Here is a 66,536-nt window from a genome sequence, read left to right as displayed (position 1 = left end):
CTTAGGCAGGTATCGCAATATCGGATTCAACCCACAGTTTTTGCTTACTTATTTAATACTTTGTTGTTTTAATACTTTGACTAACTTGTTTATGACCAAATTAAAGGCATCTATGAGAATCCACAAACCAGAAGCACATTGACAATAACTCGTGAACCAGCAAACAATTGAGTTAGCTAACTAATTAAAAATACTTTTCGCTTCAGCTTTTTTAAATGTAAACGAAGTTTGCATACATTTTTAACCAAATTATAATATAGAGGTCTGACAAATAAAGTTTGTTTATAGTTTCAATATGAGATTTCATTTCGAAACCCTCCTCGATCTTCAATAGCTCAATTTTCTTAAAAGTAGAATACAAAGTTGCAAAATTTGTAAGAAAGTGATTTGTATCAAGATCTTTATGACACATATAATTATATGAAATTCATTGTTTGTTGGGACTATCAGCGTGATTTTGCTACATTTTCTAATAGCTGCTTTATTTATTGCGCCCTGTTACTTCTATTCAGAGTTTGCATTAAACCTAAGACCACCAACAGGTACAAATTGGGTTATTTAGCAAACATTTTGTAATTTGTACGTTTTTTATTGTTCTAAGAAATTTTATATAATTTCAAAATTCAATTTTTTTTTATGGATTATAGTCAAGGCTAGAGTACGGACTAGACTACACTGAAGATTAGACAATAGACTAGACCAAAGACTTGGCAATAGATAGTAGACTAAAGACCTAAACTATAGACTAGACTCACGACTAGAATATTGATTAAACTATAGAGTACAAGACTATAAACTAGACTATAGAATAGGTTATAGACTAGACTATATCCTACACTATAGGGTGAACTATAGCCTAGGCTATAATATAGACTATAAACTAGACTATAGACTAGACTATAGACTAGACTATAGACTAGAATATAACTAGACTATAGACTAAACTATGTACTAAACTATAGACTAGGACTATAGGCTAGACTATAGACTAAACTATAGACTAGACTATAGACTAGACTAGACTAGACTATAGACTAGACTATAGACTAGACTATAGACTAGACTATAGACAAACTATAGACTAGACTATAGACTAGAACTATGACTAGACTATAGACTAGACTATAGACTAGACTATAGACTAGACTATAGACTAGACTATAGACTAGACTATAGACTAGACTATAGACTAGACTATAGACTAGACTATAGACTAGACTATAGACTAGACTATAGACTAGACTATAGACTAGACTATAGACTAGACTATAGACAGACTATAGACTAGACTATAGACTAGACTATAGACTAGACTATAGACTAGACTATAGATAGACTAGGACTATAGACTAGACTATAGACTAGACTATAGACTAGACTATAGACTAGACTATAGACTAGACTATAGACTAGACTATAGACTAGACTATAGAACTAAGACTATAGACTAGACTATAGACTAGACTATAGACTAGACTATAGACTAGACTATAGACTAGACTATAGACTAGACTATACGACTATAGACTAGACTATAAACTAAACTATAGACTAGACTATAGACTGGACTATAGACTAGACTATAGACTAGACTATAGACTAGACTATAGACTAGACTATAGGACTATACTATAGACAGTCTAGACTACGGACTAGACCTACGTTACCAAACATTTTCTATTTTTTTTTTTTGCATATTATAAATGGGTTAATGGAACACCAGACTAAAATAGAAGGTCGGTTTGTGTATTTGTGCGCCAAATTCATTGCTGCCTAGACAAGAATAGTCTGCAAGAATAAAAAACTGGGATAAGAAATAATTTTAAAAGTTCTTGAAAAAATGTTAAAGTGTAATATTCGGTACAGACGAATCTTTTTCACTAGTATATATACACTAGTTATCCAATATTGGGAGACTGTAGGTTCCCCTTTTCAAAATCACAAAAATCTTTGTGAAAAATCTCTCAGACAGACAGATATATTCTTTAGAATCTTACATTGATCCAGCTTACTTGAATATTATTAGGTCTATGACAATATTTCAATGTGTTTCACATAGAATGACGAAATCAACACCTTTGGTGGAAAATATAAAAAAACACTACTAGTATGTGTCTTCAATAAGTCTTTCATTAATTATTACTTTTAAGCACTTGCTATTATTTTGAGAGAACTTTACCGCCTGCCCTCCTATCAATATTAATTGGGCACAAATGAAAATCAGCAAAAAAAATAAAACAATTACAAATGTTTATTAATACAGCTCAAAGTGTTAAAATATGAATTTCAAATAGAAAACAATCAATTCATTTGTCAAATACTAAATCATTTCATTCATTTATTTATTTGTTCAGTTTCATTCATTTACTTTTCTTTTTTTCATTTCGTTATTCCGCTGACTTTTGCTCGAGTATCTGAAGCTAAAACATTAGCAGACCAACTGTACTGAAATGAAATGTGTCAAATTGAAATGATATCGTTCGGATTCAAAAAATCTACACACACACAATGCAATGTAATAAACGAGTAGACGACAAAACAAATAAAATCCCTCACCAGCAATCACGAAAATTACACACAGTCAAAAATCTTTTACTCCCTCTTTCTGGGGTTTTACAGAGCAAGAGCTACAGTTACAGTCACAACAACATTTAACTAAAAGTATAGCATGCATCAGAGATGTAATGGGTGTTACAATTGTACGAATTCAAAAAGTACTTATTTAGATAAAATTAAAAATATGACTATAAACTAGACTATTGACTACACTAAAGACTAGACATATAAACTAGACTATTGACTACACTAAAGACTAGACTATAATTAGACTATAGACTAGACTATAGACTAGACTATAGACTAGACTATAGACTAGACTATAGACTAGACTATAGACTAGACTATAGACTAGACTATAGACTAGACTAGACTAGACTATAGACTAGACTATAGACTAGACTATACTAGACTATAGACTAGACTAGACTAGACTAGACTAGACTAGACTAGACTATAGACTAGACTATAGACTAGACTATAGACTAGACTATAGACTAGACTATAGCTAGACTATAGACTAGACTATAGACTAGACTATAGACTAGACTAGAGACTAACTATAGACTAGACTATAGAGCTAGACTATATGACTAGACGATAGAAGCTAGACTATAGACTAGGACTATAGACTAGACTATAGGACTAGACTATAGACTAGACTATAGACTAGACTATAGACTAACTATAGACTAGACTATAGACTAGACTATAGACTAGACTATAGACTAGACTATAGACTAGACTATAGACTAGACTATAGATAGACTAAGACTAGACTATAGACTAGACCTATAGACTAGACTATAGACAGACTATAGACTAGACTATAGACTAGACTATAGACTAGACTATAGACTAGACTATAGACTAGACTATAGACTAGACTATAGACTAGACTATAGACTAGACATAGTACTAGCTAGCTAGACTATAGACTAGACTATAGACTAGACTATAGACTAGACTATAGACTAGACTATAGACTAGACTATAGACTAGACTATAGACTAGACTATAGACTAGACTATAGACTAGACTATAGACTAGACTATAGACTAGACTATAGACTAGACTATAGACTAGACTATAGACTAGACTATAGACTAGACTATAGACTAGACTATAGACTAGACTATAGACTAGACTATAGACTAGACTAGACTAGACTATAGACTAGACTATAGACTAGACTATAGACTAGACTATAGACTAGACTATAGACTAGACTATAGACTAGACTATAGACTAGACTATAGACTAGACTATAGACTAGACTATAGACTAGACTATAGACTAGACTATAGACTAGACTATAGACTAGACTATAGACTAGACTATAGACTAGACTATAGACTAGACTATAGACTAGACTATAGACTAGACTATAGATAGACTATAGACTAGACTATAGACTAGACTATAGACTAGACTATAGACTAGACTATAGACTAGACTATAGACTAGACTATAGACTAGACTATAGACTAGACTATAGACTAGACTATAGACTAGACTAAGACTAGACTATAGACTAGATATAGACTAGACTATAGACTAACTATAGACTAGACTATAGACTAGACTTAGACTAGACTATAGACTGACTATAGACTAGACTATAGACTAGACTATAGACTAGACTATAGACTAGACTATAGACTAGACGATAGACTAGACTATAGGACAGACTATAGACTAGACTATAGACTAGACTATAGACTAGACTATAGACTAGACTATAGACTAGACTATAGACTAGACTATAGACTAGACTATAGACTAGACTATAGACTAGACTATAGACTAGGACTAGAGACTAGACTATAGACTAGACACTAGACCTGACTATAGACTAGACAAAAGACCTGACTATAGACTGGTCTATAGTCTATTTACGGACTATATTATAAAAAATTTTAACTTTGCTTTCCTTGCCCTACTGTTATATTTAACTTTGGTACCTTTTGCAACTTTCAAAAAGTATCATTGGTCAAAAGTGTGGTTTCAAAAAATATCTATTGAAAGAACGTGTATATAGGCAAGTAAATATAAAGAGTCAATTTAACTAATTAATATACCCCATCCCTAGTGTGTGTCTAGTTATTTGAACGTTAAATTCCATTTAGCCATTCGTATTGCCACTCGTACCGCTACGCTGTTAAACATTTCCTAGAAATTACAGCAGTTTTTTTTCATTCTCAATTGCAATCCTATAGTATTAACAAACACAAATATAATGGGCAAATATTCTTGTATCAGTCTTGTGTGGAGAGTATGATTATTTCTATATCAATTAGATGAGGCTATAGCGAACTTATCAATATGTTTCTAACTCAATGAAGTAGAGGGTTATACACCAGCCAAATTAAATATGTATGTGTATTCAGGATCCTTATGAGAATCTATTTAGATCAATGTTGTTTGTTCCACTGTTAAAACTTTCGAGATGTATGTATATCCGAGGGTATTCTAATCAAGCTTTAGACAATGCTACCGGATTCTATAAAGTGGATCCTAACATGATTATCTAGTATAGTGGTGCTATAAATATTGCAAAAATTCAGTAAATGGATTTGTTCATATCTGACCTAATACCCAATATAAAGCCTTCCTCTGTTTGCCACCAATAAATTGCTTGAATATATCGTTATAGAGTTATACAAATTCCGTTATAATCGGATCATTAGTGACCTAAGTCGCAGTATAGAACTACCATATGCTCAAGAATAACCAACTTCTTGTTTTAATAAGGAAAAAATGGAACAAATTTGGAATAGTAGGATCACTAAATTGATCCTCATTTCAGATTCCCTTTATATAGAGTTATATTACTCTATCCATCTACATCTGCTTGTATTCACTTCGTTCTAGAATTCAAGTAAATAAATATCAGAGTAAATGCATCAGATGTCTGTATTAATAATGATCATTGTTTTTTTATTAAATACCATCATATTTTCCACATTTAATCATATTAAATTCATTCATAAACAAAGTAATAATGTCGTTGTCAGCATTTTCCAGAATTTTATGAATGAGAGCAACATTTATTGAGTAGAAGAAAGGGCATGTTGCTCGTACATCAATTTTAGAATACTGTATAAATCATGTGGCCAAGACATCGTAAGAAATGACGAGTGTGTAAATATATATGAATACGTATGTACAATTTTATTATTCACATACAATTATTCGTTGAGTACTCACTTCCCAGCAGTTCGATAAAGAGTCAATGCACTCGTAACAGACAGTCATTTCCACTAACGCCTAACCACCTCGATGACCCTTATTTGTATATATTGGATTAGTCGTATCTTCACTGTATCCCTAAGTAAACGAGAGTGAAGACACTTGTCACTTTACTGTATTCTAGGAAAACAAGAGAGTGGACAATGGTAGTTGTTTTTTGTGTCTACTTTTCTAGTCTAGTGCTGCCCTATGTGGTAGATTAATTAACTAGTTCGAGACTGTCCCCCGGAACTGTTGGGTGATGATTAAATAATTTTATCAATATGAAGGTATTGAAGATATTTCCAGAGGGATTCACTCATGAACCTTTACAATTTTTCGCTTTCCGATTTAAACATTTAGTGTAGCTTTACATCCAACCGTTTTCCTCTCCTTCTTCAAATGTCAAAGTATTGAAAGACTTTTGGTTAAAGGCACCAATAAAAAGGCGCCAATTTTTAGCAATGTTTTGATTTATAACTGTATGAGCACTGAGAGAATAAAGTTTAAGTTCACATGTACTCGTTCAGTTAAATTAACATATACTCATTTATTTGTCGCTGACGAGACTTTATAAAATAATAACTCACTGCTTATTTTGTTTGAGAAACTATAGTCAGCCGATAATAACTATAGACTAGACTATAGACTAGACTATAGACTAGACTATAGACTAGACTGTAGACTAGACTGTAGACTAGACTATAGACTAGACTATAGACTAGATTATAGACTAGACTATAAACTAGACTATAGACTAGACTATAGACTAGACCATATACTAGACTATAGACTAGACTATAGACTAGACTATAGACTAGACTATAGACTAGACTGTAGACTAGACCTGTAGACTAGACTGTAGACTAGACTATAGACTAGACTATAGACTAGATTATAGACTAGACTATAGACTAGACTATAGACTAGACTATAGACTAGACTATAGACTAGACTATAGACTAGACTATAGACTAGACTATAGACTAGACTAGACTATAAACTAGACTAGACTATAGACTATAGACTAGACTAGACTATAGACTAGACTAGACTATAGACTAGACTATAGACTAGACTATAGACTAGACTATAGACTAGACTATAGACTAGACTATAGACTAGACTGTAGACTAGACTGTAGACTAGACTATAGACTAGACTATAGACTAGATTATAGACTAGACCATAAACTAGACTATAGACTAGACTATAGACTAGACCATATACTAGACTATAGACTAGACTATAGACTAGACTATAGACTAGACTGTAGACTAGACTGTAGACTAGACTATAGACTAGACTATAGACTAATTACTAGACTATAGACTAGACTATAGACTAGACTATAGACTAGACTATAGACTAGACTATAGACTAGACTATAGACTAGACTATAGACTAGACTATAGACTAGACTATAGACTAGACTAGACTATAGCTAGACTAGACTATAGACTAGACTAGACTAGACTATAGACTAGACTAGACTATAGACTAGACTAGACTAGACTATAGACTAGACTAGACTAGACTATAGACTAGACTATAGACTAGACTATAGACTAGACTATAGACTAGACTATAGACTAGACTATAGACTAGACTATAGACAGACTATAGACTAGACTATAGACAAGACTATAGACTAGACTATAGACTAGACTATAGACTAGACCATAGACTAGACTATAGACTAGACTATAGACTAGACTATAGACTAGACTATAGACTAGACTATAGACTAGACTATAGACTAGACTATAGACTAGACTATAGACTAGACTATAGACTAGACTATAGCCTAGACTATAGACTAGACTATAGACTAGACTATAGCTAACTATAGACTAGACTATAGACTAGACTATAGACTAGACTATAGACTAGACTATAGACTAGACTATAGACTAGACTATAGACTAGACTATAGACTAGACTATAGACTAGACTATAGAACTAGACTAAGACTAGACTATAGACTAGACTATAGACTAGACTATAGACTAGACTATAACTAGACTATAGACTAGACTATAGACTAGACTATAGACTAGACTATAGACTAGACTATAGACTAGACTATAGACTAGACTATAGACTAGACTATAGACTAGACTATAGACTAGACTATAGACTAGACTATAGACTAGACTATAGACTAGACTATAGACTAGACTATAGACTAGACTATAGACTAGACTATAGACTAGACTATAGACTAGACTATAGCCTAGACTATAGACTAGACTATAGACTAGACTATAGCCTAGACTATAGACTAGACTGTAGACTAGAACTAGACTAGACTATAGACTAGACTGTAGACTAGACTATAGACTAGACTATAGACTAGACTATAGACTAAGATATAGACTAGACTATAGACTAGACTATAGACTAGACTATAGACTAGACTATAGACTAAGATATAGACTAGACTATAGACTAGACTATAGACTAGACAATAGACTAGACTATAGACTAGACTATGGACTAGACTATAGACTAGACTATAGACTAGACTATTGACTAGAGGAATAGGACGATCGCTGAAGGTTATCTACATACATCAATATCATAAAATATATATTACTGATTCAAATTAATTTTAAACATGGTTTACTTGACCGAAACTCGACTGTGATCTTGAACTCTAGTACTAATATCCTTCACACGTTCATTTCGATTAAAAATGTTCCGTTAAAAAATGGCTCTCACGCTCACATATACAATAATTCCTAAAATAAGTCAATGACTAAACAAATAAAAGATATTGATAAAATATTTAACCACTATCAGACCCACACCATGACCATCAGCACCTATACCAATAACAACAGCATTTCCTTCTCGGTCTGCTCCCTCATTAACTGCTGCCCCTTTTACGAATAATTTACGCTCTTCGTCTGTCGTTAGTCGGTAGTTTAAACAGTTTGTTGCTCTTGCAATACAACTTGTTATTTGTTCTAATGATGACAATCATAATAATGAGGTTCATATTTATGATAATTATGATTACAATGATAATGAAGATGTTGTTGTTACTGTTTATTGTCACGAAATGATAACTGACCAATATACTGACAGACAGACACATGAACTGACTTTTTTTTATACGTTTGTAAGTAAATAAAACTCATTTTTAAAAAAATATTATTTTTTTTTAATTTTTAATTTTCTCATATTTCTTCTAAGTAGTTGCTGTTATAGGAGATTAGTAGCCGCCAACAAACAACAACTTTGTTGGAGTAACCATTTGCATTCGTGTGTACTTTTATTTAAAGCGTAGAACGTTTAAATGATTTTTTGATAATAACAGCAGCAACAACAACAACAAGTATAATGATGATAATGATGTTCCGGAATGTTGAAAATAAGAAGTGTAGCAAGTGTAAGAATAATTTATACTTTAGTTTAATTGAATAGGGTAAACTGGGAAGAATACACATATCTACAAGGGACATCGATACCAACATTGTAACAAAAGTCGATCCATTGTCCCGTTGCGGAACGATTGACCATCTTCAGACTATTTCTGAATAACAAACACACCGAATTACTGTTGTTTTGGCAACCAGCATCAATACTCCCTTGACTCATTATACATCCTGTTCGTGTGATATCAACTCATTCTCAACATATACTTAGTTCTTCAGTCACTACTCTGTTGAATCGGCAACAGCACAGGGATCTTATTCCAAAATATTAATGCCGCAAGACTTAGACTTTAAACCAACACGATTTCGGTTTCATTCATTCTGTATTGGCTTGCCAATAACCTACTGGTTGCACCTCTATACCCGTATAGAGGTATAACTTCAAAATGAGATTGGTCCACCAAGGTAACAAGCCGCAGGGGCAACACCTAGAGACATGAACTCGGAGTGATTATCGTGAAAACCAGTTTTGTCGGCCTTAATCTACGTTGGTCTTTTTCTACCACAGTGCTAGCTAGAGTCAAATCACCAACGCTCCCTTTTGAACCCTAAGAAACATTCAGGAGACAATTTTTTTGTACATGGCAGATACTGGAGCTCTTAAGGTACTTATCTGATTGTTGACCATCGCAGACACATTGCTTCTTGTCCGGTAATCTTCGGACGCTAGCAGAAGTCACAATACTGCAGGAATCGCCTCTATTGATTCGGCAATAGATCCTAGAGATGTATTTGGTAGACGGAAGTACAGTATCCATCATTAAGCCAAGACTTTATTCATACTCACAGGCGAATCCTACAGGCCCAACGGACTTCTACAATACGTAGTCAAAGACTTCAACAAATAGTCAAGAAGTCTAGTGACTCTTTCAGTTTATAGTCCCGGCAGACTAGAGGTTTAAAAATAAGGGTGGGTCCGAAATATTGACTTCACCGTCTTTTAACCAACACGCTCTCTCTCCCCCAATCAACAGCCGGTTACAGAACGAATGCTACAGCCCTAACGGACTCCTATAGTACCAGATTATATGGTTTTTTGGTCAGTCCCCTAGTCAGAGACTCTAAGAAATAGCCAAGGAGTCTAATGACTCCTATAGTTAACAGTCCCGCAAACTAGGGGTTCAATTCTTCGAAATTGCAATAATGCCAATATGAGGGTGGGTCCGAAACACTCTCTTCTCAATCAGAAGCGGGTTACGGGACGGTTCCTACAAGACCAAGGGACTCTTGTAGTACCAGATTATATAGTTCTCTAGGACAAGTCCAACGGGCTACTGTAGTACCATATTATATGTATGGTTCCCCGGTAATGCAATTATACCAAAATATGGGTGGGTCACCCAGATAATATGCCCCGGGGGGACTCCTAGACAAAATATTGACTTCACAGTCTTTTAACCAACACTCTCTTCTCAATCAAAAGCGGGTTACGGGACGGTTCCTACAAGACCAACGGACTCTTGTAGTACCAGATTATATAGTTCTCTGGTCAGACTACAAGGAATGACCATGGAGTCTACTGTCCCGGCAGTCTAGAGGTACCGGTAGCATCTATTTTGCCCGGAAATAGAATTATACTACAATGTGGGTGTGTCATTCAGATAACATACCCCGGCAATACTCCCAGACAAATATTTGGTAGCCCGAAATACTTTACTAACACGAATTGGTTTTCCATTCCAACCATTATGACATTCCCGAAGGGACCTTACTAATAAACTGAAGAATATCCTATAAATAACTGGTTGGCTGATATCAGCTGATCAGCACTAAAGGGGGGAAGGACGAAATGAAACATAAAGTAAATAAAACTGAGGGGTACATGAGGCCAAACCTGTGGCCATATTCCGATGGCCGGTAGTATAGCTGTTATTGTATGACTTGTCCAAAAGGTTGACTTGGTTGAATGCTTAAGCAAAAGTTGTTGTAGTTTCGACTTTTTATATGGTAACAGCAGCAACAACAACATAATGCCAACTACTTAGTAATATGTATGTAAGTTGGACGACAAGGTTTAAATGGAAAAAAAAAGGAGAATATAAATACTCAACAACAACAACAACAACGTCATCATCAACATCATCCTCATCAACACCACCATCATTAACATTATCATGAACAATATATTGTTGTTGACGTTGTTATTGTTGTCGTCGTCATGCATACGATACTTTGAAATCATACGAAAAAAAAGCACATTTTTGTTTGTTTGTTGCTGTTTTTGTTTTTTTGTTTTTTATTGAGTCGTTTTTCGTATTTTTGCTGTTGTATAGATAGATATATGTATGTATGTATGTATATAGTAGAGGCGATTTTATACTAATACTACTGACGGCTACTGAGACACAAAATAATGTAACGAACCAAACAGCCAACAACGAACACAGCTCAACTGAACTGAACTGAACGAATTGTATAGAAAAAATTTTTGCAGTAGAAATTTCAACCGTTTGCCAGAGCTTCAGCAAATGAATATTTTTCATACTGTTGTGAAACGTACGTAGTACTAGTACCATAGATACTACGAGCTTAACTAAGAAAAAAAATCTCCGAACGACTGTTAGTTGTCTCGGTGTTAGTGTAATTGTGAGAGTAGCAAGCAAAAACAACAAACAATAAAGCAAATCATAATAAACAAAAATTGAAAATCCTCTAAAGAAATTTTATTTAAGTGTTCAAACGCAAAAAAAAAGTACTTTTTGAGCCTGAATTTAGATAAAAAATTCAGCTAATATTAATACAGGTAAGTGAAATATGTTCCACTAGAAGTTAACTATTAACACTTGTAATATTTTATTTTTAAAACCTTATAAAAATCCGGAAAGTTTTAGGGCAAAAAAAATTGCTTTTAAAATTTTGAAATTTTTGAAAAAAATATTTGTGTGTGACGTTTATAGAGAGTCGTATGGAAAGAAATTTTTGTTGTTGTTAAAAGTATTGCCACTTTTTATAGCTACTAAAAGGTAAATTTGCGCGCGCTTTTTCTTCCTTAAGTGGGAGTTTTTAAGAAGGGTTTTTCTTGTTAGTTCTAGTGATTAAAATTAAATATTTAATTAACTAATAAACAAGTGTAATTGTTAATTAGGACTAAAACTGTACTGTACTGGTTTCAACTGAGAAAATAAAATTATTTGTCAGTGTTTTTCTTTCTTTACTACATAAAATTGTATGTATTGAGTGTATTTTTTTTTTGCCATATTGAATTGTACCGAAAAAAACACAATTTTTTATTAAAAAAAAAAATCACAATTTTTTTCGTACGTAGGAGAGTATAAAAAAACCCCCCAAAAAAAAAAAACAAAAGCAACAACAGCATTAAAATAATAATAACAATACAGTGTCAGGCCAAATGAAGACAGTGATTATTTAATGACCCAACTAGTAGACATCACTTAATATTGACAAACAACAACAACAACAATATCCTTTAGCAGTTACCTTTATAATTATATGTTTAAATTTCTTTTCAATACTATTAATAAAACGCCTTTTTATATAAAAAAAACAAAACATTTGTTTTGCGGTTTTACATGATATCTGAAATTTAAATTTTTCAGTTAATCGCAAAAAAAAACAAGAAAACCCAACAGCAACCAACACACACACTCCTTAGTATCATTTCATTCCCATTGAATTCGTTTGTTTGTTAGTTAGTTGAGTAACTGTTTAACTGACTGACTGACTAAGTAACAAACAAACTGTTTTATATTTTCTTATACGAAAATATACTTAAGTAGGCTATACACTGAAAGCCATACAGTAGTGGCTAATATCCATTTTTTTTAGCAAAAAACCTCCCCTTCACTTCCCTAACAAACTTTAGCTAAAACTTTGTTTCATAAACCTTACTCTTTACATTTCACCCCCTTCTCCTATATATATTTTTTATTTTATTTCTTTTTCCACCACCATACCTATTCTTGTTGGCCTTTACTGTATTTTAGTATTAATCGTTGTTTCGCTATACAAAACCAGGCCATATAAATGCTCTTCTCTTTGTACTACTCTTACACTAATGGCGAACATACTAATTAAAGCCTCCTAAAAATATAAAAAAATCAATTTAAATTGTTATTTTTTAAATTTTTAATAATTTTTTTTTTACATTTATAAGCCAAAAAATAATTGTTTTTGTTTTATTTTCCCCCAAAACTATTGAAAAATTCATTATAATATCTAATGTTTTCATTCTTGTTAGCCTTTAGTGTATTTTAGTATAAAAAGTTGTTTTGCTCAATGTTGTTGATGCCATACAATCGTTCTCATTTACGTATTAAAGCTACAGTGTGTGATAAAAGTAAAAATACCTTATAGCAATATAAAGATTTCTGCGTAGTAGATACATAAATAGCTTTATACTTGAAAACAAATTATTTACTTAGCACTTACATATACACATTTTATAAAGGTAATAAATATACAGTGCAGCTCAAAAAATAATATACTTTTATAAAAAAAAAAAAAATAATTAATAAATGAACTTAAAAAAATTACAATTGAATTTATTACAAAATTATTATTTGTTTGGAATAATTTATACTGATGTATTTCCTAATTCCCGATAATTTGGGAAGACCAGTTCTAGTGCAGTTCTAGTTCAGTTCTAGTTCAGTTCTAGTTCAGTTCTAGTTCAGTTCTAGTTCAGTTCTAGTTCAGTTCTGGTTCAGTTCTAGTTCAGTTCTAGTTCAGTTCTAGTTCAGTTCTAGTTCAGTTCTAGTTCAGTTCTAGTTCAGTTCTAGTTCAGTTCTAGTTCAGTTCTAGTTCAGTTCTAGTTCAGTTCTAATTCAGTTCAAGTTCAGTTCTTTTTCAGTTCTAGTTTAGTACTAGTTCAGTTCTAGTTCAGTTCTAGTTCAGTTCTAGTTCAGTTCTAGTTCAGTTCTAGTTCAGTTCTAGTTCAGTTCTAGTTCAGTCTAGTTCAGTTCTAGTTCAGTTCTAGTTCAGTTCTAGTTCAGTTCTAGTTCAGTTCTAGTTCCGTTCTAGTTCAGTTCTAGCTTAGTACTAGTTCAGTTCTAGTTCAGTTCTAGTTCAGTTCTAGTTCAGTTCTAGTTCAGTTCTAGTTCAGTTCTAGTTCAGTTCTAGTTCAGTTCTAGTTCAGTTCTAGTTCAGTTCTAGTTCAGTTCTAGTTCTAGTTCAGTTCTAGTTCTATTCTAGTTCAGTTCTAGTTCTGTTCTAGTTCTGTTCTAGTTCTGTTCTAGTTCTGTTCTAGTTCTGTTCTAGTTCTGTTCTAGTTCTGTTCTAGTTCTGTTCTAGTTCTGTTCTAGTTCTGTTCTAGTTCTGTTCTAGTTCTGTTCTAGTTCTGTTCTAGTTCTGTTCTAGTTCTGTTCTAGTTCTGTTCTAGTTCTGTTCTAGTTCTGTTCTAGTTTTGTTCTAGTTTTGTTCTAGTTCTGTTCTAGTTCAGTTCTAGTTCAGTTCTAGTTCAGTTCTAGTTCAGTTCTAGTTCAGTTCTAGTTCAGTTCTAGTTCAGTTCTAGTTCCGTTCTAGTTCAGTTCTAGTTCAGTTCTAGCTTAGTACTAGTTCAGTTCTAGTTCAGTTCTAGTTCAGTTCTAGTTCAGTTCTAGTTCAGTTCTAGTTCAGTTCTAGTTCAGTTCTAGTTCAGTTCTAGTTCAGTTCTAGTTCAGTTCTAGTTCAGTTCTAGTTCAGTTCTAGTTCAGTTCTAGTTCAGTTCTAGTTCAGTTCTAGTTCAGTTCTAGTTCAGTTCTAGTTCAGTTCTAGTTCAGTTCTAGTTCAGTTCTAGTTCAGTTCTAGTTCAGTTCTAGTTCTAGTTCTGTTCTAGTTCTGTTCTAGTTCTGTTCTAGTTCTGTTCTAGTTCTGTTCTAGTTCTGTTCTAGTTCTAGTTCTGTTCTAGTTCTGTTCAAGTTCTGTTCTAGTTCTGTTCTAGTTCTGTTCTAGTTCTGTTCTAGTTCTGTTCTAGTTCTGTTCTAGTTTTGTTTTAGTTCTGTTCTAGTTCTGTTATAGTTTTGTTCTAGTTTTGTTCTAGTTCTGTTCTAGTTCTATTCTAGTTCTATTCTAGTTCTCTTCTAGTTCAGGTCTAGTACATAACTAGATAACATCTAAGGTCAGACTTATTTCAGTGCTGAATGTGTTCTATAATTCTAAATGCATAGTTTTTCCCAGAATATAATTCACTTCAAATATCCGTTAAAATAAATGTAACAATTAGTTTCTAATTAAATTTTGCATTCAATCCCAAGATACGTTTTATTGATACATCTAAATCAGTGGTCGGCTCAAAGATTTTCAAAAGCAAAAAAGCTTTAAATGAAGAGACCAGAAGATTTTGTTTAAATTTAATAAGTTTCTAATTAAATTTTTTTATATAAACATCGAATTGCATTTGGTTCTAGGGAGCCGACCGCTGAGTTAATAATATTACAATTTTAAAGAGGTGAAACTCTATAACTAACTCTAAGTCTCAAAAAACTCTCTAATGTGAAGCCCAAAGAACAAGAAGTAATGAAAAATATTACATTAAATTAAATCCAAAATACATATGTATTTCGTCCGGTATCGGTCGGAAAAAAACGGTTTCATATAAATTAGCAAAAGTGCGCTTCAAATGAAAGTAAAATTAATGGAAAATGTGTAAGTAGAAGTTGTTGCTGATTGTTGTTGCTTATTTTTAAAAATGTATATGTAACTTGAAAGCCTATCAATGTTCTTGCCTCAGGCACAGTAGATGTTGAACTTTAACTATTCGTCAAAAATTAAACTTGATTTATTTCGGATAGTGTCTAAAAGAAGTGTACTTTCAACACCTAAAACAATCCCGAGTTAAAGGGAAAAGTAGCTTTAATAAAAACGTTTATTACTAGAAACGCCTCTATACCAAAGGAAAGCAAGCATGTATTTGATCTTCGACCCTGTGCCAGAATGGATTAGACATAGGCAATCGTATAATTGTACAGTTTAATCAGTTCTGCAAGTTTTTAAAACAGTTCAACCCTTGAAATATTTTACAATTTGAGGTATTTTTAAGACTTTTTTGGATTTTTTATTAAGGGTGCAAATTTGTATTTTGGAATACTTATTAATCTACTTTTTAAACATTTAAGTAGCAAAAGCTTTTGATCAGGTCAATGATTGAAATGTTTCTCGTTTGGGTTGATAATTTATAAAGTGTGTTTGGTACCAGAACAGAAAAAAGTATGGGATCAATAGTTGAAAGGGTTGCTACTAATATTACTATTAACCTTAGTTTAATGTATTAAATATTGATGTAAATCGTTGTTAATCGGTTCTTCAATTCTATAGCACGTTATGTTTAGTCGTCTCAACTAATCTTTACTCTACTTAAACGGAACTGATTGTAGGTATTCATCTCGTTTAGTCATATTTTCTTTAATTACTGATGAAAAAATCAACACTTTTGATTGTCACCACAATAAATTTCTAACATGAATCTGTTATCATCTTGTGATTTATAACCAAGAGAGAACTCTACTTCCCAAAATTGCTAAAATTTTCTTATAAAAGAAGCAACAGGTGGATTTAATACTGTAAATAAAACGAACCATATACAACAGTTGGTAAAAAATTGACGAAAAATTTAACAAAAATTACACTAATCAAAAATATTTTTAAAAATTTGTTTTAACATTCAACACCCTTTTACAATTTTTTCAAAAAATCTCCCAATATTTAATAAAAATTTACAAACTTAAAATAATCTACAGAATTTCTTTGATTAAAAGTAATTTATTCCAAAAATGCTAATCAAAACAAAAATACATTCATATATTTTCATATAAAAATATTCTTAATATTAACACATTAAATAATTTCATTGTTAGACAAACGGATCTAAGTATATGAATGACTAAATATATATATAATACTACTTACGAGTAGTACTTTTACTCGCAACCTAGTACTCTGGTTTGGATGGATGTACCTCTAACTACAACCTACATGGTTGTAGTTCATATAAACACAACAATAACAATAATAATAACAACAACAGTGTGCCCCAATACATCTTATGGATGGATATGAGTAAAAACATTCGCACACATTCAGTATTTCTTCATTCATTCAGATTTTCAACTATGAACGCCAGACTAAATTGCACGTGACTAGCAGGCACACAATTTAACCCGACCAACGACGATGTTGGTGATGATGTTGATGACGACGACCAGCTATGAAAAACAAGATGTCAATATATAGAATATTTAGTTTGTTGCGATATTTAATTTGTAGGACGTTTTTGTTTGGGTGTTTTAAGGCGAAGTTTTTTTTTTAGGATTCGATTTTCTTGTGACCTTGAGGAATTGGTAGAAAGTTAATGGGTTCTTATAGGGTCGAGAGCCGTGTATAGTTTTGAATTTGGACTGATTTGTTAAACTAGACTATGGACTACTTTATTGACTGGTATATGGAATAGTCTAATGACTAATATATTGTCTAGTCCATGGACTAGTCTATTGTCTAGTCCATGAACTAGTTTATTGTCTAGCCTATGGACTAGTCTATTGCCTAGCCTATGGACTAGTCTATTGTGTAGTGTATGAACTAGTTTATTGTCTAGCCTATGGACTAGTCCATTGTGTAGTCTACGAACTAGTCTATTGTGTAGTTAATGGACTAGTCTATTGCCTAGCCTATGGACTAGTCTATTGTGTAGTCTATGAACTAGTCTATTGTATAGTCTATGGACCAGTCTATTGAATATTCTATGGACTAGTCTATTGTATAGTCTATGGATAAGTCCATTGTTTAGTCTATGGACTAGTCTATTGTGTAGTCTATGAACTAGTCTATTGTGTAGTCTATGGACTAGTCTATTGTCTAGTCTATGGACTAGTATATTGTCTAGTCCATGGATTAGTCTATTAGCTAGACTATGAACTAGTCTATTGTCTAGTCCATGGACTAGTCTGTTGTCTAGTCTATGGACTAGTCTATTGTCTAGTCTATTGTCTAGTATATGGACTAGTCTATTGTGTAGTCTATGGACTAGTCTATTGTCTATTCTATGGACTAGTCTATTGTATAGTCTATGGTTAAGTCCATGGTTTACTCTATGGGATAGTCTGTTGTGTAGTCTATGGACTAGTCTACTGTCTAGTCCATGGACTAGTTTATTGTCTAGTCTATATACTAGTCTATTGTCTAGTCTATGGACTAGTCTATTGTGTAGTCTATGGACTAGTCTATTGTGTAGTCTATGGTTAAGTCCATGGTCTAGTCTATGGACTAGTCTATTGTGTAGTCTATGGACTAGTCTATTGTAGACCATGGACTAGACAATATACTAGTCCATGGACTAGACAATATACTAGTCCATGGACTAGTTTATTGTCTAGTCTATAAATTAGCCTATTGATTATTCTAATGACTAGTCAAATGTATAGTCCATTGTCTAGTCTAAGGACTAGTCTATGTACTAGTCTATTGTGTAGTCTATGGGCTGCTCTATTGTCTATTCTATGGAATAGTCTATTGTCTAGTCTATGGACTAGTCCATTGTCTAGTCTATTGTATAGTCTATGGACTAGTCCATTGTCTAGTCTATTGTTTAGTCTATGGACTAGTCAATGGACTAGTTTATTGTCTACTCTATGCACTTGTCTATTGTCTAGTCTATGGACTAGTCTATTGTCTAGCCTATGGACTAATCTATTGTGTAGTCTATGGACTAGTCTATTGTTTAGTTTATGGACTAGTTCATTGTCTAGTTTATGGACTAGTCTATTGTCTAGTCTAAATACTAGCCTATTGTCTAGTCTATAGTCTGTTCTATTAACTAGTCTATTCACTAGTTTATGGACCAGACTATGGACTATACAATGGAAAACAAAATGTCTTTCATCTCACAAAAAAATCATAAAAATCTTTATATTTTGCAAAATCTTTTAAAATTTTACAAAAAATCTATACAGCTTTCTTTACAACACCATTCTTCTTAATATTTTATTGATTTCCAAAGAAAAAACCCAAAAATGCGCAATTTATTGGCCCAAGATGTACTTAATTAACTAACCTCTACTGTAGTCTTATGTATTCTCATATAAAATTGAACATTTGTTGAATAAACTGTAGCTGTACTTCGTATGCGCCATACTAAGCAATTAACAATCAAGGGCAACAACATGAGAACAGCTGATAAATAATAAAAAAAAATTCTTATTTGTGGAAATTTTGCTTAAATTTTTAAATAATATTAAATTTTAATTCAATTACAAACTAAATTAACAAATTTCATTAGAAATCTATTGAGTAAACAATTTTTAACAAGCTATACTTAATCATAAATTTCTACTGTACTCTGTAGTACTTAACTATGAGAGCTGTATACTCTTAGTACAAAAGAGTTTGTATACATAACAGCTACAGTCGTAACGGCAAATAAGTACAGCCTGCTGGCGAAATTTTAATAATATATTAGGGTTTTATTGGGGTTTTATAGGGGTTTTGTTAATGATATAGCAATATTTTAAAAAATTATAAAACTTTTTTATTAATTTTATAAAGAAATGTGAATATTTTAAGTAAAATCAGGTGTATTTTGAATTATCATAGACTGTTTCTGTGGGTTTTTATTCATAAGTATTAGAGACGAACGAATATTTTTTTCACTTGATGATTTTCTGTGTTCTGCTTTTTCGTTCATATTCAAAAGTATACGAGTACTGGCTCTGCCTGTATAGAGTGTGTGTATGTTTGGTTTTTTTTTGCTGTATATTTTTCTCATACATTTTATTTTGTACTGAGTTTTGTTATAATATCATGGCGTCGTACGTACGTACGTACGTACGTCGAATATACCAAGATAGAGCTGGCTGGCTGGCTGCTGCTTTTTGAAAAAATTTTTTTTGCTTTAATACTGCGTACGAACATGTCTGTATGTATATACAGTTAAATACAAACATACATAGATGTATAAAAATTTTGTTCGTTCATTTACTCGTTTAGCTCGTATTAATACAACAAACACACCAACGAAACGAAACCAATGCAAAGCCAAAGCAAAATTCATACCAACTCACAGGCATACCATACCATACCCATGCCTTGCTAATGCCATCATAATCTCCCTTCGCTACTCTCTTTAAACCCCCGTTATCTATAACCGGACTCTCATACTAAATGACTGAAAGTATCTCTGACTCTGTTTCTGTATACTAGTGGTGCCTGTAAGTATGTAGACGAGTAAACAACAAACAAACAACGTTCGCCTCTATACGTACGCTCGTATACAATATTCTTCATTCGCCTCGTAATATGGTTTTGCTTTAGTACAGCCAGTACAAAATTTTCTACTATTGAGTTGTTTTTCGTTTACGTTTCCTTCCTCCTCTCTTTACACCGTTTGGCTCTTGCTTTTAGTTTCAGTATATTGTACTGGCGCAGTGTTTTTTCTTTCCTACTCGTGCGTGTGTTTGTTCAATATTTGTACTCACATACATAACTCTATATAAATTTGCCTTCTTCTTTTTCTACCTCTTATACATACTAACATGTACGAGAAGTTTGCTGCTGCTGTTGTTGCTGTTGTTTTTAACTGACAGTATGGTATCTTTTCGTTTATTCGTTTGCTACAAACGAATTGTATAAATACAACAACAAAAAATACACTAGTACTACCATGTATTTTACTAGTATGGTTATGCTTTGCTTTACTCTGCCTGCCCACCACAGCCAACCAGCCAGCCAGCCATCAACATCATCAACGCCATCAACAACATGAGCCATGACAAACAAACAACCTCATCCTTATCAATGTTGGCTGTTTGTTTGGTTGGTTGCTTGATATTGCCAGAAAGACCATTCTGGGGACATATTTTTGTATAATATTATGAAAATTATTGAAAATATACATTGTTTTTATCACAACATTTCAACATACATAGCTGACCTTACAGTTGTCCAACTGGTCACTTACTTTGTCATGAAAGTACTTCCTTAAACCACAACATCTATTAACAAACAAGTGAACATAAGAAATGACCACAATTGGTGTCCAAATGGTTGTCTTGTTAGTCTATAACATATTGTTGAAATCATATACTGACAGTTGCCTAGAAGACATCTCTTGATCTTCTTAACCTCACCACCTCATTGACATATACTTCCCAAAAGCTTCTTAATACCTAATCACGATTGCTACCAAAGCTGCTATTCATGTTTTGACTTCATATCTGATACTATAGTAAATCCTTTTATGACAATTTTAAATTAAATCACAAACACCATACAAATACTCCTCACGTTTCAGTTCCACAATTAATTGTTCAGTTCTATTGAGATTTCTATTAAAGTCAAATGTCGCAGGATTTTATATGAAGTCTTCTTCCTAGAAGTTTTCTAAAGATAAGGGATCAAACTGCGATATTAGATATCGATCCAAATCTCCATTTGAGTTCTATTGGGATTTTTTATGATGTTGAAAATTGCCTCCCAGGACTTTATAGGTAACCTTTTCTTCCTAGAAGTCCTCTAACTCTGCGGCATCACTATTCATATACAGTTAACTTTCCATTCTTTAACCAAAACCCGGCTTTAAGAATATTAATAAATCTCAATTGGAGTTCCATTGAGCTTACTATCGAAGTCGAATGTCGCAATTTGCTCACAGGACTTTTTACGAAGTCATCTTCCTAGAAGTTTTCTAATGATAAGTATACTTTACTTTAAAATGTCCATTCTCTAACCAAACCCCGACTTTATATGCACTTTTAAAACAGTCGATATAGTTTGATGTGTCCATAAGAATTCAATTTCCGTTTTCTCTCATATGTACAATTTGCTCCCCGGACTCTATACAAAGTCTTCTTTTGGAAGTTATCTAAGGATAAGGAGTCAAACTTCGATTAATATCGGATGCCGTTATCTCCATTTGAATCTGTTAAGATGACGAATGTCGCAATTCAACCCTAGGAGTTTATAAGAATGTTCTTCTTTCTAGAAGTTCTTATATCCGTATATTGTCAAATTTGAGATTTCTACCGAATGTCGCAATGTGCCCACCGCACTTTATAAAGTCTTCTTCCTAGAAATTTTCTAAAAATAAGGAGTTTGACCCCGCTGTATCCGATATCAATCAAAATCTTCATTTGAATTTGTTAAGATGACGAATGTCACAACTCGGCCCTAAGATTTTATAATGTTCTTCTTCCTAGAAGTCCTCATATACAAATTGTCAAATTTCCATTGCCCTAGACTTATTACGAAGTTCTCTAAGGATAATGTCAAACTGCGGCATTCGATATCCACCAAAACCTACATATATTTCAATTCGTTTGGGATTTCTATCACAGTTCTTCTATCTAGAAGTTCTCTCATTCATATATGTACTACTACTAGACTATAGACTAGACTATAGACAAGACTATAGACTAGACTATAGACTAGACTATAGACTAGACTATAGACTAGACTATAGACTAGACTATAGACTAGACTATAGACTAGACTATAGACTAGACTATAGACTAGACTATAGACTAGACTATAGACTAGACTATAGACTAGACTATAGACTATAGACTAGACAATAGACTAGACTATAGACTAGACTATAGACTAGACTATAGACTAGACTATAGACTAGACTATAGACTAGACTATAAACTAGACTATAGACTAGACTATAGACTAGACTATAGACTAGACTATAGACTAGACTATAGACTAGACTATAGACTAGACTATAGACTAGACTATAGACTAGACTATAGACTAGACTATAGACTAGACTATAGACTAGACTATAGACTAGACTATAGACTAGACTATAGACTAGACTATAGACTAGACTATAGACTAGACTATAGACTAGACTATAGACTAGACTATAGACTAGACTATAGACTAGACTATAGACTAGACTATAGACTAGACTATAGACTAGACTATAGACTAGACTATAGACTAGACTATAGACTAGACTATAGCCTAGACTATAGACTAGACTATAGACTATACTATAGACTAGACTATAGACTAGACTATAGACTAGACTATAGACTAGACTATAGACTAGACTATAGACTAGACTATAGACTAGACTATAGACTAGACTATAGACTAGACTATAGACTAGACTATAGACTAGACTATAGACTAGACTATAGACTAGACTATAGACTAGACTATAGACTAGACTATAGACTAGACTATAGACTAGACTATAGACTAGACTATAGACTAGACTATAGACTAGACTATAGACTAGACTGTAGACTAGACTATAGACTAGACTATAGACTAGACTATAGACTAGACTGTAGACTAGACTATAGACTAGACTATAGACTAGACTATAGACTAGACTATAGACTAGACTAGACTATAGACTAGACTATAGACTAGACTAGACTATAGACTAGACTATGGACTAGACTAGACTATAGACTAGACTATAGACTAGACTAGACTATAGACTAGACTATAGACTAGACTAGACTATAGACTAGACTATAGACTAGACTAGACTATAGACTAGACTAGACTATAGACTAGACTATAGACTAGACTATAGACTAGACTATAGACTAGACTATAGACTAGACTATAGACTAGACTATAGACTAGACTATAGACTAGACTATAGACTAGACTATAGACTAGACTATAGACTAGACTATAGACTGGACTATAGACTAGACTATAGACTAGACTATAGACTAGACTATAGACTAGACTAGACTAGTAGACTAGACTATAGACTAGACTATAGACTAGACTATAGACTAGACTATAGACTAGACTATAGACTAGACTATAGACTAGACTATAGACTAGACTATAGACTAGACTATAGACTAGACTATAGACTAGACTATAGACTAGACTATAGACTAGACTATAGACTAGACTATAGACTAGACTATAGACTAGACTATAGACTAGACTATAGACTAGACTAGACTATAGACTAGACTATAGACTAGACTATAGACTAGACTATAGACTAGACTATAGACTAGACTATAGACTAGACTATAGACTAGACTATAGACTAGACTAGACTATAGACTAGACTATAGACTAGACTATAGACTAGACTATAGACTAGACTATAGACTAGACTATAGACTAGACTATAGACTAGACTAGACTAGACTAGACTAGACTAGACTAGACTAGACTATAGACTAGACTATAGACTAGACTATAGACTAGACTATAGACTAGACTATAGACTAGACTATAGACTAGACTATAGACTAGACTATAGACTAGACTATAGACTAGTCTTAAGACTTAAGTGGAAAAGCTGCTATTTGGGCTTGTGGAAACAAGGCTATAGAGGAAATTTCAGAACACGAAGAAGACGGTTTTATTAGAGCTAAAATAGGAGGCATCCATATCTACAGCTGCTATGCTCCTCCAAGCTCAACAATTGTGCAATTCCAACTGATGTTAGACCATCTGCTAAGGGACTCAGATCATCATAACCCAAAAATTATAGCTGGCGATTTCAACGCGTGGGCTGTTGAATGGGGAAGCCAAAGAACCAACACCCGAGGAAGCATTCTACTCGAAGCCTTTTCGGGACGAAACCTAGTGCTAGCCAATAATGGTAATACACCGACATTTATCGCTAGAGAAAGAAATTCAATTGTGGATTTGACATTTACAAGTAGTTCCTTAGCAAGAGTTATGGAGTGGTCAGTAAGTGGACATTACACCCACAGTGACCACCAGGCTATTATATTCTCTACTAGTAACTTAGAAAGAAGACGATCCCATAGGGAGGAGAACAACGTAAACTATACAGGATGGGCTTCTAAGAGACTTGACAAAGAAGCATTTACTCAAGAATTTTTGAATTTTACAGAACTGAATGGAACAGCATCTGAAATGACGAAACAGGTCTCATTAAGGCTTAGAAGAGCTTGTGATTCTGCAATGCCAAGGAGAAGAATAACAAAGAATCGTCCTCCAAACTATTGGTGGAACTCAGAGATCAGCAACCTCCGAGCCACTTGTCTAAGAGCCAGAAGAAAGACTAAACGTCTCAGAGGTCGACCAGGATTTGAAGAAGCGTGTTGCGAATACAAATACGCAAGGAGAGAATTCCAACATGCAATTCTAAAAAGTAAGAAGAACAGCTTCAAACAGATATGCTTAGAAGCAGATTCAGATCCATGGGGAAAGGCTTACCAAGTGGTCACCTCTCGCCTTAAGGGAAAGAAAACCCCCCAACCCAGTTGTCCTAAGCTACTTGATAAAATAGTTAAGACTTTGTTTCCAGAACACATAAACTCCGTATTTACAACAAGAAGTCCATATCACGCAGAAAACATAGAGTTAACAACGGAAGAAGAACTAATCTCAATAGTAGATAAAATCGGAGATGACAAAGCACCTGGACCTGATGGCGTCCCAAACAATGCTCTTAAGTTGGCAATTAAACAATCAACTAAAACATTTGTTGATTTATTTAACCAATGCCTCAAAGAGGCAGTTTTCCCTGAAGCATGGAAGAAACAATCACTAATCTTGATTCCAAAACCCAATAAACGTCTAGGAGACCCCTCAGCATATAGGCCAATATGCCTCCTTGATACAAGTGGTAAAATACTTGAAAAAATAATATACAACAGACTACTACCAATTGTGGAAGAAAACGGAGGTTTATCAACCCGACAATACGGGTTTCGAAAGGCTAGGTCAACCATCGATGCGATTAACATGGTAGTTGAAACAGCACGAACGGCTATTGAAGGCAAAGGCGCAAACAGAAAATACTGTGCAATAATTACACTTGATGTAAAAAACGCGTTTAACTCCGCAAATTGGGGACTAATAATTAATAAATTATGTAGACTTGGCATACCGGATTACCTAACACTGATGATAAGAAGCTACTTCACAAATAGGATATTGTGCTACAACACTGATGACGGTAGCAAAATATACAAGGTCACCGCAGGTGTTCCACAAGGTTCGGTGCTTGGCCCCTTATTATGGAACGTTATGTACAACGATGTATTAACGCTGAATATTCCAGAAGAAGCAAATATAATAGGCTTTGCCGACGACATCGCGGTAACTGTTTCAGCAAGATTTAAAGATGAAGTAGAACTAATCTCTAACGAGGTAATATTAACTATAAGAAACTGGATGAAAAGTGCTGGCCTGGAGCTAGCAGAACATAAAACTGAAGTAGTGCTGACGACGAGCCGTCGGAAAAGAGAAAATATAGAAATAACCGTAGGAGAACATCAGGTTAGATCAAATACTCATCTTAAGTACCTTGGGATTATAATAGACGCTAGATTGAATTTCAAAGCTCACATTGAGTATGTTCACAATAAAGCATCGAATATTAGAGTTGCACTCGAAAGAATGATGCCAAACGTAGGTGGGCCGAAACAATACAAGAGAAAACTAATATCTACGGTGGTTAGCTCTGTTATCCTTTACGCCGCTCCCATATGGGCTGGAGCTCTTAACGTAAAATCAACGGCAAGAAAACTAGTTGCAGTTTATAGGCTATCTGCATTAAGAGTATGTAGTTCATATCGTACAACATCTGAAGATGCGGCGTATGTCATTGCAGGGCTGATACCTGTCGACATCTTAGCAGATGAAGCCAAACGTATATATGAATCGAAGAGAAGAGCAATACGGGGTGAACATGATGGTATAAACATACGAAAGATAGAAAGAGAAAAGTCAATGCGATTATGGCAAATCAGATGGGAAGAAAGCCGCAAAGGAAGGTGGACTTTTGGATTAATCCCAAATATATACGTGTGGTGGAATAGAAAGCATGGCGAAGTAAACTATCACCTAACACAGTTCCTTTCTGGTCATGGCGGTTATAGAAGCTATCTGAACAGATTTGGACTGGACGATTCTTCAGAATGCCCGCATTGTCCCAATACAGTAGAAGACCCGGAGCACGTCATGTTCCACTGTCCCCGCTATCAACAAGAGAGACAAGAAGCGGAAGAAATGGTTGGCAATCACCTAAGTCCGCATAATATTGTCGACTTAATGGTACAAAAATCAGAAAACTGGGAAGTATTAAGCAAAATGATTAAAGGTGTTCATGAGAAGCTAAGAGCGGAAGAGAAAGTGAGACGAGAAACGTTAATTGAGATAAATAGCTAAAATAAGGCTAACCAACCCTGCGATGCAATATCACTATAGACGGTCCCGCAGGGGTTTTGGATGACGAAGGGGGTGCTTTAGTCGGTAGGAATCCGACATATCCCAAGGTTATTACCATGGGAATCAAATGCAAGATTTACACCTCCTAATGAAAAAAAAAAAAAAAAAAAAAAAAAAAAAAAAAAAGACTAGACTATAGACTAGACTATAGACTAGACTATAGACTAGACTATAGACTAGACTAGACTATAGACTAGACTATAGACTAGACTATAGACTAGACTATAGACTAGACTATAGACTAGACTATAGACTAGACTAGACTAGACTATAGACTAGACTATAGACTAGACTATAGACTAGACTATAGACTAGACTATAGACTAGACTATAGACTAGACTATAGACTAGACTATAGACTAGACTATAGACTAGACTATAGACTAGACTATAGACTAGACTATAGACTGATATAGACTAGACTATAGACTAGACTATAGACTAAACTATAGACTAACTAGACTAGACTATAGACTAGACTAGACTATAGACTAGACTATAGACTAGACTAGACTATAGACTAGACTATAGACTAGACTATAGACTAGACTATAGACTAGACTATAGACTAGACTATAGACTAGACTATAGACTAGACTATAGACTAGACTATAGACTAGACTATAGACTAGACTATAGACTAGACTATAGACTAGACTATAGACTAGACTATAGACTAGACTATAGACTAGACTATAGACTAGACTATAGACTAGACTATAGACTAGACTATAGACTAGACTATAGACTAGACTATAAACTAGCCAAAATTTTACTTAGGGAACTAGCTAAACCTGTTAAGCTTAACTGATAGTTAAGTACAATTTCGGATGTTTTTAAGTTTTGACATTTATAACAAAAACAATACACTCACATCAGTTTAAGCTAAACCTGTTAAGCTTAAACTGATAGTTAAGAACAATTTCGGATCTAAAAATAAATTCCAGACTTATTGACTATAGGTAACGGTACCATTAACTAAGCAATAATGTCCAATGTGTAAAAACGTGTGTTTTTAAGTTTTGACATTTATAACAAAAACAATACACTCACATATAGAAAATAGATGGGCTTTTCAATAAACATTATAACAATTCACAATCCGTGTTGTATAGTTGTATATTTTTTTTAACAAAATAATGAATAAATAAAAAATAATTTGTATTTATAACGAGGAATAATATTGTTTTGAAGTTGCATCAATAAATTGAAGGATTTTGGCGATTTTTTTTTTTTAGAAAAAGATCTGATCAAATTTAAAATGTCAAATTTAGATTTGCGACATTATAGAACTTTTAAATACAGAGCTGTATACTTTAAGTCTCATGTTCGCTATTACCACTTAACAAATTTTAATAAGTCTGGCAACTCTACTTAATACAAATGTATACATTTTTAGAAAAATAAACAAAATTTGTACTCCACAAAAAAATACCTAAATCCCCTTAAAACAAAATCTCAAAATTTAATACTTTTTTATGAGTCAAAATAGGTGGCAACATATTACAACTAATAAAAATATTATTTTATATGAAAATTTTGTTCATATACAAAAACTCAAAATATAAACTCGTACTATTAAATGAATTCGTACGTAAAAACAAAAACGAGTACATGTTTGTATGTCGTTCACATATTTATCTATATGTAGGTATCTATGTATTTACAATGTATTTTTGTATGGATACGAGTATAATTTTTTTAATATGTTTGTATATATATATGTGTAAGTATAAAACTACCTATAAAATGCTCAGAATAAAAACATCTCTATAGGATACATACAAACATGTACTAAATATGCTGTTTTTTACTTCTTTCTCTATACAAGTAGCAAGCAAGGCACTACTAGTAGTAGTAGTACTGTACTGTATTCTGTATCTGCTGTGTATATTTTTTGCCTTTACTTTACTTTGCTTTGGCTTTGCTGGTTTGTTTGCCTTGCTGTTTTCCCTCATATAATTTTGTATTGAAAAAAATTTTTATTCTACTACTCGTCGACAACGTCGATATTAAAAACCAGCAAGCAAAGCAAGCTGGCAGGCAGGCAGGCAGTCAGCCACATACATAGAGATACACCCGAATATATACACACACACACACACATTCGTATGTATATGTACTCTGTTCTGCTGTTCAATTCAATTCAGTTCGTTTGAGTTTCTGTTCAGTCAGCCAACCAGCCAGCCAGTCAAGTCAGTTCAGTTCAGCTCAGTTTTATTGTATACGATTTTGAACAGTTTGAAATTTTCTTCAGTTCGTTCGTTGTTCATAGTACAATTTTACTTCTACTCTAGTACTGTGCTGTGTGTATAGTTAAAAATTTCTTCGGTGGTCTTGTGCAAAAAAAAAAGAAAAAATATAAACTGCAAAGTATAAAAATTTATATAGAAAAATATACAACAGAAATTTTGGCTTCTTCTTCTTCTTGGTGTTGTTGTTTCTGCCTGCTGGTGTCTAACGAGCGTGTGAATGTGAGTAATAATAAGTTTTCTACCCATAGTACCTATACAATATATCCAAACATTTAGCCTTTTAGAGTTCAGTCTATTCTGTAAGTCTTAGTAGAGTTAAAAAAGAATTTTTGTGATTTTGTCAGTTAAGGTTAACGTCTCGTCTCTTAGACAGCTCGTCATATCGTTCTATATATATATATTTGCAAAATAAAATCAAAACTATCTATTCTAAACGTTCAGTTATAGGCTGTATAAAGATTTAGTACAAATAGCAACAAATATAACAAAATCAAAGTGAACGATCTCAATTAATTTTTTTAAAAAAAGTGTAAGTTTTCTTTTAATAAATTATTTAAATTATACTTTTAATTAAATAAAAAAAACAAACAAAGTGTTAATTTTGAAAATGTTAAAAAGTTTTATAAATAATAAAAGAAATAATAATTTAAAAAAAATTTTTGAAATTTTTTTAAAAATTTTTCCAAAATATTTAAATTTTTTTCTTAAAAATTGTATAAATTGAAATCTTCTTCTTGTTTTTTTTTTAAATATAAATCTGGTTTGTTAAAATTTTTATTGGCTCTCTTTTCGTTTTTAAACAAATTTCAAATTTGAAAAAACCGTTACAATTCTTGCGTTTATGGCCTTAGAGAGTGTTATACTGAAAAAATTTATGGCGCTAAACACATTTATTGCTGATATTTCGTGTTGTCTTGGCTCTCGCTTATATTAAACATACAATTTTTGCAAATCAAAACAACAACTAATATGGTAAAAATTTAGTTTAGAAAACCTAACGATACAAATTCATGCAAAACATTAGCAAAACCCACTAACTATATACATACCTACAAAAAACAGTTTATTCAGTTCTACTTATATGAATACATACATACATAAATGTTTATGGTTACAAATGTATTGTTGTAAAAAAAAACAGAAATATCTATAATTTGTTAATAACATGTATTTCAAAGATACACTCATATATTTTTTTTTTTTTTGTACATTATTTTTATTGTAAATACTTAACTACAATTGTTGTTTATTTAGTGCCTCTATTTTCCATTTATTTCATAGATAAAATATCAATATTGATTAAATATTCGTTAAGTGAATTAACCACACAGCTACACCATTTCAAAAGAAAACAAAAAAAAACTGAAAAATTTAGTTGAAAAGCTAATCAATCAAATTAATTTAATAATTTTTAAATACAACTTTTTAATTAATTAAAATTTTACTAATTTATTAAAAAAAAAGTTTTGTTAAAGGAAATGGTGTATTTTCATATATCAATCTTTACCCTTCATAAATGTATTGGAGTTACTTGACACCATAAAAAAGTGTTTTCTTATTTAAAAATTCTTATAAATTCAAAGTAAAAGCAGAGTTTTAACATATTACTATGTTCACACGAAACAAAAATAAATTTTCTTTAAATATTTTCCCTAAGAATTCATTGAAACAGACAAACTTATTAATAAAAATATTTAAAAAATATTTCAATAATTTTTAAAAAATTGTTAAAGGAAATGGTGTATCTCCATATATCAATCTCTACTCTTCATACATATACTGGAGTTACTTGACACCATAAAAAAGTGTTTTCTTATTTAAAAATTCTTATAAATTCAAAGTAAAATCAGTGTTTTAACATATTACTGTGTTCAGACGAAATAAATTTTAATTTTCTTTAAATATTTAAACATTTTCCCTAAGAAATCATCGAAACTGACAAATTTATTAGCAAAAATTATTTAAACAAATATTTCAATAATTTTTAAACTCAATTTCTTGCTCAGTTTTTTAAAATTTCATTAAAATAAAAAAAAAAATTGTTGTTAAAGGAAATGGTGTATCTCCATGTATTAATCTTAACACTTCGTCAATGTATTGGAGTTACTTGACACCATAAAAAAGTGTTTTCTTATTTAAAAATTTTTATTAATTTTAAGTAAAAGCAGTGTTTCAACATATTACTATGTTCACACGAAACAAATTTTAATTTTCTTTAAATATTTCAAACATTTTCCCTAAGAAATCATCGAAACAGACAAATTTATTAACAAAAAGAAATAATCAAATATTTTAAATAATTTTTTTATGCAATTTCCTTCTCAATTTGTTAAAATTTCATAAAAATAAAAAAAAAGTTTGTTAAAGGAAATGGTGTACTCCATATATCAATTTCTACTCTTCATACATATATTGGAGTTACTTGAAACCACAAAAAAGTGTTTTCTTATTAAAAAAATTTAATTAATTTAAAGTAAAAGCAGTGTTTTAACATATTACTATGTTCACACGAAACAAAAATAAATTTTCTTTAAATATTTTAAGTAATCAAACCAAATTGACAAATTTATTAACAAAAATATTTAATCAAATATTTCAACAATTTTTAAACTCAATTTCCTTCTCAGTTTCAAGTAAAATGTGTATTATTAATGTGTTCACACTAAAAAATTTCCGATTTTTTAAAATTTCAAAAACATTTCCTCAAAAAAATTATAATAAATTGTGTTCATATGTGTTTCAAAAATTCTTATTAAAGTAAATAGTGTGTATTCTCACAATACTATGTTCACACTAAAAAAATTCTATTAAAATTTATATTTTTTAAAGAAATTTTTACATTTTAAAAGGGAAAACCCAGTTTTTAGTTTTCTTTTTCTTAAAAAAATCTAACGTTTTCTCTGTAAATAAAATCTGTGATATGCCTTAATATGTTAACTATAATATGATACAAATTTCAAACGTTTAAGTGTCTAAACATTAGTGAAATAATTACTAATAAACTATTGATTAGATATTAATTACTACTTTTGAAATTTTAACGTTTTGTGATGTTTAAACTTTAAACTGACTTATCGTTAGTTTACTTAGGGTCACTAAAGTAAACACTAAAGTAAACTAATTGACTTGTTCACACTAATGTAATGATTTACACTTCATTGTGTTAAGACAACAAAAATATAGTTTGTCAAGTAGTTTGACTTTTATTAAAAAAAAAAACACTTCTTGATAAAAATATGATGTCTGCAACATGCAGCAACATAAGTCATAGTACTAACACACATTTGCATATTTTAGGGGACTCATTGCAAAACTGTTAGTGACTTAAATATCCCACTTAACATTTTATTGAAATTTCGAATCATTTATAATCCTTCAATATAATTAAAGATAATGGAACCCTTTTCTCAATGTCAAAGCTTTCGTCTCGACTTGACTTAATAAACAATAATCCTAATCCTATCTTCAAAAAGAGTATTTTATGAGAAATTAATAAATCACCTTATTGTGGATGTTTTACAAGTGTCGCCTAAATGTCTTCCAAATGACAAAACAGTTTTTTATCAACAAAAGTAGTCGAAAAAGACTCAGTTTAGTGGTTAGTCACCTAAGAAAGAACACAGTTTATTTTATACTTCAAAAAAATTACAACTTTTGAAGTGGGGAACTCACTTCATAACTGTTCTTTAAGTAAGTGGTAAGCTCTCCTACTACTCCTCTGTTCTCCTTACCTTCTCCCAGAAGACATTCTATTATATACAGAGCAGAAAATGTTCTCTTTTCAATCTAATTTGTCCCCCTTTACACTTTATATACTTCTTTTTTTATTAGAGAATAACTTTTAATCTGTTAATCGATTTAAAAAATTATGCAAATAGAGTAGAACCTATAGATAATATAAATTTATAATATCTGGAATGAGCTTTATATAAATTTTAATTCAAATGAATTCTACACAACATTTTGATTAAAAATTACTTACCAAAAATGCATAAATTTCTAATATTTTTTTCTCATATTGAATTAGTATCCATGAAAATAAATTATTAGTTACTATGAGTCAACCTGTCATCATCCATATGTGTGTATCCTTTTCAAAATTTGCTGCCACTTATAATGACAATGATGTGCAATATGTTTGTTCGTTTTTTTCCTAATAAAAGAGATTTCATACAAAAAAACAACAACTAAACCATATCATTGATTTGAACAAATAACTAACAACAACAACAACAAAAACGCAGCAAATACAAACCATAATAAAAGGAATAACAATAATCATTTGCCAACAAATAAACATGAATAAAGGAAAACTGGTTAACAGGGATGGAAAGGTGAAAAGTAAACAGCTGACTTTTTTTAGGCACTATAAGTGCTAAGTTGAAAAATATGAAAACTATGACAAGAAAAACTAAATCATTAATGAATTTTATAGACAAATATTTAACAATAGGAGTCTTGAGTTTCTTCAGACTTTAAATTTGTTTAATAGTTAATATAAAACACTGGCAATATTGCTTATTGTTGCAAAAAGTTCTTTCGTAGTTTTTGGTATTGCAAAAACAGTAATACTACTACATTTTCCAACCCTGCTAGTTACAATCACTTAACGTTTTTAACCTGTTCACAGAGAAAGAACAACATTTATAACACACATGTTAACAAAATTTCGTATTGTAATTTGGGCTTTACAAAAACAACCCCGTAGTTTTAAAGGTTCTAGGAACATGGGTATTTATATGAAACTTAAAAAGGTCACTTTTTAGATACTAATTTGAGATCTCAAACGTAAGTTAGTAAGAACTAAAGTTTGTACATGACACTTTGGAACCACTAATGGACTATGGATTTCACTAGTCACTATTACAACTTCAGGCAATGAATGAGGAACTGAACTATCGTAAATATAAAAAAATTCAGAAATCTTTTTGTTAAAATCTGAAATTTTATCCGTTGAGAGTATAATACCTTGAACTGCCGTTACCTTTTATCATTCATTCATCCTACTCTTTTAACTATTCTTCTTTCTTAACTGGATGTGTACTAAAGGAATGTTATATTTACATATAGATTTGCTATATGATCTTGGACTATATACATATGAATGTATGTGTTTATGTACGAATCCATGTGTTTACTCCTCTTGAGTATTATTTAAGTGTTTTACACGAATTGACATCTCAGCATGCAAATTTTGCATGGTGTTTTTTTCAACATATGTTTCTATATGTGGATGTTTAGAGTTGGTCGTTTGCCGGGCTGTTTAACTGCTTTAGCATTTTGACTGACTAAACGTTTTTACTTGTAATTTGTGCATATAGAAGAATTGATAACCGGCAGTTCGGTAGTGATGGTTCCAACACTTGGTTTTAGAACTACTTAAGAGTAGCTATAGAACTAATTATCCTAAACTGAGTACTTCAGTTTGATTGCTAAAGCAACATAATAATAGATTACTTAATACATTATTTTGGTAGTGTAAAGTAACTACTTTTAAGATTATCTTACAATCGCGTGTTTAAGTTTTAACTTTCCTTTAGATCACTTGGAGTCTCTTAAGTATCTAACTACTTAGTATTTTCTTAATTATAGTTTTTGTTTAACATGTTTAAGTTTAAAGCTAACTACTCCCTAGATTACTTGTATACTGTAAAGTAATCATCTGTTGCCTTATAGACCTCCTGGTTACACTTAAATAATACTTAAGCTTTCTCTATCTTGACACCCTTAAATAAAGCAATTTGAGTCTAACAAGTACTTAAAATTTTTGTACTAAATACTTCATCAAAAGGTTTACATTGTTTACCACTGAAACTGCAGGTTATTGTTGCCATATGTAGACAATATTATTTAGCATTATCTGTTGCCGGTAGAAGAGAGAGAGAGTGAAAAAAGCAACCAGCAATAACAACAAAATTAAAAGAAGTCAATATATGAATAACCGAGTTCAGCAGCAAGAGAACAGGTCAAAATCATTCAATTAAAAGCTGGTTTCTGTTATAACTCTTCTGTAACTGTTAAACTTCCATACCCTGTTTTCAATAGCAGCCGACCTCGTTTTTATATTGTTTTTGCACAAATGCATAAGTGTTTGCTTACTTTAGCAAGAGTCGTCCGTCGTAAGTGAGTGTATGAATGATTCGATTTATTAACCTTATGGATAAAATGTTCATGATGATGACGATGACGACATGTCAAATAGAACTGGTTAGCTTTTTGACTATTTTGGTTTGGAATTAGTGATGTTGTTTTATTTGTTATTGTTGTTTTTGTATTTAATACGATTAAACAGCTGAGAGTTAACAGTTAATAGGGTTAACAAGTAATATCATTGAAATTAAACTTTAAAAGAAACTAAAAAGTTTAACTTTAAGTTAGAATAACATTTTCAGTAACAAAACTATCTTATAACATACTATAATACGACAATACAACAACGTTTATGAACTGCACAATGGTGTTTTTAACCGCTCAAAGAAATTCATAAGGTTTTTGACAACAAATTTCCGTTATTCGTTTACCGATCACAAAATTAGTTTAAAATTTATATAAAAATAAACAAATTTCTTTAAAATGTATTCTAGATACAGCTTTTAAATAACTTGGGACAAATTGTCATGTTTTTTTCGCCCATACTGTTTAATACTTGAAATATCACCTGTAACAAGTTAATCACTTTCAAGTCCGTCCAAATTGACCCCAATCATATTATTATTGTTGTAATACAATGTATTATTATACTTTTGATTATGGAATGTATTATACACTTCTCTACTTTATTTAATACAAAACTGCCCACGTGAGTGTGATCTTTAGCAAATGTAGCCGGCATTTTTAGTTGTTATTGTTGTTGCTGCTGCTGCTCTTGTTACGACTGAGTACACACACGAATTGTCCATTAAATAAAAACGAAAACAACAGCAAAAAAATAGAAATGAATTGAAATAAAAATTGCGCCATAATTGACTTAAGCAATAACAGCTCTGAAAACAACAATAACAACAAACACAGCCGGTGTTGAAGACACAAGCAAATAGGCGTCGTTTAAAAACGATGTTGTTAGCATTACTATTTCATTGTATTGACGATCTTTTCAAAAAAAAAAGGCACACGACGTCGTGTTTTTTTCAACTTTTTTGTTTGTTTTGTTTGTTTTTTATGGAAATTATTAATCTCTTTCTCAAAAACACCTATACCAATGAGTAGTAAATACCTGTTATCAAACGTATACGCAAAATAACAACAATAATGGAATAATTACTCATAACCAAGACCGGAAAATAAAACGCTAAATGTAAATAACAATGATCTAGCAAATAACATGAAAAATATAACAGTAAAAGAGAGTTATTAATACTCTCTCTCTATATCTCTTGTAAACTTTTTTACTCTTTTACTTTTATAAAAAACTATTATTAAAGTGTCTTTCTAATAGACTTTTTTTCATTTGTTGTTTTTGTTTTGATTGTGATTGTGTTAATTTGTGTTTTTTTCTTCTTAATCAATTTATAAATAGAATATTTATAATAGTGTTTTTAAACAGAAATGCAAAGAATTTATAGAATTTAAACGTTTAGATAATAAAAAGCTAAAATTATTAATAAATTTGTTATAAAAAAATTAAAATTTACAAAATTTTAAATTAAAATCAATCGATACAAAGAAAATTTTCTTAAAATTCTCTAATGTAATGATTTATTTAACTTTTTCAATTTTAAGAGCTTTTATTTTAAAATTTTTCTAAGAATTTATATAAATTTGTATATTTTTGTTTAAAAAACATTTTGTTTACAATACATTTACATTTATTTTTTTACAATCTATTATAAATTTAAGAAGTTATGCTAATTTTACTAAAACCACCTTTAAATTCTTAACATAACACATTTTGCCACCTAAAAGTATGCTTTGAAAACTTAAGATGATTTATACAAGACAACTGTCTCGGAAAAATAACTTTTCCAACTATTTAAACCTTAATTGTTAGTAATGTTTTCCACATTTTCCGCAAAATTATACCCTTTTACTCTTTTTTTAACTTTAACCTCATTTCTTTCAAAAATTTTCTATAAAATTATTTCATTTTTTATAATTTTATTTAAAGTTTAATTTGTTTGCTATACAAAAACGTTTCATTTTTACAAATCGCTTAAGAATTGTAGAAGTTATGCTAATTTTCTTATAATTACCTTTTAGTTTAATGTTTTTATACATATGGCCGCCTAAAAGTATGCTTTATCTTAATAAGAAAGTGTGTTAATGTAAAAGTTTTTGTTAAACTTTAAGAAAATGTTCTATAACTTTGCTAATTCTTAACCGATTTTAAAGTATGATAGCTTGTTTGATAGCTAATAAATTAGGCTTTCTAAATAAGGAAAGAAATTTATGAGAGTTTATAGAAAAATTAAGAGCAAAATGCCTGTAAAGTTGGGTAAACAAAATAACTTTAAGGAATTTTAAATAACTTATGATTTTTGTTAAAGATTTATATATGTTTATGTTATGTTAGTATAAAGAGTATGCGTTTTTAAAGGAAATATAAAGAAACTGTTATACAGTCTTCAAGATATACATACTTTTCAAGGTATTTTCTTATTATAAATCCTATGGCAACCTAATTAACTAATTAACTATTGAGTAGACAAACAAATACACTGTTTTACAAACAACTAACTGTTATATTTTCTGTATAACAATTATTACAAAAGAACAAACAAAACAAAAACTAATAACGGCATAATTTTGCTTAAAAAACAAGTTGTTATAAAAATAAAACTGTTCTCTTCCCTGGTTTTTAAAGCACACACATACATACACACACACACAATTATACACTTGTAATAGAAGTTGCAAAACAACAACAACAAGTCATTAACATGGTAAAAGTAAAATGTAAAAATATACAAAAAAATTGTTATAAAACAACTTGAATAAATTGTGAAAAAAATAAACAAAAACGTAGTAGAACTAAAATTAAACCCACACATACACAAAAAAAACTCATAAAACTTTTATGACTTAAAAAAAAGAGAGTAAGAGTAGCGAGTTTGTTAATTTTACCACTCGTTGTTCGGCAATTTAATGCTACAGCAAACTTTTATGGTTTAATGTGTATTTGTAGATATTAAAATGTTTGCTTTATATGTATGTATATAAGTGTGTGTGTGTGTCTGTTCAAATAATCACAAAAATTTTGAGCTTGTGCGCTGTAAGAGGGTTTATGAATACATACTTTTATAGGAATTTGCGCAGTGGAAAAATATACAACGAGTATTAACTGCAGCCCAGTATTAATAATGATACTAAAGTTATAAATTAAATATGTATGTATGGTGTATGTGTGTTTTTTGTAAATGTAACAGTATTTGTTATATAATATAAAGAAAAAAAAAATACGTAAACGTAACTAAAAATACAAAATACTGTTGACACGATGATGATGATGTTGTTGATGATGATGCCTTTAATTTTTATACATTTATAACATTGACAGCCTGAAAGTATGCTACACATTAATGTTTTTTTAATAAAACCATATAAAAAACAAATACAAACTCCCCTATTCATTATATTTTTTAATACTAGGGTTTAATATTTATTTTCAACATAAATAAAACGTTTTTGTTGTTTTATTATAAAAACTTTTTTCATTACGTCTCCATTAAATTATTGTTTTATAGTTAATTTTGCCTTATGCAGGGCGTATACTTAATATTTTTTGTAATATATTAAGTATACGCAGTTGTGACCTTTTTAACACCCCTAAAAGTATACCTTTAACTTTGAATATTTATTTAAATCATTGTAAAAGTTGAGTATTTGAGATGATTTGTTTAAAGGAAATACCATGAACTTTTAAAATATTTATAAAAAAATATATATGTTCAAGGAAAGATTAGGGAAAAATGAGCCATAATGTCAAACATCCTGAAAACAAAAAAGATTAAAGTTTTAGAAAAACTTTAATAACTTTAACAATTTTCAAAAGATTCTAATAAATTATGTTTTATTTTATTAAAAACAATATAAACTCTTAATTAATGAAAGAATATTTTATTTCTTAAAAGAAAATTTTTAGAAAAAATGGCTGTTAAATCTAAAAAAAATTCCAATTATAAATAAAAATCTCTATATTAATGCTAGTAACCTTAAAATATGCTTTACATTTTTATATTTACACAAAATAACAAGAATACGTTTGCGCAGTTAAAACAGTGTAACAACCTTAGCGATTTTTAACAAAAATTTCAGGACTTTTTACACATAATAACGAAAAAAAAAACACCAATAAAAGATCAAACGTTGTCTTAGTATTCATAGAAATAAAAAACTTTTAAAACTACAAACAAACAACCATGGTATATCCATAGTCCTTGTTCTAAACAACATATCCTTTTAGATTTATATGTAAATGGTAAACCTAACTACTATACTATATAAAAAGATTTTAAGTTCAGTTGGAAAACAAAAAAAGAAGGGAGAAAATAAAAGCCTCAATATTACAAAGCTTTTTTTTGCCATAGGAAAGAACAACAACAACAACTCTTTAGTCCTTTTTTTCTATAATTTTTTACTCCATAAAGGACCTTTTTTTGTTTGTTTTAAAACTCAAGTACTTAATGTTTGTAGGCAAAATGCATTAACAAAAAACTATACACGCATTACCCAAACACACACACAAACTTACACCCACGTTTAAAAAAAAAACAGTACGTTTATGCTTTACCGTTACATAGCACAGGGAATTTGAGGGTTATATTAAGGATAGAGAATATTCTGGGGTTTTATTTTATAAGTATTTCTTTGTATGTATGTGTGCAATAAAATAAACACCTCTACACTAGTTATGAGCTCTTATTCTCTCTCTTCCCTCTCTTTTTCTATAAAATCAGTGGGTGGCAATGACTTTTCAACATTTTCCACTATAAAAAAGGAATATGTTTGTATGGACATGGTAGAGAGTAAAAGTTATAGAAAAACACTTACACACTCTCACATAACTGGCTAGCAGCTAGAAACTGTTACTATGTTATATAGAGACCTGAATATAAAGAGTAATTTTTATGTAATGTGATTGTTTCAAACGGTACAAATAGATATTATTTGAAAAGTAAAAGATTATTAGAGATTCTAAGAAATGAAAGGTTATTTAACTTAAAGTTAAAAACGGTTGAAAATTGCAAAAGTTATAAAACATTTTCCCAAAATTGATAGAAATTTTTCATTTAAATAACAAACTAGTAGTTTACTGTTTAAAAACCAAAGCCTAGTTTTAGGAGGCAATAAACAAATACTTATAAGTTAATCTTAACTTAACTTGAGTAACTAACTTTATCATGGAACAGCCCCTAATGTCTCAAGCTAGAATCAAGAAAAGTATTTTTTGTTTGTTCTTTTTGGTTAAAAAGGGTTAATAAACGCACCTTTTGGTACATTATCGTTTGGTACTTTTTTTGAAATTTCTATAATATTAAACCTAAAAACATAAAATTTATCATTTAGGATCGTGAGAATGAATGAGAATTTATAAAAAAAAGTACTTTTTGGTACTTTTTCAAATAGTACTTTTTCGTTGTTTAGATGAAGGGATCGTCTTTGGTACTTTTTCGCTTTTCAATTGTTACTTTTTAGAATTTCTATAACAATCATAAAATTTATGATTTAGGTCCATGATTGAATGAAACTTTATAAGAAAGTACTTTTTGGTACTTTTTTCCAAATTAGTACTTTTTGAATTTTCTATAATATGAAGACTAAAAACATGAAATTTGGTCCTGAAAAGAAGAAGAAGAGAGGGATGAAGGGATCGCTTTGGTACTTTTTCGTTTTTCTATTGGTACTTTTTAGAATTTCTATAACATTGAACCTATAATCATAAAATTTATGATTTAGGATCATGATTGAATGAAACTTTATAAGAAAGTACTTTATGGTACTTTTTTAAAATTAGTACTTTTTGAATTTTCTATTATATAAAGACTAAAAACATGAAATTTGGTCCTGTGAAGTTGAAGTAGAGAGGGATCCTTTTCGTTCTCTTTAGATGAAGGGAACTTTTTGGTACCGGAACCTACAATCATGACATTTATGATTTAGGCTCATTTATAAAAAAGTACTTTTTGGTACTTTTTTTCAAATTAGTACTTTTTGAATTTTCTATATGAAATTTATCATTTAGGGTAATGAATGACTAAAAATTTATAAGAAAGTACTTTTTGGTACTTTTTTGAAATTAGTACTTTTGGAATTTTCTATTTTATAAAGACTAAAAACATGAAATTTGGTCCTAAGAAGTTGAAGTAGAGAGGTATCTTCTTGGTCTTTGGACATACAATCATGAAATTTATGATTTATAAAAAAAGTACTTTTTGGTACTTTTTTCAAATTAGTACTTTTTGAATTTTCTATGAAAACTAAATACATGAACTTAATATACTCTGTTCTGAGGGGAAGAAGAGGGGAAACTTTTTCGTTCTTCAAATCGGGCGAACTTCATTTTTCAAATAGTACCACCTCTTAGGTACATTTTCAAATTAGTACTTTTTGTATTTTCCTTAATATGAAACCATTCCATTTTCATTCATGGTACTTTTTAAATTTTCTATAATATTGAAACCAGAAACCTAATATTTAAATAAGAATTAAATATTTTTGGTACCTTTTCGTTCTACAAAAAGTACTTTTTTAATCTTTTATAATATTGAACATGAAAGTAAAGGAAAACAGTTGTGATTTCTACAAAACTTGTGATTTTTATTGTAGCACGTTTCATTTGCTGGAAATTTAACATATTTTCTATATAAACCTTAATAAAGGTCAAAGGTCACTTTTGATAATACACTTAAATAAGCGTTAATTAAGCATATTTATAATTTTTCTGGTCAATAACCTTTTCATTTACCCAGCAGGCCCATATATAAAGTGACAAAATGTATTGTCACCCAAGAAAAATTGTGATTGAAAAAGTCATGTACTGATTTACATACAAATCATAGGTGCAATTATATAAAGGTTTTATATACTTAATACATACATACATATGTATATAAAGTTTTAAACTTATGTATATATTAAACTAGATTTGTATTTATGTAAAATAACAATTATTTATTATTTTTGAATATTCTCATATAATTCAACAGAATTTCATATAGTTGTAGTATATAAATGATATATTTACATACATATGTATGTATACATACATAGGTAAATAGGCAGGCTTATACATACATGGTTATGCCTATATATGTACATAAGTTCATACATACTTACACATACAATAAAGTCAATATTTAATTAGTGGTTAAATGCAATACACATAACTCTACATACATACATAAATACATCATGTATACATGATATAAAAAGGTATATAGACAATAACATTTACATACATATTTATGTACATGATGTCCATTATATACATATGTATGTATGTATTCATATAGTGAATGTATTGGTTTGTAGCTGTATAAATAGATATTCGAGATTTCATATTTGTAATTAACACTTATAATTAATACATAATTATATACATACATATGTATGTACATTTTTCTTATGTAAAAATTTAGCCAAAATAATTAACATAATTAAAAATTAAAAAATTCTATTAAAGTTTGGTTTCCTTCAAACTGTTCCAATCCTTTTCTAGAAAGTTGTTTGCTACTTTTATATTAACTATTATTAAAATTTTATACATTTTACTAATAAGTTATATGTTTTCATTAATCTACTTACAGATCTTTAAATCTTAAAACAAAACTCAAAAAAAAACTCAATTCAAAAAAATGGCTGGTGAACGTCCAAAACGTCCTTTGTCCGCATACATGTTGTGGTTGAATGAAAACCGTGAACAACTGAAAAAAGAAAATCCCGGCAGTAAAGTAACCGAAATCGCCAAAAGAGGTGGTGAATTATGGAGAGCAATTAAGGACAAAACAGTAAGTTATAATACATATAAATAAAAATAAAATCTGGAAAGAAAACTGTTAATTTTAAAACTATATAATAGAATCTAAATAGACTAGACTATCGTCTATAGTCTAGGCTATAAACTAGTCTATAGTCTAGACTATAAACCAGCCTATAGTCTATTCTATAGTCTAGTCTATATTCTAGTCTATAGTCTTGTCTATAGTCTAATCTATAGTCTAGTCTATAGTCTAGTTTATAGTCTAGTCTATAGTCGAGTCTATAGTCTAGTCTATAGTCTAGTCTATAGTCTAGTCTATGGTCTAGTCTATAGTCGAGTCTATAGTCGAGTCAATAGTCTAGTCTATAGTCTAGTCTATAAACTAGTCTATAGTCTGGTCTATGGTCTAGTCTATAGTCGAGTCTATAGTCGAGTCAATAGTCTAGTCTATAGTCTAGTCTATAAACTAGTCTATAGTCTATTCTATAGTCTAGTCTATATTCTAGTCTATATTCTAGTCTATAGTCTTGTCTATAGCCTAATCTATAGTCTAGTCTACAGTCTAGTTTATAGTCTAGTCTATAGTTTAGTCTATACTCTAGTCTATAGTTTAGTCTATAGTCTAGTCTATAGTCTAGTCTATAATCTAATCTATAGTCTAGTCTATAAACTAGTCTATAGTCTAGTCTATATTCTAGTCTATAGTCTAGTCTATATTCTAGTCTATAGTCTAGTCTATATTCTAGTCTATATTCTAGTCTATAGTCTAGTCTATATTCTAGTCTATAGTCTAATCTATAGTCTAGTCTATAGTCTAGTCTATAGTCTAGTCTATAGTCTAGTCTATAGTCTAGTCTATAGTCGAGTCTATAGTCTAGTCTATAGTCTAGTCTATAGTCTAGTCTAAAGTCTAGTCTATGGTCTAGTCTATAGTCGAGTCTATAGTCGAGTCAATAGTCTAGTCTATAGTCTAGTCTATAAACTAGTCTATAGTCTGGTCTATGGTCTAGTCTATAGTCGAGTCTATAGTCGAGTCAATAGTCTAGTCTATAGTCTAGTCTATAAACTAGTCTATAGTCTATTCTATAGTCTAGTCTATATTCTAGTCTATATTCTAGCCTATAGTCTTGTCTATAGCCTAATCTATAGTCTAGTCTACAGTCTAGTTTATAGTCTAGTCTATAGTTTAGTCTACACTCTAGTCTATAGTTTAGTCTATAGTCTAGTCTATAGTCTAGTCTATAATCTAATCTATAGTCTAGTCTATAAACTAGTCTATAGTCTAGTCTATATTCTAGTCTATAGTCTAGTCTATAGTCTAGTCTATAGTCTAGTCTATAGTCTAGTCTATAGTCTAGTCTATAGTCTAGTCTATAATCTAGTCTATAGTCTAGTCTATAGTCTAGTCTATAGTCTAGTCTATAGTCTAGTCTATAGTCTAGTCTATAGTCTAGTCTATAGTCTAGTCTATAGTCTAGTCTATAGTCTAGTCTATAGTCTAGTCTATAGTCTAGTCTATAGTCTAGTCTATAGTCTAGTCTATAGTCTAGTCTATAGTCTAGTCTATAGATCAGTCTATAGTATAGTCTGTAGTCTAGTAAAGTTGAAAATTATTAACATTCTTACAAAATTTTATTTTCCAACACTTTTATTAACTTTTACATTATTTCTTCGTTTACTTGCAGGAATGGGAACAGAAAGCCATTAAAATGAAGGAAGAATACAACAAAGCTGTTAAGGAATACGAAGCTAATGGTGGTACTGATACTGGTGCCGGTAAGAAGCGCAAGAGCAAGGCCACCAAGCCCGTCAAGAAGGCCAAGAAGAAAGAAACCTCCGAAGAAGAGGAGGAAGAGGAGAGCGATTAAATTAATGCAAACAACAACAAAAACACATGAAAAAAAGAAAAACCTGCAAAATTATTTCGTTTTTTTTTTTAATTTATACTAAAGTGAAAGAAAACCAGATTAATTTATATGTTTAACTTACAAATATAAGTTTTAAACATTTTATAAATGTAAGCTTAAGTGGCATATATTTACAAAAACAAAACAAAAAAACAAATTATATACAAACGGAATAAATATATGCAAAGAAAAAAAAATTATAAAAAACAACTACAAAAAACACACTGAAAAAAATATTAAGTTAAATGCAATAAGTATAGGAAATATTAAAACAAAACCAACAAAACAAAATTTCCAGTTTTATTTTTTACTATTTTTTTTTTTTTATTTTTTCCTCACAACTCCCCCCGCCAACCATCTTAAGTTCTTTTTTATACAAAAACAAAACAAAAAACAAAAAAAATGTTTTCATCATTTGTTTCCTTTTTTACTTTAATTTCGTTTTAAGTTAAATTGTATGTAAATTTATAATTATTTTCAAAAAATAATTACATTTTAAAAATCTTTAGTTTCAACTTAATTTTTAATATGTATGTGTATATTTTTATATACAATAAAACAAATTTAAAATAAAAATTATAAAAAAATAAACAAGAAATACAAAAAAAAAAATTATAAAATACAAAAAAAAAACCACAACAGCATTTTATTTTTCTCCTTTTCCCTTTTTAGTTTCTTGTCTTTTCCCACTTTTTTCTTTAAATCCTTTAATATATAAAAATATACTAAATGTCTTGGTATATGTATGTGTGAGTTTGTTAAATCACAAAATTGTATTTAAACAAATAAGAATTTTTTTAACAAATTTCCTGCATATTTTAAATATTATAAAACAAGAGAAAAAATACAAATTTTTAATAAGAAAAAGATAAAAAAAATAAAACAACAACCTTAACTTTAAATGTACATGTATTTGTAGATTGAGAAAAATTTAATAAATCATTAAAAGAAAACATTAAAAAAATCCCACAAAAAAATTAAAAAAAGATAAAAAATCAATTATATATATTTAAACAAATATAAACCAAAAAAAATATTTAAAAAACAAAATAAAAAAATGTTGTTATTATTTCACAGAGATTTTGAATATTAAAAGAAATCGAAGACTTGACAATTCTATGCTTAGTGGAACATCAGCATGATAGGAAATGTTCCAAAATGAGAAAATTACTTCCAGTTTTGGAACATTAAACTGCCAGAAATTCGGCCAAAAGGAACTGGTTCAAACTACAGTTACAAATTATTGACCATAACAACAAATAGAATAGACTAGAATAGACGAGAATAGACTAGACTATAAACTAGAATAGACTATACTAAAGACCAGATTATAAAATAGTCTATAAACCAGACTATAACTAGTCTATAGACTAGACTATAGACTTGACTATAAACCTGACTATAGACTAGACCATAGACTAGACCATAGACTAGACTATAGACTAGACTATAGCCTAGAATATAGACTAGATTATAGACTAGACTATAGACTAGACTATAGACTGTACTATAGACTGGACTATAGACTATACTATAGACAAGACTATAGTCCAGACTATAGACTAGATTATAGACTAGAACATAGACTAGTCTATAGACTAGTCTATAGACTAGACTATAGACTAGACTATAGTCCAGACTATAGACTAGAATAGACTACAGACTAGACTATAGACTAGAATAGACTACAGACTAGACTATAGACTAGAATAGACTACAGACTAGACTATAGACTAGACTATAGACTAGACTATAGACTAGACTATAGACTAGACTATAGACTAGACTATAGAATAGACTAGACTATAGACTAGACTATAGACTAGACTATAGACTAGACTATAGACTAGACTATAGACTAGACTATAGAACTAAGACTAGACTAGACTATAGACTAGACTATAGACTAGACTATAGACTAGACTATAGACTAGACTATAGACTAGACTATAGACTAGACCTATAGACTAGACTATAGACTAGACTATAGACTAGACTATAGACTAGACTATAGACTAGACTATAGACTAGACTATAGACTAGACTATAGACTAGACTATAGACTAGACTATAGACTAGACTATAGACTAGACTATAGACTAGACTATAGACTAGACTATAGACTAGACTATAGACTAGACTATAGACTAGACTATAGACTAGACTATAGACTAGACTATAGACTAGACTATAGACTAGACTATAGACTAGACTATAGACTAGACTATAGACTAGACTATAGACTAGACTATAGACTAGACTATAGACTAGACTATAGACTAGACTATAGACTAGACTATAGACTAGACTATAGACTAGACTATAGACTAGACTATAGACTAGACTATAGACTAGACTATAGACTAGACTATAGACTAGACTATAGACTAGACTATAGACTAGACTATAGACTAGACTATAGACTAGACTATAGACTAGACTATAGACTAGACTATAGACTAGACTATAGACTAGACTATAGACTAGACTATAGACTAGACTATAGACTAGACTATAGACTAGACTATAGACTAGACTATAGACTAGACTATAGACTAGACTATAGACTAGACTATAGACTAGACTATAGACTAGACTATAGACTAGACTATAGACTAGACTATAGACTAGACTATAGACTAGACTATAGACTAGACTATAGACTAGACGATAGACTAGACTATAGACTAGACTATAGACTAGACTATAGACTAGACTATAGACTAGACTATAGACTAGACTATAGACTAGACTATAGACTAGACTATAGACTAGACTATAGACTAGACTATAGACTAGACTATAGACTAGACTATAGACTAGACTATAGACTAGACTATAGACTAGACTATAGACTAGACTATAGACTAGACTATAGACTAGACTATAGACTAGACTATAGACTAGACTATAGACTAGACTATAGACTAGACTATAGACTAGACTATAGACTAGACTATAGACTAGACTATAGACTAGACTATAGACTAGACTATAGACTAGACTATAGACTAGACTATAGACTAGACTATAGACTAGACTATAGACTAGACTATAGACTAGACTATAGACTAGACTATAGACTAGACTATAGACTAGACTATAGACTAGACTATATACTAGACTATAGACTAGACTATAGACTAGACTATAGACTAGACTATAGACTAGACTATAGACTAGACTATAGACTAGACTATAGACTAGACTATAGACTAGACTATAGACTAGACTATAGACTAGACTATAGACTAGACTATAGACTAGACTATAGACTAGACTATAGACTAGACTATAGACTAGACTATAGACTAGACTATAGACTAGACTATAGACTAGACTATAGACTAGACTATAGACTAGACTATAGACTAGACTATAGACTAGACTATAGACTAGACTATAGACTAGACTATAGACTAGACTATAGACTAGACTATAGACTAGACTATAGACTAGACTATAGACTAGACTATAGACTAGACTATAGACTAGACTATAGCCTAGACTATAACTAGACTATAGACTAGACTATAGACTAGACTATAGACTAGACTATAGACTAGACTATAGACTAGACTATAGACTAGACTATAGACTAGACTATAGACTAGACTATAGACTAGACTATAGACTAGACTATAGACTAGACATAGACTAGACTATAGACTAGACTATAGCTAGACTATAGACTAGACTATAGACTAGGACTATAGACTAGACTATAGACTAGACTATAGACTAGACTATAGACTAGACTATAGACTAGACTATAGACTAGACTAGACTACTATAACTAGACTATAGACTAGACTATAGACTAGACTATAGACTAGGACCATAGACTAGACTATAGACTAGACTATAGAGCTAGACTATAGACTAGACTATAGACTAGACTATAGACTAGACTATAGACTAGACTTATAGACTAGACTAGACCTAGACTAGACTAGACTTAGACTAGACTATAGACTAGACTATAGACTAGACTATAGACTAGACTATAGACTATAGACTAGACTATAGACTAGACTATAGACTAGACTATAGACTAGACTATAGACTAGACTATAGACTAGACTATAGACTATAGACTAGACTAGACTATAGACTAGACTATAGACTATAGACTAGACTATAGACTAGACTATAGACTATAGACTAGACTATAGACTAGACTATAGACTAGACTATAGACTAGACTATAGACTAGACTATAGACTAGACTATAGACTAGACTAGACTATAGACTAGACTATAGACTAGACTAGACTAGACTATAGACTAGACTATAGACTAGACTATAGACTAGACTATAGACTAGACTATAGACTAGACTATAGACTAGACTATAGACTAGACTATAGACTAGACTATAGACTAGACTATAGACTAGACTATAGACTAGACTATAGACTAGACTATAGACTAGACTATAGACTAGACTATAGACTAGACTATAGACTAGACTATAGACTAGACTATAGACTAGACTATAGACTAGACTATAGACTAGACTATAGACTAGACTATAGACTAGACTATAGACTAGACTATATACTAGACTATAGACTAGACTATAGACTAGACTATAGACTAGACTATAGACTAGACTATAGACTAGACTATAGACTAGACTATAGACTAGACTATAGACTAGACTATAGACTAGACTATAGACTAGACTATAGACTAGACTATAGACTAGACTATAGACTAGACCATAGACTAGAGTATAGACTAGACTAGACTATAGACTAGACTCGACTACAGACTAGACTAGACTAGACTATACTAGACTATAGACTAGACTATAGACTAGACAATAGACTAGACTATAGACTAGACTATAGACTAGACTATAGACTTGACTATAGACTAGACTATAGACTAGACTATAGACTAGACTATAGACTAGACTATAGACTAGACTAGACTAGACTATAGACTAGACAATAGACTAGACTATAGACTAGACTATAGACTAGACTATAGACTAGACTATAGACTAGACTATAGACTAGACTATAGACTAGACTATAGACTAGACTATAGACTAGACTATAGACTAGACTATAGACTAGACTATAGACTAGACTATAGACTAGACTATAGACTAGACTATAGACTAGACTATAGACTAGACTATAGACTAGACTATAGACTAGACTATAAACTAGACTATAGACTAGACTATAGACTAGACTATAGACTAGACTATAGACTAGACTATAGACTAGACTATAGACTAGACTATAGACTAGACTATAGACTAGACTATAGACTAGACTATAGACTAGACTATAGACTAGACTATAGACTAGACTATAGACTAGACTATAGACTAGACTATAGACTAGACTATAGACTAGACTATAGACTAGACTATGACTAGACTATAGACTAGACTATAGACTAGACTATAGACTAGACTATAGACTAGACTATAGACTAGACTATAGACTAGACTATAGACTAGACTATAGACTAGACTATAGACTAGACTATAAACTAGACTATAGACTAGACTATAGACTAGACTATAGACTAGACTATAGACTAGACTATAGACTAGACTATAGACTAGACTATAGACTAGACTGTAGACTAGACTATAGACTAGACTATAGACTAGACTATAGACTAGACTATAGACTAGACTATAGACTAGACTATAGACTAGACTATAGACCAGACTATAGACTAGACTATAGACTAGACTATAGACTAGACTATAGACTAGACTATAGACTAGACTGTAGACTAGACTGTAGACTAGACTATAGACTAGACTGTAGACTAGACTATAGACTAGACTATAGACTAGACTATAGACTAGACTATAGACTAGACTATAGACTAGACTATAGACTAGACTATAGACTAGACTATAGACTAGACTATAGACTAGACTATAGACTAGACTATAGACTAGACTATAGACTAGACTATAGACTAGACTATAGACTAGACTATAGACTAGACTATAGACTAGACTATAGACTAGACTATAGACTAGACTAGACTAGACTATAGACTAGACTATAGACTAGACTATAGACTAGACTATAGACTAGACTATAGACTGGACTATAGACTAGACTATAGACTAGACTATAGACTAGACTATAGACTAGACTATAGACTAGACTATAGACTAGACTATAGACTAGACTATAGACTAGACTATAGACTAGACTATAGACTAGACTATAGACTAGACTATAGACTAGACTATAGACTAGACTATAGACTAGACTATAGACTAGACTAGACTAGACTAGACTGTAGACTAGACTATAGACTAGACTATAGACTAGACTATAGACTAGACTATAGACTAGACTATAGACTAGACTATAGACTAAACTATAGACTAGACTATAGACTAGACTATAGACTAGACTATAGACTAGACTATAGACTAGACTATAGACTAGACTATAGACTAGACTATAGACTAGACTATAGACTAGACTAGACTAGACTATAGACTAGACTTAGATAGATCTAGACTGACTAAGACTATACTATAGACTCTGACTATAGGACTAGACTATAGACTAGACTATAGACTAGACTATAGACTAGACTATAGACTCGGACTATAGATATACTTTAGACTAGACCTATGGACTAGACTAGACTATAGACTTCGACTATAGACTAGACTATAGACTAGCCAATAGACTAGACTATAGACTAGACTATAAGTCCATTAATAAACATTTAATTTAGGTAAGTAATACTAGAGGTATAAAGTTGTCATTGAAAGTAAGTTCTTGACGTGATACAAGTTATTGCCAAGTTTTCCTGGGATGTTATACATTTATGTGTAGAAAACAAATTATTGTTTATTTACTAAAAGTTAATAATATTAATTCGATTTTTATATTTTAAAAAATGCTATCCCTTTCGCACCAAATAATAAAACTCCCCAAAACCCAACACTAGTTCCTTTAATGTTCTAATAAAACTGAAATACAACTCTAAAAGTAATGAGTATTTGTTTATTTACTTTTAGTACTAAATACCGGCAAACTAAAAAAGCCGTAACCAAATACTGAATAACCAAATATTAAATGCTACTCCACAACCAAGCGGGTACAAATTTTCTATGCAAGTACAGTCAGTAGAATACTTTCAAAGTGAATTGATTTGTTGGTGTTATTTTTAAAGTTTTTCACAAGATAATTTAGTTTTTATCTAAAAAAACAAATAAGCAATTATAAAGAAAACCTTTTAAACATTGTTTAAATACACAAAACCCAGTGACATTCTAGGTAAGAAAATTGTAAGAACACAGAAAACAAAATGAAAAATCAAACAGCCTAATCATCCATCCCAAACATCGATTGATGTGCAAGCTGCGTGTAAGAACTAGACGACACAAACGATGTGTGCCTGTCGCCTAGTTACATACTTCTTTTTTAGGGGTAAATTTTAAAATGTTCTAATGCTTTTTGTAATAGGGTTTAATGTTGCAATTGCTGTAAAAGATTTTGCTTTAAATTTTATTTCTTTTAATTGAGTAAATTTGGTTATTTATGGCATTTGTTTCAAATTGCAAATTAAGAAATGTGTTTGGGTCATTTACATCAATTTTTGCAGCCAGCCATATTGATTTTTAACCGGTTTACTGTATGTAAAGTTGCTTTTGTTTTGCAAACGTTTTATTCATAATTTTTGTTGCTTTTTTGCGAATTTTTATTTTCTTCTATAATTAAAACAAAGCCGGCTTTGTTTTAATTTATTTCATTTATGTTTTTAAGTTTGAAAAAGCTTGGTTTAGTTACATTTTTGTTTTTCGCCTTTTTATGCATTTTCTTTGTTTTTGTTTTGGCGCCATTTTTCAAATTGTTGGTGTTTTTTTTTTTATGAAAAGAAACGAGTGTGCAGAAAATAGCCAAAAGTGAGAGAGATAATAGTGTTGAGAAGAGAGCAAATGTTGTGCAAACAGAATTTAGTGTTGGAAAACGTTTTTTTTTTTACTGGCTGCAAAGTGTGATGTACTTGGCATTTTAATTTTTTTTATAGTTTTAAGAAAATTAAGATTTTGTTTGCATTTTTAGTTATTTTAATCGTTTTATTAATTTGTATTTATTTAAAACATTATAATATTTCTGCTTAATTGCGAAAATGTACAATATATGACAAATAACATGCGTTTTAAAGTTCTACCTTCGTAAGGAGGGATACACGAAGCAATTTATTAGATATTTTTGAGGAAACATTAGGGCCATGTACATTTATTTTTAAAAGTAACTGAAAAAATCGTTTCATTAGGAATTTTCCCTTATTGATTTGAAAGAATAAACTTTCGTAGCGTGATATATAATAACAAATTCAATAAATTTAGTCTTCGAATTGAAATGTGGATTATAGTTCCCAGATTCTAAATATTTTTTTAACGAGCAAATATATGATCTATTATTATCACAGTTTCCTTACGTTAATAGCTAGGTATGTATTTGGATTCTTGAGTTTTACCTAATATTCCCAAATATAAACTTTATATAAAATTTTAAGTTCATTTTCATTCGTAAACATTATGCACAAAAATTAAATTTTGGGGACTTGCACAAACTTCCACAATGTTAGGTCCAAGGCAAGACACAGTTTATCATGATTTTGAAATAAATTTTTAATTTAAAATCGTTTTGCCATAATTTGTTCTTTAGTTTATCTGTTGTTGCCTAATCCTTCTTATTATTTTTGTTGTTGTAACAGTTCGACTGTGGCCGATAGTTCTTTCCTGGGAAAAAAAACTTTCGGTTGATACAGCTATCGCTGGGTTTGACAATCTTTGGCCGCCGAGTATGACTCGGGTTGTTCAGGAACGAAGATCCAATTGTCGTGGGAACGCAACTTATTATTTTGGATAATTATTGTATTATACAAAAGATTCTAATTAGATTGAAACTTTTCTAACATTATTTCAAAATGTCTACTGAATCAAGAGGTTCTCATAACTTAAAATTTCGATTAATGGTTTAGTTAATAAATAAAGTAAATTTGTCTAAAAAATGGTCTGGGGATAAATTACTTTGTAAGTGATCGAATAAGTTTTCGCAATGAAATCACATTTCAATAACGAAATGAAGTTAAAATTTACTAAATTGTTTGTTCAATATCGTATGTCAGTACCAGATAAATGACAAGAATTATCGATCCTTTTTGCTCCCAATCTTATCGGAATGGTTTTAATCCCGTGTAGTTAATATTCCTTTAGATCTTCACAGATCTCTGTTAAGTTATGTAATAGCAGTTATTAATGTTCAGTGCAGATTTGAAAAACATTCAAGATGCTTTGGTATTCTATAGATGATGTTTGTAAAAGTTTCAACTATGAAGATGAGGAGACGTTAGCTCATTTTCAGTGGATAAACTACGTTTTCAGATACTGATAAACAGCCTATTTATATGATCGGTCTAATCTACTCAATGTTCGGTTAGTAGGATAAAACACTTTCATGGGTTTGTCGAATTGTATTTGATTGTATAACTAACTATTCGGGGAAGTAGTACTTCATAATACACGCTTCTTTTCGCTATATCTATCTCCCATCACTCTTGTATTTCTAACAGACTTACAAAGGGACCTCATAGAACCAAGATGAGCTCAATCGATGTAAAAACTAACCAACACACACTAACTCTTTCTAAATATTTGAGCTGTTCTGAACTCAAATCAGACCTCAAAATGAAAACACCCATTTTTTTACATTTTAGATTCTTGAATAGCATCTATGGAACTAGAAATCTCGCTAATACTTCTAAAACTCATTCTATGGAATATATCTAATTCTAAAGTCCACTTCTAAGGAGTTTAAGAAATACATATAGGAACCTATACTAGTTCCAAAAGAACTTCTTTTAAAAGAAAATAATGGCGGTTTAATGATTTCAAAATTCCAACAAAAATCACTGAGATCAGTTCTAGTTTCGGAATTTTTATAAAAAAGTTTTATATTCACTCTCTAAAGTTTCACTAGAGCTAGTTCCGACGATGAAATATTAGAATAAACGTCATTGTTTAAAGAACATGTGTCGATTCCATTTTTCATCCATGAAACTAATTCCGAAGAGGACAATTTCCAACAAAAACCATTGGTTTTAACTCCAAAGTTATGGTATGAGGCCATAATCATGAGTTATAGCTCTTGTTTTGAATGTAATAGTGTTTTTCCTGGGTTATTACTCTGTATTGATGTACATAATTTTTCTTAAACTTTATGCTTTCTATAAGTGATCTTCAAGTTTGTAAAACATTTTCAATTTAAAGAACTTTTCTTAACTCAATTTAGGCTTTTTCTCTCGAGTTAGATCCTGATAAATCTATTCATTAGTATGTATTAATTAGTTTGATTTTAAAGTGTTTAAATAGAAAATCAATATATTTCTAAGTTCCTAAACAAAATTTTTGTTTAATCATGATTTTCTTAAACCTCATGAAAATGCTTATCTAAACTAGGAAAACGTCACAGATTTTCTTAATATCCTCTTCTTTTTATAGTTTTTCAATAACACATTTTGTAAGTAATATTCCTTATCTAAAACTAACAAAAAAACTATTCATTTATATTTTATACTAGTTTTATTTGTGTTTAACAATTTATCCATTTTGTTTTGATCGTTAAATTCTTTAAAAAAAAAAAAACAAAACCAAACTGTTATTGAACATAATAATAACAAAAACAAAATTTGGCGCCAAATTTTCAAAGCGCAATCTTAAAAACAACTTTTCCCACAATTTTGTTTTATATAAAAAAAACGCCATTGCTCAGAGATAAAATATTACATTGTTTATACATTTTGTAAACAATTTCAACATTTTGGCAGCAGTTATTTGGAAATAACGAATAATTTAAGAAAAAAAAATCGTTACTTTTTTCTACAAATACTCTTTATTTTTTCTCTTTTTGATGAAAATTTCAAAATAATTTTTGTTAAAATTTGTATATAAAATGAAAAAGAAATGCATGATGCATAAACAAGTCGTTTTTTAAATTTTTCTCTTCTTGTACAGCACAACCTCTTCATACAAAACATACGAAAATGAACGAAATGTATACTAATGGTTTTATTGTATACTTTTTCATACAATACTCTGTATATTATTATGAGTTTCATTCGTTGGTTTTTTTTGCTTTAATTTATAATTTTACTACCTAACTCTGTGGAAAAAAAGACAATTTAACTCTAGACTCTATATAGAGAACAGAACAACGAACATTTGCCTTATAACAAGTAGTGAATTAGAGGTAGAACGAAGAAATATTTTAATGGGAACAAAATTTCAAGCAACGAAGCTAGCAGCATCTGCTGTTTTAATATTGAATACTTTACTGCTACAAACTACAAACAACAAGGGTTCTTTTTCATACAAAATTTTGTGTCTATAGTATAGTAGTTTGCGTGTACTTTAGCTGGGGTATATTGTACATATACTTTATCCACATAATAAACCATAGTTTAGTTGCCTATACTTTGACTGTTGGCTGCCTTGTCTTGCTTGCCTTTTGTATGTGTTTGATACTTTAAAAGAGGATTTACACTGCGTTGTTCAAACGTTGGTTGTTTGTGAGTTCTTCTTTCTATACTACCACCATTTTTATGTTTATTATTTGCTTTATACTGACTGTGTTTTGCCTGGTCGGTCTGCCTGTTTCTTGTGTGTGTATACAGGCAATTTTCCATATACTTCTACTGTAATACTTTGCTTAACAAGTCTCACACCTAAACGTTGAAAATTTTACTCTACAGTACAGTTGAAGTTAAGGATCTCAAGGAAACAGTTCTATTAAAATAATATTGCTTAGCAAAAATTAAAAAATTTTAACAAAATTTAAAACATCAATTGTTGAAAAAAGAAAAATTTTATAATTTTTCTTCTTTGCAACAATATATTCCAAAAAAAAGTTAATAAAAAGTGAGTGTTAAAAAAGAAAATTATCAATTAAACAATTTGATATAAAATCTTTAAAGAAAATTTAAAAAAATTAATTTCAAATTTGAAAAAAAAGATTAATTTAATAATAATTTTAAAAAATTTAAGTTAAATACTAAAAATACTTTGAAAGTTATTGTAATAACTTAATAATTTATTAAAAAATTAATTAAAAAAGAATTTGTTTGAGAAAAAAAGAGCGCCAAATTTCAAAAACCTGGTTTATCATACAATTTGTTAAAGAAAAAAGAGGCTACGTTTAAAATTCTTCTTTAAAATTGTTAATTTTGAAATAAATTAAAAGAAATTTATAAATATTTAAAGAAAAATTCCCATTTTAGAAAAAAAAAAATTAAGAAATTTTATTCAGTTTTGAAATTTATCTATTTAATTAAAAAGTTTGTTAAACAATTAAAAAAAAAAGTGCGCTTTAAAACTCTTACTAAAAAATCTAAATATATTTTTAATTTTACAATAATTAATACAGTTATTTAGCTGTAAAACTCTAAAACTTCAAAGCCATCAAGTTAAAAACTTTACAAAAACGTACTTCTCCTAAGCTGGAACTAAAAAGCCATTTTAGTCTATTACAAAGAAAATCTTGTGTTTTATTAACAAAACACTTAAAGTTTGAAATTTAAACAATAATAAACAAATCTAATACAAATTTAATTAATTCTTTTTTAAACAAAAAAACTAATTTTTTATAAAATTTTCATTTTCTAATTCTAGCCTAAACTAAAAAAAGCTTTTTTAGCTTCAAATTTATAAAAACTTCACACAAAACCAAACAAACAAACAAAATGACAGACAAACCAAAACGTCCTCTCTCCGCCTACATGATCTGGCTTAACTCTGCCCGCGAAGGTATTAAACGTGAACATCCCGGCATTAAGGTAACAGAAATCGCCAAAAAAGGCGGTGAAATCTGGCGTGGCATGAAGGACAAATCGGTAAGTTATAACAACAAACAATCAATCTTCCCCCTATCCACTCTCTCTCTCTCTCTCTCTTTAAAACGATTACTTATGGTCAATTTTATATTTTGTTTTAGGAATGGGAAGCCAAAGCCGCCAAGGCCAAGGAAGATTATGAGGATGCTGTTAAAGAATTCGAGGCCAATGGTGGCAGTACAGCGAATGGTGGTGGTGCTGCCAAGAAACGTGGTAAGGCTGTCAAAAAGGTAGCGAAAAAGAGCAAGAAAGCCGATTCTGAAGAAGAGGAAGATGATGAGAGCGATTAAATTATATAAATAAGTAACACACACACACTCAAAAAAAAATAAACAAAAACAATTCTCACAAGCAGCTTGCGCAGCAGCCAACACAACACAACAAATTGTAAAAAAGAAAAACAACAACAAGAAATTTGTTAGAAAAAACTTACACTTTCCAACTTGTAACTTTTGTTTTGTTGCTGTTAAGTTAAGGAAAATGTTGAGTATTAACTGCCAAAATTCCCACCAAAAATTTGTCACCACAACAACTTAACAGCAGCTTAATACATAATTAATTAATTTTAAGATATTCTTAAAAAAAAACAAAAACAAACGCCCCCCAAAAACAAAAGCAACATATTCTTTTATTATATTTGCAAGTTTAGTATTAAAAATAAGAGGTTTTTGAATTATATAATAATATTAATTTCTAATCTTATGCCAATCTTTAATTATTAATTTATCTTTTAAAACATTGTTAAACTTAATATATTGGTCATTTGAACAAAAAAAAACAAACAAACAAAAATTGTAAAACTGTGTAACCCACAAGCCTCTTATATATAATTTAAACAAACAAACAAAAAAATAAAGTTTTTTTTCTTTTTCAAACATTTTTTGTACAAATCATAAAAAAAAATTAATTTAATTTTAATTAAAAAAACTAAAAAAATATATTAAAAAATCCCCTAAAAACACTTAAAACAAACATTTTTATTCTTTACCAAAACAAACACAAAAACTTAAAGAATGAGTATCCATACATGTGCAGCTGCTTGTTTTTTTTTATAAATATATAAATTTAAATATAAATATTAGTATATTTAATAATTCTTTTTTTGTATAGAAAAGAAAAAAACAAAACAAAAGTTGTGTAAAAGTCTTGTTAAAACGATATTGCATTTCTAATTCTTAAGATTGAACAGAAAACCCTTAGAGCGAAAGAAAGAAAAGAAAAACAAACAAACAAAACCTAGTATTGTTATATTTCTAATAATCTTAAACTGTTTTGTTTAATTTGCAAATTCTTACAACATAACAAATTGACAATTTTTAGTTTCTCTTAACAAAAATTTTTTTCATGTTTTAAATGAATTTTAAGAATTTATTACAAAAATTTAAGTTTTATTTTTCATCCACACATTGCAAATTTTTGATACTCTTGTCTTGTTGTGTAGTACATCTGTTTTCATAAATTTCTTTAATTTGTTCTTCATATTTCACCTTTTTTTTATACATTATTTGATTTTCATCTTTTTTTTTTTTCCAAGTTTTTTTTTATACATTATTTAATACACATGCAAACACATACATAAAAACAAAGTCGTTTAGTCATTGAAAAAGAAACAAATTATAAATGTATTAATATAATATTAACAAATTAATTAAAAACGAAGGAAAGAGATAAATAAAAACTTTATAAAAATAAATAAGAAAATATAAAAAAAAAATAATTCTATAAAATTGGTTTTGTTATTTGAGAGAATCTTAAAAGGTAAAGGAATGAGATATTTTAGAATATTAATCCAAATCTACTGAACCCATCATTACAGTAGTCAGTTGACCAGTGATTAAACTAGTTGTATAGTCTAAGGATTAGACAATAGGCTGGTCTATGGACTTCACATTAGGCTAGTCTATAGACTAGTCAATGGGCTAGTGTATGAACTAGATAATAGGCTAGTCTATGGACTAGATAATAGGCTAGTCTACAGACTAGGCAATAGGCAAGTCTATAGACTAGGCAATAGGCTAGTCTATAGACTAGACAATATGCTAGTCTATAGACTAGACAATAAGCTAGTCTATAGACTAGACAATAAGCTAGTCTATAGACTAGACAATAAGCTAGTCTATAGACTAGACAATAAGCTAGTCTATAGACTAGACAATAAGCTAGTCTATAGACTAGACAATAAGCTAGTCTATAGACTAGACAATAAGCTAGTCTATAGACTAGACAATAAGCTAGTCTATAGACTAGACAATAAGCTAGTCTATAGACTAGACAATAAGCTAGTCTATAGACTAGACAATAAGCTAGTCTATAGACTAGACAATAAGCTAGTCTATAGACTAGACAATAAGCTAGTCTATAGACTAGACAATAAGCTAGTCTATAGACTAGACAATAAGCTAGTCTATAGACTAGACAATAAGCTAGTCTATAGACTAGACAATAAGCTAGTCTATAGACTAGACAATAAGCTAGTCTATAGACTAGACAATAAGCTAGTCTATAGACTAGACAATAAGCTAGTCTATAGACTAGACAATAAGCTAGTCTATAGACTAGACAATAAGCTAGTCTATAGACTAGACAATAAGCTAGTCTATAGACTAGACAATAAGCTAGTCTATAGACTAGACAATAAGCTAGTCTATAGACTAGACAATAAGCTAGTCTATAGACTAGACAATAAGCTAAACTATAGACTAGACAATAAGCTAGACTATAGACTAGACAATAAGCTAGACTATAGACTAAATAAGCTAGTCTATAGACTAGACAATAAGCTAGTCTATAGACTAGTCAATAAGCTAGTCAATAAGCTAGTCTATAGACTAGTCAATAAGCTAGTCTATTGACTAGTCAATAAGCTAGTCTATAGACTAGACAATAAGCTAGTCTAGGGACTATTGGCTTGTTTATAGACCCTTTTTCTTCTAGTCTTCTTGGGTGTCTGCCAAGCAATCATGTTGCTGAGCTATTATGATGCAGATGAATCTTGCCTAAGAAAGTTGATCGAAAATTTTATTTTATTTATATGTTGTTTGCGCATTTTAACCTGAATTCCGTTGCAGTAGTTAATGTACATATCGGATAATTAGGCTGCTGTCTTCGCTAATTCATCAGCTATACAATGGTCAATTAAGTGCTCATGTCCCCGTACCGACACGAGTATGACTGGAGAATGCCTTACGAAGCTGCTTAAGGATGCCTTGCATTTCTGGACTAATCTTGACATAGTTTATACATCTGTTAGGGATTTGATTGCAGCTTAACTGTCGGTAGTTTTGGATATCTCTATTCTATGTTGTGCAATTTCCTGCTCCTACTCGCTCTCCCTATGAAGTCCTTTTTGAAAAAGGCTTTTTCCAATCTTGAGTATAATAAAATCGAAGTTTTTATAGTGTAAGGTTTTCGGAGTGCTATAATATTTAATCTGGGACACTTCTTTAACGTTCGTGCGTTAATAAGTTTTGTGTCTATGCGCCTATTGGCAGTTAAAGTCCAGTTCAGCAACGAGTTTATGTATATGCTTCATTCTTAAGGAGTTTGTTATAAGAATTGTGTTCCTGTCTAATGCTTTTCACCAATCAGTGACTCTATAGAATATGATTGGTCTAATAACGGCCTCGAAAATCCATTTTAAGTGTTTGTGCTTTATTGCACCATCTTGTTTGTAGATCATAGAAATTCCCTTAGTGACATTATGAGGCTGTTTACTATTAGACTGTGTTGGGTACCGGAGCAGTGCAAGGTATATGGTAATGAAGTTGCTAATGAACTTCATAGTTAGATTAGATTCGAACCTTGACAAAGATAATAGAGATAGAAGCGTGAAACTATTCATTATGTCACTATTATAGGTTGATTTTCAAGAGAATCCGTTACATCATCAAGCAGTCCTGGAATAGCAGAATAGATGGCAAAATATTAAGGATCTTATGGCCAACACTTGATGTGAGGGCTACCAAGATACTTACTGGTATCTTAAAGCGGTGTAGCGCAATTAGGGCCTTTGTCAGTAAGTGGGACAGTTATATACCGGACTATTGAAGTATATTCGAAGATACAGAGGAATTATAGACGATTGAGTATATAATTTACCACTGTCCTAGAATACAGAAGCTCAGGTTGTAATGATTGGGAAATAGGTTCCATGACAAACTTAGGGAAAATCGCGAGACTCAATCCTCGCAGTCTACTAGGTTTTATCAGGGGAATTTTTCATTACTTCGCCTGCGTTTTATAGGGAGACTCAGAGTCTCTTACAATTCGTGCTTTAGTAAAATTTCCAGGTTGGAATCACTTGGGTATCGGTCTGTTTTCATTACTCTCCACTTAAGATATTTTTGTTTTCTTCTAAAGTATTCTCTATCTGGGGATCTTCTTACTCTACTAAGGGAATCACAAGGAACCTTTCAATCACCGAGTGGAGTTGCATCTTCTTAAACTAAATCTTGTCCCAATAACGATCCAAACTTATCATTAAGATATAAGTTAGCCCTGTGATTTCAAAGGGAACTTGACTCTGATTGGAGTCAAAACTGGGTCTATTTCGAAATTAAGCTTGCATTAAATTAAAACATACTTTGTTTGTCATTGTTTTAAATGTTTTTTTATTCAGATTTCTAACTTTATCTTATTATTGGTGAGTTATACTGAAAACGTGTTTTGTATTTGTTTATAATTATTATAATTAGTGTATTTTTTTTATTAGAGACTCGGATTCATTGGAAAATATTCACAAAACAATGTCACACAATTACATAGTACATAGTCATAAAAGCTTATAAACTAAAACAAACACACTGAGTGGTTTTAACAATTGTTTTAATTAAAAAAATTTTTAACGAAATTATTTGTAGTATTGTGCTTTTTTTTTGGAAAAAAGAAAAAAAAATTATTTTATGTAAAAAAAACACATTATATGAATAAGTTTTAAGTAATCTTTGTTCTATTTTTTGTTATAATAATATTTAAACATAAAATTAATTTAAAGTAATTTACAAATTTTTATTTTGTTTTTAAATATAATAAACTTCATTGTATTTTATATGTAAAATTAAAGGAGTTTTGTTTTCTTTTGTTTGTTTTATTTAGGTAAAGAGTAATATTAGGGTGGTGTATAAGTGGTTTTCGTATTTTTATATAGAGCTCTTTAATTGTAAATATTTATAAATCATAGAAAATATAATTTATTAGCTTGAATATACTACATTTTAGTTCAAATTCGCTTAAGGGAAAACAAGGTTAAAGGAAAACTTGCGTTTTCAATGAGATACATGCAAAACTAACTAGAAAAAACATTACAAGAAACAATCTTAAAAGATCAGCAACACTGTTCTCTATGTTGTCTACCCTTCAAGGTTTGCTTTTAAATAGCGTTTATAAAATTGTTAATCAATATAATTTAACTTAAGAAATATGTTAAACAAAACTAAAGAGAAAAAAATGCAAAAAATAGAAAACTATATTAGGTTGGGCATTATTATAAAGATGTTTTCCTGCGAGCATATTATCCCCCTTAACTTGCTGTTATTTGGTTTTGAGTATAATGTGTAGTATTCGTATCTATGTATAATCTTTTCTATAGTAGACCAGGCACCTTCTAAAAAACTGACCATTGGTAAAAAAAATGCTTCTTATTTAATTAGCTTTCTGTCATAACTAGCACCTTTTTCTTTATACATATTATCCGATTTATTAACTGCAGTACATGTATACTCCTCTACTATTTGTAATCATTTCAACTCGCTTCAATCTATTACTAGGTATTCATTCTTCTTGTTGTTTTTATATCGTTGCGCTTTAATTACGATTTAGCCAGACAATTGCTTTTAAAACAAAATATGCCAAACCTAAACAGTAGACTATTTTCTCACGTTGTAAACGCTGTTCATTGCCAATTTCTATATTCAATACTCGGCGATTTAATTTGGCCAACTGACGTCTTAAATATAAGATTTCCTCATGTGGTGTTAAATCTCCCATTGGTGTACCCTCACGATGACTTATCATGGAAGTATCATTTGGATTGTAGATCAAGGTTTGCGAACGTTTGCTGGCACCACCTGTTGTCAACTGTAAAAGAAAATAATAAAGAATTAAATTAAAGCAAATTTTGTATAAGAGTTTATGGAAATGAAAATTTTGCGGAATAACAAGTACAGTATACCTCAAAATTTCTGAGCACCATTTCTTATACTGCTCTTTTTAATATAGATGCTTATTTTGCATAGATAAATATAAGGATGTAATAGTTATATAAATATATGTATATGCGTATTTTGAAAGACAAATACTAAATTTTTCTTTTTAGTTGGCAAATTATCAAAATAAATTTGAAATATTTATAAAAATAAAATTTACAAAAAAGCAAAAGTATAGTACACAAATAAAAAGATTGGTTGCCTAGTTATTTTAATATAAAATACATTTCTACCACTACTACCTGTTTCTATAGACTTTCTCTACATAAATAAAAATCTCTCATACTTTTTGTACCAATCAGTAAACCCACAACATATTTATTTAATACTTTTTTGTATTTTTAACTTTTGCTAGTTTGTGTTTAGTCCATGGCACAGACTAGTTCAAAGACTAGTCGATGGACTAGTTCACAGCCTATTCCCTAGACTAATCAATACAATAACCAATACTATAGTCAATAGTCCATTCTATTGTAGAGTCATTAGTCGATTAACTAATTCACAGACTAGTCCATAGACTAATCAATATAATAAACAATAGACAGTAGAATAGTTCATAGGCTATTGATGTCCAAGGACTAGTGCGTAAAATAGTAGTTCAGTCCATTGACTAGATTAGACAATACACTAGTCCATAAACCTGACTAGACAATAAACTAGACCAGTGAATATATGAATTAATCAGATTAGACGATGTACTAGTTCATTGTCTAATTCCTAGACTATAGAAGATATATAACACTAGACCTAGTCAATAAATGATTTCATAGATTAGTCTATAGATCGGTTCTTGATACTAGACAATAGACTATTTTATAGAAATAGCTAGTAGACCAGTCCATCGGCTAGACAATACACTAGTCAATAAACTTGACTAGTCAAAAGACTAGTCCATTAAGTAATCAGTAGACAAATCTATAGACTAGTTAACATATGAAGCAATAGATAAAATAGAACGTAACGTTTAGGTTTAGAAGGGTTGTGCACCACCCGGAGACCAAAAGGTTCATTGTAATTCCTTTCGTAGAGTGTGAAGAGAGATTTCATCCTGGAAATTTTAACCAAATTGATTCCCTTAGAAAGAATTGTGAGAGAATCTGCGTGTTGCTATAAAACCCAGGCGAAGAAATGACTAATTCCCCGGATAAAACCTAGTAGACTGTGAGTGCTAAATCCCGCAATTTTCCCCAGTTTGTCATGGAACCTATTTCCCAGTCATTTTAACCTGAGATTCTGTATTCTAGGACAGTGGCTTAATTGTTAGTAGTTTCTCTACAGCTTCGCATATCCTGCAGTAGTCCGGTATATATCCTGCAGTAGTCCGGTACTGTCTCACTTACTTACAAAGGCTCTATCTTTAACAATGCACTGTTAAGATTCCTGTCAGAATCCTAAGACTATGCTTATCCAGTCCTATAAGTATCTTGGTAGACTTCACAACAAGTGTTGGCTATAAGACCTTTGATATTTTGCAATTCATTCTGCTATTCCAGGACTGGTAGATGATGTCAGGGATTTTATCCAAATTCAACCTATAATAGTGACAGATGTTTGATTTTACTCTTCAATTCCTATAATATATGTCAAGTTTCAAACCTAATCAAGCTAGGTTATCTACAATTTCACATTGCAGTGCTGCGGCACTCAACACATTCTAATATTGAACAGTTTCATAATGTCCAATCGTCCCTAGTTGGAAATCCCATTAGAGGTGTTTGCTCCAAGTCTAGAGTAATAATTAAATAATCTGTAATTTCTCAAGTGGGAACGCCCAGCCCTGGAAACGTATCAAAACCAAACTGTAGGATCAACCTACTTTAACCTCTCTTTCCACTATCTCTACTTTTCTTTTTCTTACAGATACTTTTACAGAGGGATGAACTTTGGACCTGTTTAAACCTAACCTATTAGCACCTAAATCGCAGCGATTGGAAAGAGTTTTCTTTTAAACATAAATGCCACCAATTCCTTAATGGCGTAAACTGTCGTGG

General features: G+C 30.6%; 3 protein-coding genes across 5 annotated transcripts in view; 2 read left to right on the top strand and 1 right to left on the bottom strand.

Moving 5' to 3' along the window:
- The first annotated feature begins 11,577 nt into the window (after positions 1-11,577).
- Positions 11,578-45,433, top strand: LOC119610665 (high mobility group protein Z). 3 transcript variants are annotated; one of them, XM_037965983.1, is made up of 3 exons: positions 11,578-11,973; positions 43,357-43,557; positions 45,215-45,433. In XM_037965983.1, the coding sequence occupies exons 2-3, from the start codon at positions 43,405-43,407 to the stop codon at positions 45,395-45,397; spliced, it is 336 nt and encodes a 111-aa protein (XP_037821911.1). In that variant the 5' UTR covers positions 11,578-11,973; positions 43,357-43,404; the 3' UTR covers positions 45,398-45,433. The 3 variants fall into 3 exon arrangements, with proteins under 3 accessions (XP_037821911.1, XP_037821910.1, XP_037821912.1); XM_037965982.1 differs by lacking the exon at positions 11,578-11,973 and adding an exon at positions 29,493-29,833; XM_037965984.1 differs by lacking the exon at positions 11,578-11,973 and adding an exon at positions 29,947-30,143.
- A 7,078-nt stretch (positions 45,434-52,511) lies between these two features.
- LOC119610666 (high mobility group protein D) lies at positions 52,512-59,433 on the top strand. The gene is made up of 3 exons (XM_037965985.1): positions 52,512-52,722; positions 58,122-58,342; positions 58,444-59,433. Exons 2-3 carry the CDS (start codon positions 58,193-58,195, stop codon positions 58,630-58,632), a joined length of 339 nt encoding a protein of 112 aa, XP_037821913.1. The 5' UTR covers positions 52,512-52,722; positions 58,122-58,192; the 3' UTR covers positions 58,633-59,433.
- A 3,495-nt stretch (positions 59,434-62,928) lies between these two features.
- LOC119610664 (transport and Golgi organization protein 11) overlaps positions 62,929-66,536 on the bottom strand; it is a 5,763-nt gene continuing 2,155 nt past the window's right edge. Inside the window, exon 3 of the mRNA XM_037965981.1 lies at positions 62,929-64,417. Coding sequence (XP_037821909.1) covers positions 64,145-64,417 — 273 coding nt within the window. The 3' untranslated portion in view covers positions 62,929-64,144. The remainder of the gene's footprint in view (positions 64,418-66,536) is intronic.

The sequence above is a fragment of the Lucilia sericata genome, unplaced genomic scaffold (assembly GCF_015586225.1).
Source record: "Lucilia sericata isolate MDLA Ls3-8-SP2 unplaced genomic scaffold, ASM1558622v1 Contig001260F_arrow, whole genome shotgun sequence".
Lineage (NCBI taxonomy): Eukaryota > Metazoa > Arthropoda > Insecta > Diptera > Calliphoridae > Lucilia > Lucilia sericata.
The sequence above is the reverse complement of the archived record's forward strand: the minus strand, read 5'-3'. Positions and strand labels throughout refer to the sequence as shown.

Excerpts from the sequence above, each read along its gene's own strand:
- LOC119610666 (XM_037965985.1), top strand. The coding sequence starts at position 58,193 with ATGACAGACAAACCAAAACGTCCTCTCTCCGCCTACATGATCTGGCTT. Across the intron at positions 58,343-58,443 it reads GTGGCATGAAGGACAAATCG|GAATGGGAAGCCAAAGCCGC; the intron begins GTAAGTTATAAC and ends ATTTTGTTTTAG.
- LOC119610665 (XM_037965983.1), top strand. The coding sequence starts at position 43,405 with ATGGCTGGTGAACGTCCAAAACGTCCTTTGTCCGCATACATGTTGTGG. Across the intron at positions 43,558-45,214 it reads GAGCAATTAAGGACAAAACA|GAATGGGAACAGAAAGCCAT; the intron begins GTAAGTTATAAT and ends GTTTACTTGCAG.